Source organism: Monodelphis domestica, chromosome 2 (genome assembly GCF_027887165.1).
Source record: "Monodelphis domestica isolate mMonDom1 chromosome 2, mMonDom1.pri, whole genome shotgun sequence".
Lineage (NCBI taxonomy): Eukaryota > Metazoa > Chordata > Mammalia > Didelphimorphia > Didelphidae > Monodelphis > Monodelphis domestica.
The window spans coordinates 111,997,540-112,069,237 of NC_077228.1; the positions used below are offsets into that span (position 1 = coordinate 111,997,540).

General features: G+C 39.7%; 3 protein-coding genes across 3 annotated transcripts; 2 read left to right on the forward strand and 1 right to left on the reverse strand.

Moving 5' to 3' along the window:
• The first annotated feature begins 20,793 nt into the window (after positions 1–20,793).
• IL19 (interleukin 19) lies at positions 20,794–32,802 on the forward strand. Its single transcript, XM_001372538.3, has 5 exons — positions 20,794–20,946; positions 21,516–21,581; positions 28,738–28,890; positions 29,385–29,459; positions 32,055–32,802. The coding sequence occupies exons 1-5, from the start codon at positions 20,806–20,808 to the stop codon at positions 32,151–32,153; spliced, it is 534 nt and encodes a 177-aa protein (XP_001372575.3). The 5' UTR covers positions 20,794–20,805; the 3' UTR covers positions 32,154–32,802.
• A 12,387-nt stretch (positions 32,803–45,189) lies between these two features.
• Positions 45,190–46,127, reverse strand: LOC100019891 (CBY1-interacting BAR domain-containing protein 1-like). Its single transcript, XM_056814814.1, has one exon. The coding sequence runs from the start codon at positions 46,031–46,033 to the stop codon at positions 45,266–45,268; it is 768 nt and encodes a 255-aa protein (XP_056670792.1). The 5' UTR covers positions 46,034–46,127; the 3' UTR covers positions 45,190–45,265.
• Positions 46,128–55,985: 9,858 nt separating this feature from the next.
• Positions 55,986–59,853, forward strand: IL20 (interleukin 20). The gene is made up of 5 exons (XM_056814816.1): positions 55,986–56,180; positions 56,500–56,565; positions 56,693–56,845; positions 58,076–58,150; positions 59,665–59,853. Exons 1-5 carry the CDS (start codon positions 56,022–56,024, stop codon positions 59,740–59,742), a joined length of 531 nt encoding a protein of 176 aa, XP_056670794.1. The 5' UTR covers positions 55,986–56,021; the 3' UTR covers positions 59,743–59,853.
• Positions 59,854–71,698: the final 11,845 nt, after the last annotated feature.

The window sequence follows — 71,698 nt, forward strand, 5'->3', positions numbered from 1 at the left end:
CAACTCTGGCCTCAGATACTTCCTAGTTGTGTGACCCTGGGCAAGGCACTTAACTGCCATTGCTCAGCCCTTACCACTCTTCTGACTTGGAACCATCACTTAGTATTGTCTCTATGATAGAAGGTAAAGGTTTAAAAAAAAGAATCACAAATCAAATGGGAACATATTTAATTAATAAATAATATAATTCACAAGAAAACCATAGGCAATAGATTTATTTTCTGCCTCTTTATCATCAAAAATAACAACAACAAAAAATATTGAGTTCACCTCTTAGAGATACCAGTAGAAAAGAACAAATTTCAAGAGAAAACACACACAAGAGTGCCTGTGTGTGTGTGTGTGTGTGTGTGTGTGTGTGTGTGTATGTTATGTCCAAGGTCACCCAGCTAGGAAGTGTCTTGAGTCCAGATTTGAACTCAAGAATGAGTATCTATGGGGAAAGCTAGTGGGTCAGTAGATTGAGAGTGAGACCTAGAGATGGGAGGTTCTAGGTTCAAATTTAGCCTCAGAAACTTCCTAGCTCTGTGACCTTGGGCAAGTCACAAGTGCCTAGCCCTTTTCACTCTTCTGCCTTTGAACCAACACACAGTACTGATTCAAGGATGGAAGGTTTGGGTATTAAAAAAAGAATGAATTTTCTTGGCTCCATGCCCAGCACTCTATCCACTGAGCCACTTGGCTGACCCTATAGAGTATGTAGAGGGAAGGAAAGTATAAGAAGACTGAAAAGGTAGAAAAGGGCCAGGTTGTGAAAGCTATAAAAGCCAGAGGATTAAAAAACATTAGATTCTGGGAGATGACAGAGAATCACTGGAGTTTACTGAGGGGAAGGTAACATGGGCAGATCTATGCTGTTAGTCTTTTACCAGTTGAATGGAGAATGAGTTGATATAGAGAGAGACCCAAAGCAGGGAGAATCACCAAAAGGCTCTGCAAATGTTCAGGCATGCAGTGATGAGGGCTTGAGCCAGGATGGCAGAAGTATGAATGAAGGGAAGGGGACATGTACAAGAGATGTGAATATAGAAATGATAAGGCATGGCAACAAATTGCCTATAAATCCTGAATGGGAGTAATGTGGGCTGAAATATCCCACAAAACCTTCTAAATAGCTGTACACAATCAAAAGAACATAGAAAGGGGGCAGCTGGGTGGCTCAGTGGATTGAGAGCCAGACCCAGAGACAGGAAGTCCTTGGTTCAAATCTGACCTCAGACACTTCCCAGCTGTGTGACTCTGGGCAAGTCACTTAACCCCCATTGCTTAGCCCTTACCACTCTTCTGCCTTGGAACCAATACACAGTATTGATTCTAAGATGGAAGGTAAGGGTTTGAAAAAAATAACATAGAGACAATAACTAGCAGATTAGAACAGGGGTACCTTTCATATAAGCTATATGGGCTGCCTAGATTCACAATTACAAGAAAACTCTTCATATCAATCTTTAGACATAGCCTAGGTCCTTGGTTGGGGGTCTTTGGACAGCAAGTACAGGGGGTTGTTTCCCAGTCACACAGGACAAGGTTTAGACAGTGCTCAGTTTCCTCACTCATTGTCTTTCTTAAAGTCTGCCTAGAAAAGAGCAAAACTTGACCTGAAATTGCCCCAGAGTATTTAACATATCATTAGCAGCTTGCTTCCCAACCCCCTTCCCAGTGGGCAAATAGAGTGAACCATGGGTAAAGCCACAGACCAAAGTGGATCATAGGTAAAAGAACATCAGTTCCCTGGAGACTCAGGGCAACAAGTGCCCAAACAAAGGACTCATTCCTTAGTCACTAATCAAGATAAGAAGCATTCCCGAGAACCCCTCCACACTCTTTTACCTTTTATCTCTCAATCTACCTTTATTTACCATGCCTCTTTATATTACTCACTATACTCGCTTCTCTGTTACTATATTCTCTTATAATTTTCCTTGAAATGGAGTCAGTTGGAACCGTCAATCAATTCTTTGGATGAGACCCAATTAGCATTAAGCCTATCAAGAGTAATGACTCAAGCCTGACACCAAAGCTGTGAACCTGCCGGACTGGGAGGATGTGGTACTCTTAACAGTAATGGGAAAAGTTCAGACTAGGGAAGATTTGGGGGAGAAAGAAAATTACATGTTGAACTTGCAATTTTTCCAGCACCTCCAGTTTGAGATGTCCCAGGAGAAGGAAGGGAAAAGGCACTTATGAAGCGTTTACTATGTACTAGACGTTGTGCTAAACAGTGGCCGGGGGCTACTGAGAGGTTGAGAAGGATGTGGTTTAAGAGAAGGTCATTCGATTTGGCAATCAAGAAATCATTGGTAACCTTGGAGAGAGCAATTTAAGTTGAATTAAGAAGTCAGAAACCAGATTGCAGAGGGCTAGGAGAAGTGGAGGTATTGAGTAAAGTCAGCTCTTTCTGGTTAGGAAGCAGAATAGAGGAATAGGACAATGGCTAGTAGGGATGAATGATGGGCAACTACATGGTACAATGGCTAGAGTATGGGGCCTGAATTCCAGAAGATTCATCTTTTTGAGTTCAAATGCTCACTGACTCTTTGACTATGGGCAAATCACTTAACCCTGTGTCCTGTTTTCTCATCTGTAAAATAAGCTGTGAAGGAAATGGAAAATCATTCCAATATCTTTGCAAGAGAACTCCAAATGGGATCTTGAAGAGCTGGACACAACTGAAATGATAGACCATCAAAGTGAAGATGATTGGATTAAATGAGGGTTTTTACCCCCCTAAGGATGAGGGAGATGGAATGAGTTTGTAAAGTAGGAAAGGAGCCAGGAGATGAGAAAGAGATTAAGGATGAGTGAGAGAGGGGAACAGCTAGGTGGTTCAGTGGATTGAGAGCCAGGTCTAGAGGCAAGGAGGTCTTGAGTTCAAATATGACTTCAGATACTTCTTTGCTGTGTGACCCTGGGCAAGTCACTTAATTCCCATTTCCTAGCCCTTATCATTCTTGTGCCTTAGAAATAATACACCAATTCTAAGATGGAAGGTAGGGTTAAAAAAAAAGGATTAGTGAGAGTGAGGATGATAGTGGGGCTGCTCTACTAGAGAAGACAGGATGGGATAGGATCAAAGGCACATATAGAGGAGTTTGCCTTGGCTGCCTCTTCATATGAGACAGGGATGAAGGAGATAGTGGAGGAAAATATCTGAATGGTAAGGGACAAATAGGGGAGAAGAGTGAGTTCTTTGAAAATAGCCTCATTTTTTTTTCTCAGTAAAGTATGATGCACAGTGCTAAGACAAAGGAGTGAAGAGAGGGGATGCCATGGGATGCTGGAAGAGGGATGAAAGAGTTCAAATAACTGCTGTAATGAGTAGGATAGTGCGTGGAGGTGCAAAGGATTGCTTTCCTGCAGTAAAGGACCAATTGAGGTTATGTAACATACATTTATAGTGAATCTACTCAGCCTAATTTTCTCCTGCTCTAATCAGAAGCTAGTGAATAGAAAGAAAGGCACTGGGAATTAGAGGTAATCCAGGGTTGGAATTTGGGAAGACATGATCAATGATAGGAAAAGGGGGCAAGTTTGTAGAAGACGTTATAGAGTTGAAAAGTGCCAGGCTCTATTATTTCATTTGATCCTCACCATAATCCTGAAAAGTAAGGCAGCTATTATTTTCCCCATTTTTTAGTAAAGAAAACTGAGGCAAACAAAGCTTAAATCATTTGTCCAGATTCAAAAACTAGTGGCTGAGGCCAAATTTGATCTCAAGATTTCCTAATTCCAGACCCAGAGCTCTATCAACTGTACCATCTACCCAGAGCTCTATCAACTGTACCATCTAGCTGTCTCTTAAATTCTTACCTCTCTCTAATCAAGGACAGAACCCTCCAGGACATAGGATAACACAGATCCATTAATTATTTATCTCTGGGTGCAATTGTGCAACCAGTTCCAAAACCATCTGAGTGTACTGTTATCTAATCCCCATCTCTCTAATCGACAAGAATTTCACAAAAGATTTGTCAGATGCTTTACCACAAAGCAGATATATTAGATTTATGCTTCAGGCCTGACCTACCAGTGTAATAACCCTGTCAAAAAAAAAATTACGTTAATTTGATACAAAATGCTCTCAAAGAACCTATTCTCTCTCTCTCTCTCTTCCTTCCTTCCTTCCTTCTCTCCTTCCCTCCCTCCCTCCCTCCCTCCCTCCCTCCTTCCTTCCTTCCTTCCTTCCTTCCTTCCTTCCTTCCTTCCTTCCTTCCTTCCTTCCTTCCTTCCTTTCTTTCTTTCTCTCTCTGTCTCTCTCTCTCCCTTCCTCCCTCCCTGCCTTCTTTCTTTCTTTCTTTCTTTCTTTCTTTCTTTCTTTCTTTCTTTCTTTCTTTCTTTCTTTCTTTCTTTCTTTCTTTCTTTCTTTCTTTCTTTCTTTCTTTCTTTCTTTCTTTCTTTCTTTCTTTCTTTCTTTCTTTCTTTCTTTCTTTCTTTCTTTCTTTCTTTCTTTCTTTCTTTCTTTCTTTCTTTCTTTCTTTCTTTCTTTCTTTCTTTCTTTCTTTCTTTCTTTCTTTCTTTCTTTCTTTCTCTCTTTCTCGCTCTCTCTCTCTCTCCCCCTCCCTCCCTCCCTCCCTTCCTCCCTTCCTCCCTTCCTTCCTTCCTTCCTTCCTTCCTTCCTTCCTTCCTTCCTTCCTTCCTTCCTTCCTTCCTTCCTTCCTTCCTTCCTCCCTTCCTTCCTTCCTTCCCCCTTGTCTTCTGTCTCATAATCAACACTGTGTATTGGTTCTAAGGCAGAAGAGTGGTAAGGGATAGGCAATGGGGTTTAATGAATTGCCCAGAGTCACATAGCCAGGAAGTGTCTGAGGCCAGATTTAAACCTAAGACCTCCTGTTTCAAGGCCTGGCTCTCTATCCACTGAGCCATCTAGCTGCCCCAAAGTACCTATTTTCATTAGTTCAAAGGGATTCTCTTTTCATTTTATAAGAACTCATAAACCATCCCTTTAAAACATACACGTATATATGTATATATATGATAACATATACATCCTATATCATATTACTTGTCTTTTGAGGAAGGGTGGAGAGTGGGAGGGAGGGGGTAAAAAAGAAAGAGACAGATTTTAGGGCATAGCTAATGTGAGAATTTGTTTCTTTTGGATAAGCATATTTATTATAATTTAATAATATTTATAATAAATAATATTATATTATTGTTATATATATAAATAAGTGATGTGTATAAATATACCTATATTTCTATAGAAATATATATATAGTTGAATTGAGAAGTCAGAAACCAGATTGCAGAGGGCTGGAATTAAGAGGGAAGAGAAGTGGAGGTATTGAATAAAGTCAGCTCTTTCAGGGAGTTTGAGTAGGAAGCAAAATAGAGGAATAGGACAATAGCTAGTAGGCCAGTATATTGATAGTCTACATTGCTGCCAGGAATGGAAGTCAGGCTCCCCAGGCTATAAGAATTCATCTTTTTTGAAAAGTGGAACAATCCTTTCAGTCCTGTGGCTTCTCTCCCAGTTAGTATTTTTTAAAGATCACTAACAATGACTCAGTACTCTCCCTCCCCTCCCCCCCAACCCAGGCAATTCTTTCAGTACCTTGGGATGTAATTCATCCAGGGCTGGTGACTTCAGTCCCTGGGTGTACTCTCTTATCATCTCTCATTTATCTGGGGTTGCAATTCTGTGTTAATCCTTTTTTTGGTCCTGTACTTTCCAGTATGAATATCATCCTCCTTAGGAGAAAAAGCAGATGCTAAATGGGAGTTGATTAGTTTTATTTTCTTTTCACTGGAGTTCTATCAGCTCAGAGAGAAGATGGAAGATCACTGGTTTGAGCTAATGAAACTCCAGTTGAAAAGAAGACAAAACTACTCAATCAACTCCCACTTTTTTCTCTTTCTGACCTCAGACACTTACTAGCTGTCACTTAAACTCATCTTTAGTTTCCTCATCTATAAAATGAGCTGGAGAAGGAAATGGCCAAATGCTCCAGTATCTTTGCCAAGAAAACTCCAAATGGAGTCACAAAGAGCTGGATGAAATTGAACAACACTACTGGACTCAAGATAGAGAGTTGGCATTTGAGCCAGGAATACATGAATGCAAGTGCCAACTCTCAGCTCTGTGACTTTAGGCAAGTTAACCTCTTATAATTGTAGAGCAGCTAGGTAGAGTCGGAGATGGATCTCCTAGTCCGGAGTCAGGAATCTCTGAGTTCAAATTCTGCCTTAGGCACTTACTAGCTGTTTGAACCTGGGCAAGTTGCTTTAATCTCCATGTGTACTATTGTTTAGTTGTTTTTCAGTTGTTTCTGACACTTCCTGACTCCATTTAGGGTTTTCTTGGCAAGAGTACCGGAGTAGTTTGCCATTTTCTTCTCCAGTCCTCACCTGTTAAATGTGGATAGTAATAGCACTTACCTCCCAGTGTTCTTGTGAGGATCAAATGAGATAATAATGGTTAAGACTTAGCACAATGCCTGTCACATAATAATTGCTATATAAATGTTAACTTGTTATTATGGCTCTAGGCAACTCTCTCTGATTATAAAGTGCAGAGGAGGTGGTGACCTACTTTGGTAGAAGGATTTTCCTTTTCTAGGAGTTACTTATGCCAATGTAATCAGAAGTTTGGCCTCTCTGCCTATCCTATTCTGTACTTCATAAGGTTGTTCTGGGGGAAAATGTTTTATGAATGTGAGTTGTTATCATTATCCTTTTAGGTCCAATTCCAATGCCACCTTCTTCAGGAAGTCTTTGATTTTTCTCTCTCCCATCAGTAATAATTGTTTCGCCTTATAGCTTCCCATAAACACCTTGTCAACACTTCTTAAAAGAACATTTAGTGGGGTAACTAGGTGGCTCACTGGAAAGATAAGGGAATTCCTGGGTTCAAATCTGGCCTCAGACATTTCCTAGGTGTGTGACCCCAGGCAAGTCACTTAACCCCAGATATTTAGCGCTTGATGCTCTTTTGCCTTGGAACTGATTCTTAGTCTAGATTCTAGGACAGAAGGTAAAGGTTTCAAAGAATAGATAAAGTATAGGTACCTCATAGAGAATAAACTTAGTTCTACCCCCTTTAAAGAAGAAATTGAGATCTGGAGTGGAAGGGTGGTTAAGTGATTTGCTCAAGGTCACACAGGTAGTAAGCTTCAGAAGTGGCATCTGAACTCAGTTCCTGGGACTTTCCAGTCGTGTGGCCCCCCACCCTGTATCATGATGTTTGTGCATTCTTCTGTATTTGTGCACAGGACCAAAGGCCATCTCATCTTTTTGATCTAGTTCCATGGGTCACCTTGAGCAAAAAACAGCTAGGGTAGGACTGTCTTTGGGAAATGGAACAGTGCTTTCAATGGTTTGAGCTGCTCCATGCCTCACCAGTCTGACTCTTTTACACCAATATTTTCCCTTGGAGCAACTAAGTAAGACCAGCCCATATGACCAAGAGGGGTCAAATTCTGCATTAAGGAAGGGAATGACTACTCCAATGTAATCACACATTTATTTTCTTTTGGAAGTAACAAAAGATTCAGAAGGTATCTGTGTTTTAAAATATATCAACAAAGTCACATATTTGTATTCTTTCAAATTCATGTTCATTTTCCCAACAGAGATCCATTCACAGGATCCTAGATTTAGAGCTGGAAGAGGCAGGGGCACTTTGGTAGTGGATTGAGCCCCAGACCTCAGTTCAATTGTGGCCTCAAGATACTCCCCAGTTATATTACCCTGGACAAGTCACTTAAGTCACAACTCTTTCAGCCTTGAAACTGATACTTAGTATGGATTTTAAGGTAAGGATTTTTTGTTGTTTGTTTTTAAGAGCTGGAAAGGTTCTTAGAGATATTAAAAATTTTTTTAAACTCATATCTTCTGTCTTGGAATTTATAGAATCTATACTAAGTAGGAGGTTAGATTTGAACTCAAGACCTCTCATTTCCAGGCCTGGTGAGCCACCTAGCTGCCTCCCCACTTCTCTCCCAGAGATCTTTTAATGCCTTTCTCTCTTTTTACAGATAAGATCATTAAAGTTCAAAGAGGTTATTTACTCACAGTCACACAAGTGACCCAATAACAATTGGAAGCTAGTGAGGTTCTCAGACTGCAAATTCAGGACCCACTCCTTTAATCTACATGGCCTCCTCACCGTAATGAGTGTTTCTTTTATTTTCAGATTCCTCCCTCCCTGCCAAACTAGGGTCTCACTGCAACACCTGGAAGTTCTTCTTTGAGTTTAACCTAAGTCCCTTCTGCTGCATTGTCACCTCATTTCCACTGTGTCCGCCTTCAGTGGAACTGGAAAAGAGCAGGGGTTTCCCTAGATAAGGAGAATGGCCTGGGGCCCTGGAAGGCTCCACTCTTTTCTGGTGAAGAGATAACTCCAATGTAGTCATGCTCAACACATGTTGTGGAGGTGGAGATGGGGGTGGGGGAGTTGTTAATAATTCTGTTTTGGCACAGAGGGAGCTCCCTTTGGCATCTCTTGATGTGCACCTGTTGGCTAAAGAACTCAAAGGAGTTTCTACTTTGTGTTCTCACCTGCCTGCTGTCCAGTGGTAAAGATTGGGCCCTGAGGAGCAATGTTTGCTCCTAATGGAACAGCTTCCAAGTTGTGAAGCCAACTCCTGGGACCATTTCATGTTTCCAGACTTGGTAACTGAATGGCCTTCGACTCCACTCTAGTAGTAGGTAACAGGGCTCTGGACCTCAGTGTTATTTTATTGCTTTGCTATCTGCATATTATATGGGTGTTGTTTAGTTGTTTTTCAGTCGAGTCTGACTCTTCATGAACCCATTTGGGATTTCTTTTGTGCGTGTGTGTGGGCAAAGATACTGGAGGGGCTGACTATTTCCCTTCTCCAGATATATTGTGTGACCTTAGGCAAGTCCCATAACTTCTCTGAGAATCATAATTTTAAAGAAAAAAAAAGATTGATTTCTTTTATTTCTCCATCAGTCCTTGTTAGATATATTTCTCCTCCACAAGACTTCCTCCTCCCTTGTAACAAAGAAAAACAGCTAAGTAAAACCAACCAATTCAGTAAAGGTAGCATATGTAATGTCCTCTAGCCATGGTCCCCCAACTCTCTATCAAAAGGAAGAAAGAGGGCTTCATCATCATCTGTTCTCCTGGATTAATACTGGTCACTTCAGTTTTTTGAGTCATTTTTATAGCAATGGAAGGTGTCATTTCCCCATTCCAAAACACATGAGGGTTATGTGTGTATACATACATGTGTGTGAGTATTGCATGCATATGTCCACACTTTTGCATGTAGACACATATGTTGTATATAATCTGTGTGTGCACATAACCCACATGTTATATGAGCATGATGTGCAATATACACACACATGTAAACCTGTTTATATGTGTGTGAGAGATAAGGGTGAGAGAAAGAGAAGAGAGAGAGAAAGAGAAGAGAGAGAAAGGGAAGGGCAAGAGAAAGAGAAGAGAGAGAAAGAGAAGAGAGAAAGAGAAGGGAGAGAGAAAGATGAGAGAGAAAAAAGAAGAGTGAGAGAAAGAGTAGAGAGAAGAGAAAGAGAAGAGACAGAAAGAAAGGAGAAAGAGAAAGAGAAGAGAGAGAGAAAAGAGAGAAAGAGAAGAGCAAGAGAAAGAGAAGAGAGAAAAAAGAAGGGTGAGAGAAAGAGAAGAGAGAGAAAGAAGATATAGAAAGAAAGAAGAAAGAGAAAGAGAAGAGGGGAGAGAAAGAGAAGGGCAAGAGAAAGAAGAGAGAGAGAAAGAGGAGAGAGAGAAAGAGGAGAGAAAAAAAAGGGTGAGAGAAAGAGTAGAGAGAGAAGAGAGAGAAAGAGAAAGAAAGAGGGGAGAGAGAGAGAGAGAGAAAGAGAGAGAGAGAATAGGGGCCTAAAAGGCTTTCTGAGAAGAAGGGTTAAGTGCCCAAGTTTGTAGCTAATTGCTGTGACTCCATAATATGTTTTTATTCCTGACAATAAGATTTCTGCTCTGACATCCTTGCCCCGAAGTCAAAAGCTGGGTCAGAACATACAGTCTCAGTACAACGAATGATTGTGGGTGTGGGAGTCAACATGGGCAGTGTGGTAATCTGTTGATCACATGAGCAGCTGGGCTACTGTCTGGAAGCTGAGGAAACTCAGGCTAGAGAGAGGAAATGGAACCCTGGAAGACCTTTTTAACCATAACTTACATTTCTCTTTCTTCTCCTTTACCTCCAATGACTGAAACCCAAACCACTAACCCCATTGATAATATCCCATTCAGAATCAGTCTGTCAGAAGCAGCTAGATGGCTCAATGGGTAGAGTGCCAGGCCTGAAAATGAGAGTTCCTAGGTTCAAATCTTGTCTCAGACACATCCTAGTTGTGAGACTCTGGACAAATCACTTAACCCCAATTGCTCTTCTGCCTTGGAATCAATACTTCATATTGATTCTAAGAAGGTAAGGATTAAAAAAAAAATGGTCTGTAAGTCAAGAAGCATTTATCAAAATTTTGCTATGTCAAAGCAGTTAGGTGGCTCAGTGGATTGAGAGCAGGCCCGGAGATGTTGGGTTCAAATCTGGCCTCAGACTCTTCCCAGCTGTGTGACGCTGGACAAGTCACTTAACCCCCATTGCCTAGTCTTTACTGCTCTTCTACCTTAGAACCAATACACAGTATTGATTCCGAGATGGAAGGTAAAGCTTTTAAAAGAACATGTTTTACTATGTGCCTAGCAAAATGCTAAATGCTAGTGATGCAAAGAAATGGAAACCTCTCAGTCCCTCAATCCTTGCCTTCAGTTCTAATGGAGGTGAAAATGGGCAAATAACAAGGGACATACAAGATATGTAAGGCAAACACACATTTTGTATGTAAAGGGCAGATGGAAGGAAATCTTAGAGGGATTACTTCTGGGAAAGGGAATGGGCACTGGGAAAGGCCTTTTTCACAAGGTAGGATTTGAGCTGGCTCTTGAAGGAAGCTGGAAGCCAGGAAGACAAGGTAAGGAGAGAGAATTCCAGGGAGGGTGCACAATCAGTGAAGAAATCCTGTTGGAAATGAGGCATTGGGTAGGAAGAATAAGAAATCCACTTTTGCTTGGTGCTAGAGTCTGTGTGGGAGAGTAAAATGTAAGAAAACTGGAAAGTTTGGAAGGCGCCAGGTTGTGAAGGGCTTTAAATGTTAAGCAGAATTTTTTAAGGTGTTCCTAACATCTTGAAATCATTAAAAGGTGAAGCTACATTAAGATTTTTGGCTCCTTCTGTAAATTTGATCCTAGAGGTAATAGGAAGTCACTAGAACAGTGATAGCAAACCTATGGCACAGGTGCATAAGATGGCATGCAGAATGCTCTCTGTGGCACAAGGCTACCCTCCCACCTTGAGTTTGATACTAGAAAGGCAGAGGGACTCTGATGGAGCTGCTTCCCTTCCCCTCTCCACTGTGCCTGACAACATTTTTTCACACCACTTATCTCTCTGCCCAGCAGGCCAATACAGTGAGTAAGGTGGGCTACTCACAAGAGGCAGAGCTGGAGGGGAGAAGAATACTTGGGCCACTTCCCTTCCCCTCTCCACACATGCTGAGGACATTCCTCACTTCACCCGTCCCTCTGCCTAGTAGCCCAATAGCAGTGCTTCTTCCCTCCCCTGTGTGGGATAAAGGGAGGGGTCAGTGTGTGCCCAGTACTCAGTGGGTTGTGTGTGTGTGTGTGTGTGTGTGTGTGTGTGTGTGTGTGTGTGTGTGAATGACAAGTAGTCTCTTGGTGGTGGTGGGGAGGACAAGCACAGCACTTGGTCTGGGGGGTGAGGTGGGTGCAGCACCTGGCACTCCATCTCCAGAAGGTTTGCCATCATTGTATTAGAATTTAGTGAGAATGGGGGTCAGACCTATGCTTTAAGAATATCACTTTGGGGGGGGCAACTAGGTGGCAAAGTGGTCAGAGAGCCAGGCCTGGAGTCAGAAGGACCTGAGTTTAAATCTCAACTCAGATATTTCCTACCTATGTGATCCTGAACAAGTCACATCCCACTTGCCTAGCCCTTGTCCCTCTGTCTTAGAATTGTTACTAGAATAGAAAGTAAAGGTTTAAAAGAAATCACTTCTTTTTTCCTTTTGACTATGTGAAGGCAGCCAGGTGGCTCAGTGGATTGAGAGCTGGGAGATGAGATGGTTCTAGGTCCAAATCTTGTCTCATATACTTCTTAGCTGTGTGACCCTGGACTTAACCCAAATTGTTCTTTTGCCTTGGAATCAATACTTAATATTTAATTAATTAATAATAATATTGATAAAGTTGCTGAATGGAAAATGGACTGGATTGGAGACAGATGAGTCAGGAGGACCAGTTAGATGGCTATTTATTGCAACAGTCCATGTAAGGCATGACAAGGGTCTGGCTGGACTAGGGTGGTGTCTATATGAATGGAAAGAAGGGGTCATAATTGGAGAGTTGTAAAAGAAACAAGATTGGCTGTATGAGGTAAATCTGAATGAGGAGAAGAGGAAGATACCAGGAGAATGGGGGTGCCCTGGACAGTAATAGGGAAGTTTGGAAGGAGGCAGGGATTGGGGGTGATGGGGGAAGATACTTAGTCAAGTCATTGGATGGCCAATGTTCATTACTCTTTTCTTCTTGGACCTAAAAAGGAAAAATCATGGTTCTCCCCCACGGCTACCTTTCTTTGCTTGGGAGTCTTGTTTCTGAGCTTGGGCTGGAGCACAGATACTCCAGATTCCAGAGCAGAGGAGAAAGAGCATTGGTTTTTCTAGTGAAAAGATCTCGCTTGGACTCCCAGTGCTGATACTTGCTGGTTATATAAGCTGGCTACATCCGTGTAATGAGGGAGTCAAACTGGATAACCTTTAAGCTTCTTCTGCTGTGATGACAGAAGGGACTAACCCTACTGAGGAGGAATTCAGATCTTTATCTCATTCAGGAAGACCTCAGTGCCCACATCCTTGCTTACTTTTAAGACTTTTCTTTGGCTGTCCTTCTATCTACTCTATCCCATTTACCATCTGTTTTAGTCCTAACTCTTCTCACCAGTGTTCCCCCAAGCTGCATTCCCATTGTCTCCCACTGTCAAAGTCTTCTTTTTTCTGAAGTCCAAATGAATAACCTTTCAGAAGTGGTGTTCAAGCTTTTCATTTACTCCTTTTTCTTTCCAAACAGAATAGGAATGGAACCTGAAGTCTAGAAGACTCATATTCCTGAGTTCAAATCTGACTGCAGACACTTATTAGCTGTATGACCCCACTGGACAAATCATTTAACCCTATTTGCCCCAGTTCCTCATCTGTCAAATGAGCTGGAGATGGAAATGGCAAACCAGTCTAGTACCTCTGCCAAGAAAAGCCCAATTGGGATAACAAAGAGCCAGACATGACTGAAAAATAACTGACAAAAAACAATACACTATTTGAAAATGTTGTGATATTGTGTGAAGAAGAAATGATATGGGTAAGGGGTCCTAGCCTGGGAGTCAAGTTGCCTGGCTTATCCTTCTGGCTCTGTTGTCAGCTCGAATTAAGCCTTTCCCTTCTTTTATTCTCACTTTCTTTTTTCTTTATAATGAAGAGAATAAAGTGACCCTCTTCTATACAGATATTCCCCAGGTGGGTCACAGCTAGATCCCATACCCAGGCCTCCATGAGGCATTCTTTCCTTTTTTTTAATAACTCTAGTACAACCACTGGAACAGTGACCCTTCAGTTTCAGCTACCACCAGGAGTTCCTCTCTGGATCTCTGGGATATTAGTATTACTCTAGCTCTCCTGGACAGGTTGAAAGATGAAGTTCATTTTCTTTCAATTCTGTCTAGTTGTAGTAGAGGGATGGTGGTAGGAGATAATATATAGATCACGTTTATACGACAGTTTAAGAAATAGGCTTTGGAAGCTGAGGTCCTGGATATAAATACTGCCTCTGTCACTCCCTGTATGACCTTAGGTAAGCCCCAAATCTTCTAAGTCTTAATTTCACCTCTAAAATGTGGAGGTTAGACTAGATAGCCTTTAAGATTCCTTCCTGATTTAAATCCATTTCCCTATACCAGTGATGATGAACATTTTAGAGGGGTGGGTGATGTCCTCAGGCAAGCATGGAAAGAGAGAGGGGAGCATCCTGGCCCTGTTTGCCTCTGGCTTTCTAATAACAAACTCTGTGCTGGGGCAATGGTGGGCATGCCCACAGAGAGGGCTCTGAGTGCCTCTTCTGGCATGTGTACCATAGGTTTGCCACCATGGTTCTATACTATATAGTATTGTCAGGTTTATAAAATGCTTTATATATATTTTTTCAGCTGATCTTCACAAAAACCTTTGGAGACAAATATTATTTACTCTGAACTGAGGTTCAAAGAAATTAAATACCTTGTGTAGATTCTAGAGTTACTAAAAAATCTGAGGCAGGATTTGAACTCAGATCTTCCTAGTTTTAAGTCTATACTTTACCATGAGATACACTGCATATTATAGTGACTTAAAACAATTGGATTAGAGAATTTGGATAGACAGTCCTACATTCTACTTGTTCAGATTAGGGAAGATAAAGCTCAGGACTGTTAAGTGACTTGTTCAAGATCATGTAATTGGTAAGGAGCAGAGCTGAGGTCAAACCCAAACTGGGAAGAACTTTAGGTACCCTCACATAATAGAAAGGATGAGGACTTGGAAGTCAGAAATGAGGTTACTGGGTTAGATGATCCATGTGTCCTTCAGCTTAACGTTCTATGATGTTGTGAGTCTATGGTTTCTATCCATGAAATTCAGGATTCCTCAAGAAAGACATATAGATTGCCCCATGTGAGGTTGCTGAGCAGGGCCAGATTACACTAGCAGTGAATTTCACGGGAGCTGGTTGGCAGGAGGGTGTGTTTGGCAAAGGCTCTTACTGGAGTTTGCCTGCAGGACACTGTTGGTGTTATGCCACAAAAGAGAAGAGAGTGATTTAACTTGGATTTTTCAGTGTGGTGGTAGGATTGCAAGAAGTCTCATTTGCATATGAACTAGGAGTTCATTTTCCTTAGAAAATGCATGTCAAGACCCAGAAGAAGGAACGGAATTTCTTAATAATGATTAATCAGTTGATGTCTCCAAAAAAGAAGAAGAAAAGAAAACAATTAAGGAAAGAGATGCTGAGAAAACTGGGGAGAAAAAAGTTTTCCAAGGAGCAGACCCACCCAACACACCTCAGGGGCATTTCCTCCTAGCCACCTGCATAAAAGTGACCAGTTTTCCCCAGATGCCACACAGCACAAACCACCGAGACAGCTTGGAGCAGCCCAGGGCAAAAGGTAAGACACCCACATTCTTCCACCTGCTGATTTTATTCATCGCTATCCAAACCCATCCTTCATAATGGGATGGAGTAACGTCTTTCCTTAGGGTTTTACAGGTGTCTAATGCACTCTCTCTGTCTGTCTCTGTCTCTGTCTCTGTCTCTGTCTCTGTCTTTCTCTGTCTCTATCTCTGTCTCTCCCTGTCTCTATCTCTGTCTCTCTATCTTTCTCTTTGTCTCTGTCTTTCTCTCTCTGTCTCTGTCTGTCTCTCTGTCTCTGTCTCTGTCTTTCTCTGTCTCTATCTCTGTCTCTCCCTGTCTCTCTCTCTGTCTCTCTCTCTGTGTCTCTCTCTATCTCGCTCTGTCTTTCTCTCTGTCTCTGTCTCTTTCTCTCTCTTTCTCTCTCTGTCTCTGTCTCTGTGTCTGTCTGTCTCTCTCCCTCCCTCCCTCTCTCTGTCTGTCTCTGTCTCTCTCTCTCTGTCTCTATCTCTCTCTCTGTCTCTCTCTGTCTCTGTCTCTGTCTCTCTGTCTCTCTGTCTCTCTCTCACACACACATCTCTCTCTTTCTCTCTCTCTTTCTCTCTCTCTGTCTCTGTCTCTCTTTCTCTCTGTCTCTGTCTCTCTCTGTCTCTCTCTCTAATTTTGAGTCAGAGAGTATTGAGGCAGGGAGAATGGCCCTGAGCCTGTCCAGAGTATTTAGTGTGTCTCCATAAATAAAGGGAGAGGCAGAGAAAGACTGTCAGACCATGTAGTTCCTTGGTCTCCTCTCAAAGGGAATAGGGGCCAGTTAGCTTCTTTAAGAGGCTAGAGGGTAGAAGTACATAAAAACATTTTGGAAAGGATCAGGATCTTCAGAAATCTGAATTCAGTGAGGCAAATGCCTCCTCAGCATAGTGCCAGGAAACTATCAGTACCAGATGGGTGGGAGTGAGGACTGACTGGCTGGCTGGGGAAGGAGCTCTGTCTACATTTTTTCTTTCTTTAAAAAAAAAAATAATCTTTATGGGAGCAGGCAAGTTCCCATGGCTCTAAAGGAGTTTTTTGCTGGAAAGTGAATATGTTCTCTGCCAAACCATTTTTCTTTCTACAAGTCCTTCTAGCACCTACAGGTGCTCTGGTAGAGAATCGGTAGAGAAAAAGCAATGAATCTAGGACCTGAGGATCTGGCCTCTGGCACCAACTATTTACGTGACCTTTGATAAGTCAATCTTACTGGGCCTCAGTTTTCACAGCTGTAAAATGAGGAGGTTAGACTCTGACATCCTTTCTAGCTCTAAATCTGAGACTGGGACTTCTAGGAAAGAGATCATTTGGGTCTGATTTAAGCTTGGTGGCTTTTTCAGAGCTTAGCACAATTCTTTGCCCCAAACACGTGTTAATGAATCGTTGTTGAATCAGAAGTATCTGTCCTTCATCTGAACCTAAGGCTCTCTTAGGACTTTTGTTTTAAGCATCTTATGTGTGTTCATGTCAGTGTTATTTGGTGAAGCTGAAAGAGCATTAGATTTGAAGCTAGAAGATCTGGGTTCAAATTTTGACTTCTTTCTTTTCTTTCTTTCTTCTTTCATAAAAAAAAAAAACAACAAAACTTTTACCTTCCATCTTAGAATCAATGCTAAGTATCAGTTCTAAGACAAAAGAGTGGTAAGAGCTAGACAACTGGAGTCAAGTGACTTGCCCTGGGTTCCACAGCTAAGAAGTGTGGTTTGATTTGAACCCAGGACCTCCCATCTTTAGTTCTGACTCTCTCTACTGAGCTATCTAGCTTCCTATTCTTTATCCTTTCCTTCCTATTCTTTACTTGTGAGGTCCCAGGCAGGACATTTTTTATTACTTTAAGCCTCAGTTTCCTCATCTGTACAATGAAAAAGTTGGCTTGATGATTTTCCATGTCTCTTCTAGTTCTACATCTATGTTTGTGTGTAGGGAATTCTCTATCTTGTTGAAGTTGAAGGCTGGTGGTAAATTTTTCTTTTGTGACATACATACACACAGAGACAGAGAGACACAGACACAGACACAGACAGACAGAGACAGGCAAAGACAGACACAGAGAGACAGAGACATTGAGAAAAGACAGAGACAGAGAGAGGAAGGGAGAAAGGGAGGGAAGGAGGGAGGGAGAGAGAGAGAGAGAGGAATTTATTTCATCTAGGATTTGCTATTCAATGTAATTCAATTGATATTAAAATCATAGGATCTAGGGCAGCAAAGAATCAACCATTTCATTCATCTCCCTCATTCTATAGTTTTAGAAACTATAACCTATTCATGGTAACATAGTTAGAAAATAGCTGAGCTGGAATTCAAATCTAGGTCCAATATTCTTTCCACTGTAACTGTCCTAGGAAAGGGAAGGGAATAAGTATTTATTATATAGCACCTTTTATACCACACATAATCACTTTACAAATATTCTCTCATTTGATCCTCATGCGAGGTAGGTGTTCTTATCCCTGTTTACAGTTGATGACATTCAGGCAAACAGAGATTAGGTGTCTTGCTCAGAGTCACACAGCTAGTTAAGTAGCTGAGGCTGAATTTGAACTTGGTTTTTCCCTCACTTGAGGAGCAGAACTCTATTCACTATATTACCTATCTGCTTCATTAAATATCCTACTGTCTGCAAGGTTCTGTCCTAGGTGCCAGGAATACAAAGATTACAGAGTCAATATGGCTTCACTGAAGAGACGTCAAGGCTAGACTATATTTCTTTGTTGTTGTTGTTAAGAAAATTGCTAAATTAGTAGGTAAGGGAATACCAGAGACATAATTTACTGAGATTTTTAACAGTCTTTGGTACTATATATAGCATACTATTCTTATGGAAAAAATGGAGAGAAGCAGACCAACCATTAATACAAATATGTACATTTGGAACTGGCTGGACTAGAGTAGTTGTTAATCCTTTAATGTCAACTTGGCAAGAAGTCTCCAGTGGTGGAGTGCTCTGGGGATCTGTGCTCAATCCTGCCTTATTTGATATTTTATCAATGACTTGGAGGAAGGCATAGTTGGGATGCAAAGACAGAGTCAGGATCCAAAATGATCTTAACAGACTAGAACACTGGGCTGAATCTAATGAGATAAAATTCAAGTGAGATAAATGTGAAGCCTCACACTTAAGTACAAAAAGAAATCAACTTATTCAAGCCTGCAGTTGGGAGGTCCTGGGTTCAAATATGGCCTCAGATACTTCCTAGCTAGTGGCCCTGGGTAAGTCAGGAAAGGAAGGAAGGAAGGAAGGAAGGAAGGAAGGAAGGAAGGAAGGAAGGAAGGAAGGAAGGAAGGAAGGAAGGAAGGAAGGAAGGGAGGAAGGAAGGAAGGGAGGAAGGAAGGAAGGAAGGAAGGAAGGAAGGAAGGAAGGAAGGAAGGAAGGAAGGAAGGAAGGAAGGAAGGAAGGAAAGAAGAGGGAGAGAGAAGGAGAAAGGGAGAGGAAGGAAGAAAGAAAAGGAAGGAAGCAAGGAAGCAAAGAAGAATGGAAGGAAGGAAGAAAGAAAGAAATCAACTTCTTAATTATAAAGATGGAACAAGTAGGGTGAGCTAGCAATTTTTTTGGTTTATTTTTAAATCATTATTTTCTGTCTTAGAATGAATATACTAAGTATGGTTTCTAAGGCAGAAGAATAAGGACTAGGCAAGTGACTTGCTCAGAGTCACACAGCTAGGAAGTGTCCAATATCAAATTTGAACCTAGGACCTCCCTTTTCCAGACCTGGCTCTCTATCCACTGAGCTACCTAATTGCTTCTCTAGCAGTTGTTCTGAAAAAGAGCTGAGGATTTTAGTGGACTGAAAATTCAACTTGGGTCAGTGGTATAATGTGGTGGCCAAAACACCTAATGTCATCTTGGGTCACAGTAAGAGAGTCATATCTTCTAGGAATAAGAAAGTGATAATTCTGTGGCATTCAGACTTTTCTGGATGCCATCTGGAGTGTTGTGTTCAGCTACAGTTGAAGAATGGATACTAATGAATTTCAGAACATCCAGAGAAGGGCAATTAATATGGTGAAGACCTGAAATACATGTCATATGATGATTAATGGAAAGAACTGAGTGTGTTTAGCCTGGAAAAGAGAAGACTCATTGGGAAGGGATGGCTTCCTTCAAGTATTTAAAGGTTGTTATTTGGAAGAGTAATTCAATTCTGTTTTGTCCCAGAAGGGAAAACTAAGAGCAAGGAAGTGCGAGAGAGTAGAGTCTGATGTTGGCTCAATGGCAGAAAAACTATCAGTTCAAGTCATTTATAAATAGAATTCACTGTCTCAGTAGGTGATGGGGTTCCCCTCATTAGAGATCTTTAAGCAGAGACTCTTGCTGGCCTCCTGTCTCACAAAGGCTAAACATGAGGAGGAAAACGGGATCTGGTGGACCATCACCAGAAGAAGGCAGAGGAAGAAGGGCCAAGAACCTGTGAAATCATTAGTATTATTCCCATAAGTTTTATTATCTGCCAATGATATTTTACTGGGAAGAGAGACAGACAGAATCAGAGACATTGATAGAGACAGAGAGACAGAGAGGAAGAAGGAGAAAGGGAAAGAGGAATAAGAGAGAGGACAGACATAGATAGACAGACACAGAATTACAGGGACTAATCTCAAGGAATAAAAATGGAGATCCCTGGTTCCCTGAGGAGGCATAGGAGTTCCATAGTAGTAGAGATAGTTGGTGCTTTGAGAATCACACCCTCTTTTTTTTTACAAAGGAGGAAATTGAGGCCCAGAGAGAAGAAGTAACTTGCTAGAGGTCATAGAACTTGAACCCCAGTGTTCTAACTTAATTCAGTGATCCTTCCACTTTACTATATTGCTTCTCTTTACTTAACTTGAGAGGAGATATTTTATTACCTCTTTTCCCATTTCATTTGGTGTGTGTATGTATATGGAGGCATGTGGAGGGGTAATTTCTGTGGTCACCTTCAATTAATTTTAAGCCTGAGTAAAATGAGAGACATGTTGGCACTATATGGTGGCAGGGTCTTGCCTTTTTGGGGTGGGGGTGAAGGAAATAATCTTTTAAACAATTATTATTGATAACTTTTATTTTTACCTTTATCTCCAAATTCATTTTGGGGGTTGGAGGATAGTGGATATACATTTATTGCTTATCAAAGTTCTTATAGCACTTGGTACAGAGCCTTACCCACAGAAAGGTCCCAGATAAATATCAGTTTATTTGAATTGTTGACTAATTCCTGGGGCATTTTTTGAACTCTGTTTTTTTTCTTATTAAGTTGTGAAAAACAACAATTCTTTCCACCCACCCCTAACCCCTTTTTACATAGCGAATTGTGTTGACTCATACCCAAAGTGATGCTCAGACAAATATGTTTTCTGAGAATGAAAAACATTTTATTGTGCTTTGGGATGCATAAATTGGATAGGGGAAGAGTCATTGCAATGTAATTGATTCAAGAAAGTCAGATTGGGACACTCACTTTTGTGAAGTTTCATGATCTTCAGATTACGAGGTCTCCTTATTGGGTTTAGCACTATTTGCTCCAAGAATTTAAGAAGGGAGATGATGGAAGATTTTTTTTCCCCATTTTTCCTCAGAAGTGTTTCCAGCTGGGCAGCTATCTCCCATCTCCTTCAGGACAATGAAGCTCTCTGGATTTCCTCTCTGTCTTTTGTGTACCACCCTTCTGTGGCTAGCACATGGCTGGTCTCTCAGAAGGTGTGTGATCTCCACGGATATACATCATATAGAAAAGAGCTTCCAGGGAATAAAAAATGAAATTGTGAGTATGGACTCAGGTGGCAATGGGGTTGGGTCCAGAATGTCCCAGACCTTATTCAAAACAAGTGCCTCCTGGCAAGCTCCAAGAGAATATCCTAACAGCTAGCTAGCATTTGTATGGCCCTTTAAGGTGTGTAAATTCTTTACGATTATTATCTCATTTGATCCTCACAACAATTCTGGGAGGTTCGTGGCATTATTAACGTATTTTACAGATGAGAAAACTAAGACAGATAGCATGACTTGCCCAGAGGCACACAATAAGTAAATGACTGACATTGGATTTGAACTCTGGTCTTCCAGAATCAAGTCCAGTACTCTATCCACTGTACCATAAGAGTGTTGAGTTTGGAGTCATGAGGCATGGGTTTGATTCTGGGATCTGGCTCTTTCTATCTGTGTGATCTTCATTGGACAAGTCACTAAAACTTTTCTAGGCTTCAGATTCCTCATCTGTATAAATAAAGGGATTGGACTAGATTAAACCTCAAGGGCCCTTTCTGCTTCACATTTATGAGCCTACAGTTTGCTCATCACCTTTTTTTTTCTCCCTTTTGTCTCCCTTTTCAGCAAGCGAAGGATGTCTTTCAGAATGTTACCATCCTGTCTGCATCTGAGACCCTGTACAACATCACGGTACTACCCCATACAAACTACCTTTTGTGGGAGAAACTCCCAGTCATTATTTCTTATTCCTAATTCCCTCCTCTCTTCCTTTCTAGCCTTTTTCCTATAAGGTTTGGACCAATTTGTGTCCCTAGGGCAGGAATTTTCTAGAACATCTCTGAAATCTACTCAGAGAAGAAAGTTCTTTACTGGCAAGATATGGTGCAATATTTAGCCCCAAACCAATGCCCAGAATGCCCCAGAGTGCACCACAAGATGAGGTTACATATTTCAAGCTCACCATCAGGTATTGGGTTTAACAAAGTGCCATTATTATCTTGTGAGATCTCTGTATTTATGAACCCAATTTCTTATTATTCTATAGAATGAGTTCTTAAGTTAGATTCTATAGTCAAAAAATTGTTATATTTCAGAGGTCATTGGCTATAGCATGGGAAAGAGGTCATAGAGATATCTTTTTATGAATCCTGATTTTATGGATGAAGAAACTGTGATTCAGAAAGCACTAAATTTGAATTCAAGAGACCTGATTGTGAGTCCATTCACTTGCTGTATAACCCTGAACAAGTTAACTGAGTCTCAGTTTCCTCATCTATAAGGTGGATATGATATTTTATTCCTATGGTGGTTTGCAATCTCAAATGAGATAAAGTATGAGAAAGTGATTTGTAATCTGCCTAGTACCCTTTTAAAAACAAATTGTAAGGGACAGCTAGATTGTCCAGTGGATAGAGAGCCAGGTTGGAGACAAGAGGACTTAGGTTCAAATCTAACCTCAAACATGTCCTAGCTGTGTGACCCTGAGTAGGCCATTTAATCCTAATTGCCTAGCCCTCACTGCTCTTTTTCCTTGGAACCAACACTGAGTATCAATTCTAAGACAGAAGATAAGGTTTAAAAAATTATAGAACTAAAAAACAATATCAAAAATTGTTTTTACATGTAATTGGAGAAAATAAAATATTATTAAAAAAATGAATTATTAGGTCAAACAGGTAGTTTAGTGGCAAAGTTAGAAATAGATCCTAAGTTTCCTGACTACAAGTTCAGTATTTGATTCTCTATACTGCATTGCTTTTCAATTTTTTCAGGTTGTAATAGACAAAAAATACTTTAAAGAAAAATAAAGGCAGTACTTTCGGGCGTAGTAATAGCTGATCAATCAATCGACAAACATTTATTAAGCATCTATTTTGGGCTGGGTACTGTACGAGGTACTGGCTATAAAAAGACAAAAATATATAGACTGGTTAGAGGAAGCTTACATTCTATTATGGGAGACAACTTGCATGTATGTCTAAAGTTATGCCAATGTCAATGCTTGTCAGTGTCAGTGTTCAGCCTATACCTATGTCATTGTCTATTCTTATGTCCATGTCTGTCTCTACTGCATCTATGTCTATCTATACACAAAAATATATACACACAAGTATAAACAAAAATGGATACAAAATAGTTGGATGAGTAAAGGCATGGGCATCTAGGAGATTGGAAGGGTTTTATGTAAGAGGTGGTACTTGAATAAAGTCTTGAAGAAAACTAAGAAATAAAAATGAGGATGGAGGGCATTCCAGGAATAAGGAACAGCCTGGGCAAAGGTGTGGAGACAGAAGATAGAGTTATGTGTAAGAAATCACAAGAAGACCAGTTTGACTAGATAGTAATCTGTATGAAGGGGAGTAATATATTATAGAACTGGGAAGGTAGATTGACCCTGGGCTGGGAAGAGCTTGAAATGCCAAACAAAGGAGTTTTATTGATCTCAGAGGTAAGAGGCAACCATTAGAGTTCATTCAGTAGAGCAACTGACATAATGGATCTGAGGATATGACTCCTCTCTCCTTGCTCCAAGACCCTACCCCCACCCCCATTTGACATCTGAAGCTCCATTTTCTATAAAGAAAAATCTCTATGTGAAACAAAAGCAATATTATCTTGTTATTTTCAAGTTAATTTAAGGGAAAGCTCCTTCTCTAGAATAACTTTGTATTTTGGTGTTATCTTCCCCTTGATCTGTGATGAGGGCGATGTAGTCAGAGCTTTGTCCCAGGGCATCAACATGGGAACTGCAGAGATTGTATTTCATATTGTACCGTCATCTGCTGGCCCCTGATTTCTTCACTGTGGGTACTCCCTCCACCCATGCAGATCACAGCCCTTCTTTGACTGGGTAGAAATTCTTTGAGACTTACTTTGATCTAAAAATTCATCACCCTAAAGCCATTCTTAGTGATAAGCCTCCAAGAACTGAGTGGAGCTGGTCCTGGGATCTAAGCCATGTAGTCTATTCCCAGGCTGTAAAAGAAACCTTCATAGTTTAGTAGGACCCACTGGAGAGGGTATTTCATTGACTTAGTTCTTGAGAGTCTGGAGTCTGCTCTCTACCTTGTAGAGACGGGACCTTAGTGGAGGCAGATCTGTATTTTAACTAGCATTTTTTTTCCATCGAGGACAAAAACAGTTGAAGGAAGAATGAAGGCTTCAGAGAAAACAGTCTGACCATGGCTACAGTCAAACTATAAGAGAGGGTAGCCCATTTGTCTCTTCAGAGTGGCTAGAGTATTGTATCTGGAATCAGGAAGATTCAAGTTCAAATACTGCCTCACACACTAGCTGTATGACTTTTTTTTTTGCCTCAGTTTTCTCCACTGTAAAATGGGGATAGTAAGAAAACACACCTCCCAGGGTTGTTGTGAGGATCTGTAAATATATTTAGCATAGTGCCTGAAACAGAAGAAGTGCCATAAATGCTTATTTTCTCCTTTTCTACCCTCTCCTGACACAGTCCCACCTGTGCCTGCCTCTTGCTCCATCCCCTTACTTTCTCCTGGTGTATGAACCCCTCTTTCCCTATACTTCTGAAGAGACATGGGCCATGGGCCAAGAACAGAGAGGTATGAAGTCAGGAGAAGGCACGGTCTGGAAACCCAGAGAAAGTATTATTTCCTCCTCCTCTCTTCCCTCTCGCACATCCCTCTTTCCTGGGGGGAAAGCCCTGGCCTAATTAGTGTTCTGAATGGAGGACTGACCGTGCTCAGATGTCCAAATATTGGAGGTGGCCCCATGTGCCTCAGCAGCCGTAGCCCTCATCTCTTCATTATTAGCCCTAGTTTCTCAGCTGCCTCTGGATTTCTTTGACAAAGAAGCCCATCTTGGAAAGACCCAGACTGATCTTTAGTTCACCCTGGTCCCAGGGCTGAGGCAGAGTATCTTTGAGTTCCAACTGAGGCTTTGTTGTTGGGTTTTTTAGCCTAGGGAAACAGGCTGTGAGGCCTCCTAGCTCCATGAGCTCTGGCTTTTTTTTTTTTTTAACACTAATGAAGATAGATGACTCAGTAAAGTCATTCATTTCTCTGACTCCGTCTGAGCCAAATGCAGTCAGTCGACTGCCTCAGAAACAGTCCTGCAGCTGCTGGCCCCAGCAGGAGGCTTGAATTATGAGCTGCATGAGGGATGTAGGACTGAAGCCCAGCCAGTCTGCTGAGACAAGGCACCAGGATGCTTGGAGGGGGGAGGCACTGTTTTTGGCTAGATTCTAAACAGCCCCATCTTAACTTTGTGGCCAGCGTCTAGGGATGGGAATGGCAGGAGGGGGTGAGGAGGAAGGACTGGGATGCCAGGGCCATCTTTTTGCTGTGAAGGGACCCCAGTGGATAGATCTATGGGAGCTAACCCAATGCACCTATTTCCAACACAAACCATTGTTGGGATGCCCTTCATCAGCTGAAATACACTTTGAGAGAGTGTGATACAGTGGTGGGTACCCTGGCTTTTTTTTTTCTCTTTTAGAGTGAGGAGAATGGGGTTCAAATCTTCTGGTTCTATTATAATTTGACCCAGAACGAGTCATTTCACTTGTCTGAATCTCCAACTCTTTATTGGAAAAATCTCTATCCTTTAAGTAAGAAAAAGTCTTTTATAAACCTTAAACGGCTTAAAGTGTGAGTTGTTATTATTATTATAACTTACTGTTTATAATTGGTAAGAAATCTGTAATTGATTTTAGGTTTTAAAAATATATTTAAAAGGATTGGAGTGGGGGCAGCTGGGTGGCTCAGTAGTTTGGGAGCCAGGCTTAGAAATAGAAGATCCTGGGTTCAGATCTGACCCCAGACACTTTTTAGCTGGGTGACCCTTACTTAAGTCACTTAACCCACATTCCCTACCCCTTACTACTCTTCTGCCTTGGAACCAATACTTAGTATTCATTCTAAGACAGAAGGAAAAGGTTTAAATTTTTTTAAAGTGATTTAGGATTTGATTATGCTGAGGGCTCTAACTGTCCTGAAACATCTAATAAGAGGATCAGTTTCCTTGGAGATGCTGGCCTCCAGCTAGAAATTCTAGTTACTTAAGAGGTGTTAAATGAGGTGTTACACAGCTGGAGGATTCTGTCTTGGCCACTGCTGAACCAGTGTTTCCAGAATAGCAGCAGTCTAGTGTATATTCAGGCCTCTGCCTAGAACCATTAAAAAATTGTTAAATCAGCTTCCAGTGTCCTTAAAAGTTCTGGTTTCTGGGCACCCTAGCAATGTTTGGCTGAGCGGTCAAATAACACCACTTGAGCAGGTGAAGATATAACAGACAGATTTTATCTGAACAGCCCCATGGGATAGCTAAGTGGCATGGTGGCCAGAGTGCTGGGCCTGCACTCAGGAAGATTAATCTTTCTGAGTTCAAATCTGGTTTCAGACACTTAATAGCTGTGTGACCCTGGGCAAGTCACTTAACCCTGTTTGCCTCAGTTTCCTCATCTGTAAAATAAGCTGGAGGATAAAATGGAAAACTACTTCATAATCTTTGCCAAGAAACCCCCAAATGGGGCTACTCAGAGTTGGACAGGATTGAAAAATAACTGAACTGAACTAGATATCAGCAGTTACTACCAAGAGAAAGACAGAACTAAGTTGTGGTTGGCCTTAGTGGCCATATTGAGTTTGAGTTTTAGCCTGTGGGTAGGGCACCAGGGTGAATTCTTGAATTTTAGTTGCATGATGAAAGTGATATTGTGGATCACGGAGGGTTTTGTTTGCTTGTTTATCTTTTGTTTTGGTCCCAGTGATATGAAGGATGGACTGGTAGGAGGAGAAGCTGCCCCATTAGTCTGTAGATAACCCTAGAGGAGGGGCTGTCTTTTTGCATCCGTAGCACTTAGCACAGTGCTTGGCACAGAGTAGGATCTTAATGAATGTTTATTGGTTGGTTATTTGAACACATAACGAATAAGTGGTAGAGAGTCTGCTGAAATGAACATAGGTTTCCTGCCTTTAAAATCTCAAAAATTGAAATTGACTGGAGTTCAAATGATCTAATCCCCTTGTATCCAATGGTCTGTCCATTTTGTTTGTTGATTTGAATGAAGAAAGTTTATCCAGTTTGCAGGTCACAACTCTAGGAAGAATAATATATTGGACTGAGAGAAACAAGATCCCAAAAGATCTGAGGGGGCTAAAACAAAGCGCCATAGTAAACCAGAAGAAACAAAAGAGTTTAGAAGAATCAGTGGGAATGTGACCAGAGGGGGATTTGGCAGCAGTTCTAGGGACCAAAGAAAGGTCTGGTTGCCAAAAATCAGTAGTTATTACTTAAAAAAAAAAGGGGAATGAGGGGGCAGCTGGGGAGCTCAGTGGATTGAGAGTCAGGCCCAGAGACAGGAGGTCCTGGGTTCAAATCTGACCTCAGATACCTCCTAGCTGTGTGACCCTGGGCAAGTCACTTGACCCCCATTGCCTAGCCCTTACCAATCTTCTGCCTTAGAACCAATACACAATATTGGTTCCAAGACAGAAGGTAAGGGCTTAAAAAAAAAAGAAATGAATGTCATTTGGGCCTTTTTATGGCCAGAATGAGGATGATGATTCTGGCTTACTTTGTCCAGAGCTGATAAGGCCCACATTTGCGGTTGTGGGGTTGGGGTTCACATTTTTTAAGACAAACTGAAGTCTGTTCAAAGTAGGGTGACTAATATAGTGAAGGGGCTTGGGATGTTGAAATAAAGACCATCACAGGAATCGGTGTCTACAATAAATAGCCAGCATGCCTTAGCCATAGTGCACACTCAAATATTTACTGATTGACAGCCCGAGTAATTGAATGAATTAGGGATATTTGGCCTAGAAAGGAGAAGTCTTTACAGAGATATATATGATAGCTATCTTTGACTATCTGAAAGTCTGCCATGTAGAAGAGAGATTAGCCTTATTTTGCTTGACCCCAGAAGGCAGAACTAGGGGCAAAAAGTCTCCTCTCCCCTCCCCTCCCTTACCCTCCCCTTCCCTCCCCTTCTCTCCCCTCGCTTCTCCTGTCCTCTCCTGTCCTCTCCTGTCCTCTCCTTCAGCCCATGATCCACTGCTCCCTTGGGCTCACCATATTGGTGTCATATTCAGTACAGATACCAGATTGGCTTCACCCATTAAAGTTCTCAAGTGGTCCAGCAGCCTCAGCCTCTTCCCACAGCAGAGATTACAGGAGCATTTTACTATGGAGTTTGCTGGATTGAATGTAATTTGCAAACAATTTGAAGACCTAATAATGTCTTGGGTTGCCTTATGTGGCTTCACACTCACTAAAAGTATTAAAGCAGAAGATAGAGACCATTTATCAGAGATGTTGCAGAGAGAATTGCTGCATCGGATGAACATAGGACCTCTAGAGTCCCTTCCAGGCAGCAGCTAGGTGGCTCAGTGGATAGGACCTGGTGACAGGAAGTCCTGAGTTCAAATTCAGACTCAGACACTTACCAGGCAAGTCTCTTAACCTCTATTTGCCTTAATCCACTGGAGAGGGAAATAGCAAACCATAGCAGCATCTTTGCCAAACACACTCCATAGATGGTATGGTCCATGGACGGGGTCATAAAGAATAGGACATGACTAAACAACTGAACAGCAACAGAATCCCTTCCAACTCCAACATTCCCAAGCTTGTCAGTATAATCTTATAGCTATAAAAAGAAATAAAATTCAACCCTTCCATCTCCATCTTTTAACACTCCCTGTTCTAATTGTCTCGTTCTTTGGCCCTGGCTCAGTAGGGGAGGAGGGTGGAACTGCTGAGAAAACTCTCAGGAGATTTGGATTGCTCAGGCTTCCTCTGGTCCCCAAACTAGCTATCCTGGTCTCTGAGGTGGCTTTCTCCAGGAAATAAGCAGGATTTCTTTCTCTAGACTTCAGATGTGTGCTGCATGACCAGAAACCTCCTGAGGTTCTATGTGGACAGAAGTTTCAGGAACCATGAAATGTCAGACCCTAAAATTCTGAGGGGACTCAGCACCATGGCAAATTCTTTCCTCAAAATTATGAACGCCCTGGAACAGTGTGTGAGTAATTGCCTCATTTATTTGATTACCAGTTAAATAGATTCAACCTATTTTCTTTCTTTCTTGGGGAAAACAACCTGGGCCATGTTTATTTATCCATTTGGCAAATATTTATTAAGTCCCATTTAGATACAGAGTTCTGTGCAAAACAAACAAACAAACAAACAAACTGTGAGTCTTAAATGACTTGACCAAGGTCACCCAGCTATGAAGACTGGGTGAGATTTGAACCAGGACCTTTTGACTCTAGGTCTGGCATTCTATCCTTTATGCTACCTAATGGCCCTCTTAGTTGATATTTTTTCAAGTTTCCCATGGTTCTTTGGGAAAGTCCAACATTTATTCACTTCTATCTGAGAAACCAAGAAAACTTTGAGTTACAGAGTGGGAAGTGTTGTGGTGGTTTGGAGGAAAAGAACTTAGGCATATGGTGGTGGCGGTGAGTTCAGAGTAAGACCATTCTCATTTGGTATTTCTTTCCCTCCTTGGTCCAGCAAAATAAAACCAGCTGTCATTGTAGAGAAGAAGTCACCAAGAAGTCTCAACTCATTGTCAGAAATTATGAGCAGGTAACTAGACTGGAGACAAGAGGGTGTGGACACAGATGGGGACCGTCAGCCTTCCTGAAGAGTTTACCTCATAAGCCACTAAGCTCCACCCCCTATCTCACCTGATTTCTGTGGTTTGAAGTATAGCCCTCATCTCTCTAGCCCCTACCAGGAAAGTTGATGGAGGCAAGCATTGACAGAGGCTGCAGAAATTGGGAAGAGTCACAGATTAGAGCCTCATTGAGTATGACCACTTCCTTGAAGAGGGTCACACTTGACAAATGCTCTTGAATAAAAGAATGGCTTTGGGCAAATCATTCATTTCTCTGAGCCTTAACTTTCACATCTGCAAAGTGGGCATAATGCTATTGGTGCTACCCAACTGAAATAGAAATTCTCATCTATCTAGAGGGTCAGCTGGGGATCTAGAGATATAAGTTCAAGACCCAGCCCTGCAACTAACCAGCTGTGCAATCGAAGACAAATCATTGCCCCTCTCTAGACCTCAAGGTCCTTATCGGTCAAATAAGAATAATAAAGTGTCCTAAAAAATAATAATTTACAGGGTACGTGAAGATCCTCTGAAGTAGGGAAACTATGGAGGCAAGTTTAGTACACGGTGTCCCAAAGTTTGAAGCAAATATGCACTAAAACTTTTAGGACACTGGATATGAGTCAGGTTTGAGAATAGCCCCCTCCCCCAAAGAGAAGCAGGATGGTGGTTCTGGGAAGTATATTGTGCTTATACAGAATGGATCTGTGCTGATTTCAACAATGAAACACTTATCAAATGCCCCATGTATGCAAGGTGCTGTGATGGCCCCTGGGATGCAAAGAAAAACTGGTCCCTGCCCTCAGAGAGCTTCTAGTTTACTAAGTGAATGTTTGCTAACTTTCTTGGGGTGGTAAACAGAGATGTGGCAGAGATGGAGGCAAGGAGAGGCAGCATGAATAAGGAGGGATAGAAGAATTGATCTGGGTGTTAGAAAGACCTGAGTTCAGGTTCACCTCTGATACATATTGATGGTGCTACCTGCCTATGGTTAGTGTTCGTTCTAACTTCCTAGGGTGCCCAGGCAATTCTCTAAGACTATAGCTTACCTGGCCATGTCTTTCTGTTGACTAAGGGGCAGTCTCTTCACCCAGAAGTCCCTATGCCACACCTGCACCCACATATCTAAATGTTATATATACATTTTGCTATTGTTCTTATTGTTTAGCTGTGTTTAATCTGCCCAACTCTTTATGACTCCATTTAGAGTTTTCTTAGCAGAGGTCCTGCAGTGGTTTGCTATTTCCCTCTCCAGCTCATTTTACAGATGAGGAAATTGAGGCAAACAGGGTTGAGAGACTTTCCAGAGTCACACAGCTAGGAAGTGTCTGAAGTTGGATTTGAATGAAGGAAGATGGATTTTCCTGACTCCTGGTCCAACATTCTATTCACTCTGCCACCTAGCAGTATGCATTCAAGCATATAAACATATGCATATATTCCACTAGTTGTTTCTTGTCTTGAAAGCATGTATTATCATATATATATATATATATGCACACACATGTATAGATACATGTGTATATATCATTAGTTATTTCTTTCCCTGAATGTGTTTATATCATATACACATGTATGTATGTATATATTTTTTAAACCCTTACCTTCAATCTTAGAATCAACACTGGGTCTGGGTTCCAAGGCAGAAGAACAAGAAGGACTAGGCAATGGGGGTCAGGTGACTTGCCCAGGATCACCTGGCTAGGAAGTGTCTGAGGCCACATTTGAACCAGAGAGGCAAGGGCTAGGTAATTGGGGTTAAGTGACCTGACCAGGGTCATATAGCTAGGAAGTGTCTGAGGTCAGATTTGAACCCAGGACTTCCCATCTCCAGGCCTGGCTCTCAATCCACTGAGCTACCCACCTGCCCACTGAATATGTATTTATACACACATACGTGTATATATGCAAAGTCAGCTAGGGTGGCATTGTGGATAGAGTGCCAGACCTGAAGTCAGGAAGACTCATCTTCATGAGTTCAAATCTAGCCTCAGATACTTAGTAGCTGTGTGGCCCTGGACAACTCACTTAACCTTATGTGCCTCAGTTTCTTCATCTGTAAAATGAGTTGGAGAAGGAAATGGCAAACTGTTCTAATATCTCTATGAAAACCTCAAATTGGATCTTGAAGTCGGATATGATTAAAAGCAACACAAATGCATGTATGTGTTTACACACATATACATATATATATACATACATGCATTCACATATATATATTTGTATATCTACCAGTAGTTGTTTCTTTCTCTGGAAGTATTTATATCATACACATACATATATATATATAAATACACACATGTGTGCATGTGCGAATATATACACATGTGTATGATATATATGTATGTAAAATATAAACCTTTTCAGGGAAATAACTGGTGAAGATGCAGGGAAGCACTATGCCAATGTTGGCCTGTAGACCTGGACGGATCCTTAGACATCATTCAGTCTGACCTGCCCTTTTTTGTACACAGAGAAGATAAATATAGAAACGTGCTTTGGAAAGTAGAAACTGCTACACAAATGCTAGTTTGATGATAAACGGTTATTAATTATTATTCCAGATGGAGGCCAAAGCTGCAGCAATCAAGTCGCTGGGAGAACTCGACATTTTCCTATCCTGGATCAACCGGAACTATCAGCCTAAGGCTGCTACTAAGTGATGCCGAAGGGTGATTCTTGATCCTCGGAAGAGAGCGGGGTGGCAGGAGCCTAACCAGTATGGCGACCGCTCTCTCTAAAAACAAAAATCAAGACATGTCCATTGCAAAAGAATGACCCTTTGGCATTAACAAGTCTACTTGATTTCCTTGAAATTGGGACAGACCTGAAAATTTAGGACATGAGGTCAAGGTACCAGTGAAATCTGGTGGGGAGGGGTGGGCTTGAAGGGAGGGAAGGATGGTGGGAATGGTATTGTAGGACTATATTGTATCAGGGCAATATATAATGATTTGTTTTTGTCTTTACTGAAAGGAATTATGGGGAGGTGCTGGGTTTGGATAGAGGCAAGCAAGAACCCTAGCCATGACATGGGAATTGATTCCATTGACTGGTGTCTGTCCAGTCCCACTTAAAAGATGTCTTTCCCATAAAGTTGTCCAATAGCTTCCTGCTCTATTTATGACTTTTGGATGAGCTTGTTGAAAAATTCCCTGTTTTGTCTCTTGCCATCTCTGTGGGATGGGAAGGTCCCGGCTACCCCCTAATTTATTGTGACATTGTTTGCCCGATGTCTGTGATGTCAGCTGGGCGATATCTGGGTAGTACATATTGTACAAAGCTTTTACTGCTTGAATAAACTCTGTTCTTCACCACCAGCAGGGAAGTGTGTTCTTTACAGATGGTACACTTGTATAATGTGGGGTCTGGAAAGGCTCTTTTTGCTATTGTTGTTCAGTCATTTCAGTTGGGTCCTTTTTAGGAGTTTTCTTGGCAAAGATATTGGAGGGGGTTGCCATTTTCGTCTCCGTCTCATTTTACAGATGAGGAAACTGAGGTAATAGGGTTATGTGATTTGCTCAAGATCATTGAGCTAGCAAATATTTGAGGTCAGATTTGAACTCAGGAAAACTCAACTTCCTGACTCCATGTCCTGCTCTTTATCCACTGTGCCACCCTAGAAAGGGTCTTAGATCAGATGTAATTTACCTTTCAGTCTTATAGATGTCTTCAACTATCAGCTTTGGCATAATCATAACTAAGACTTATATACCACTTTAATGTTTACAAAGCACTTTACAAACAGTGTCTTGCTTGAGTCCAGCAAGATCTTAGGAGATAGGTGCTCTAATTATTACTATTTTCCAGATGAGGAAAGAAACAAGTGACTTGCCCAGGGTGACACAACTTGTACTATCTGAGTCTGGATTGAAATGGGTTCTTCCTGACTCTAGGTCCAGCACTCGATCTGATCTACTACTCCACTAGATATCACCACAATAGTCAACATTTGCATAGAGCTTTAGGTTTTGCAGGGTGTGCTGCATAGGATCATAGATTTAGAGCTAGGTCATCAAGTCCATCGCTCTTATTTTACAGGTGAGGAAACCCAGGCAGAAAACAAGGCAGAAGGCAACTGAGAGATCTGAACAGGGTCACAATGTTAGTTAAGAAGTATCTGAGGTCAAATCTGAAGTCATGTTTTTCTGACTCCAGGAATATCTACTACTACTATTACTCCCCCTCCTCCTCAACTACTACTACTACTACTACTACTACTACTACTACTACTACTACTACTACTACTACTACTACTACTACTAACTACTACTACTAGTAGTTAACATTTACATATCATTACCATGTAAGTCATTTACTATGTGAGGAGGCACTATAATGTGTACTTTATAGATTGGCTCATTTAACCCTCACAACTATGGGAGATAGGTGCTATTATTAACCCTTTTTAGAGATGGGGAAACTGAAGTCCAGTGATTCATACAGTGTTGCAGAGGTAGAAAATCTGTGAGGCTGAGTTTGAACTCAGGTCTTCTTTACTCCCGACCCAGGGCTCTAACCACTACACCATCTAACTGCTCCTGCCACTACATTGATCAGAGCAGTCCCAGAACAGAATTGACTGCCTGGTAAATAGTGAGTTTCCTATCACTAAAAGTGTCCAAACCAAATTCTTGATCAGAGTGTTGCAGGAGGAATTCCTGTTTGGGCTAGATTCAGTGACTTCTGAGGGCCTTTCCCAGAGTGAATTCTGAATCTAGTATGAAGGGAAAAAGTGAAGAGACTTGGTCTGGATTCCAGAACTAATTAATGACAGAACAGGATGGAGAATAAAAGATCTCTTCCCCTTCAGTCCAATGTTCTTCCTGTATAGCATGATGATAGGGAAATGGGGAAGCCAGAATTGGACCTTCTTTCCTACACCATCCCTTCTCGCTCTGAATTAACCTCTGTTTCAGATGTATTGTCCCCTTCTCCTTTACATACAGAGGACATGGAATCTACAGTCTCATAAGAATATATCTTTGGGGGCAACGCTGGGGTCGGGGTAGAGTGAAACTTGAGAGGGAGTAATTGTCAGAGAACAAAGGGCAAGAAATTTCAGAATAAAGAAGAGATTTGGAAGTAGGCATTGGATACATGGGGGAGGTATTTGCACTCTTTGGGGCCCTGGGGCCCAGTTTGAGCCCTTTTAATAACTTATAAACAAAAGTAAGAGTGAGGGGCAGCTAAGTGGCTCACTGGACAAAAGGTCAGGCCAAGATGTGAGAGGTACTGGGTTCAAATCTAGACTCGGACATTTCCTAGCTGTGTGACTCTGGGCAAGTCACTTACCCCCAATTGCCTAGCCCTTACTACTCTTCTACCTTGAAACCAGTATACAGTATTAATTCTAAAACAGAAGGTAAGATGTTTTTAAAATAGTAATTGCTAGCATTAATATTGTGCTTTAACATATGCAAAGAACTTTATAAATATTGTTTCATTTTATCTTTGCAATAATTTTCATCCATGCCTGACCATTTTAATAATAACAATAATAATAATAACAGCTAACATTTATAAAGCACTTATTATGTGCCAGGCACTGTGCTAAGCAAATTATTTCATTTGATCCTTACAACAACCCTGCAAGGTAGATCCTATTACTATTTCCATTTTACAGATCAGGAAACTATAAATGAGGCTAAGAGAGGTTGTGACTTGCCTAGGATCACACAGCTGGTAAATATCTGAGACTGGATGTAAATTCAAATCTGCCTCTCCCCAACCATTGCATCACTTTGCTAGACTAGATTTGGAATCAGAGGACTTGGGCGTTGTTCATGGTTCTGTCACGTATTATCTATGGGATGTTGAGCTAATAACTTAACCTCTCTTGTCAGTTCCCTCATTTGTGAAAGGAAGGTGTTTGGATAATCTTTGGAGTCCCTCCTGGGACTAAATCTATTATTTTATGATTGGTGTACAGTCCTGAAGCAAGGATGGCCATGGATGGGCATGTGTCATGGACTTAAGTCCTTCCCCATCCTGGCTACCCTCTTCAGGACTCTCTCTCCCTTATAATAGTCCTTAAGCTGTGGCACCTAAAGATGGGCACTGAAATACTACAGCTGAGATCTGATGAGGGTAGAGTATAGTTGAACTGTCACCTCCCTATTTCTGAAAACTTAGAATGTATCTAAAGGTAGTTGGCATAGTAACTCACTAGAACACAGAGTTCACATTAGTTTTTTCAAAGATCATGTTAGTTTTTTCAATTGGCACATTATACTGCTAACATTTTTAGTAGTGGTTCAGTAAAAACCTGAGATCATTTCAAATATGTTATGTAATACTTTCTCCACATATATACTTGTGAAGTTTTTTTTTTAATACCTAGACGTAAGACTTTAATTTATCCATTTAATTTCTTCTTATTTGATTTAGCCTAGTATTCTAGACTGTTAATATCCTTTTGGATCTTCACTCTGGGTTCTAGTGAATTATTATCCTAACTACCGTTGTATCACGTGTCATCTGCAAATTTGATGAGTATATCCTTTAAGCCTTTATCCAAGCCATTGATAAAAATGCTAAACAACACAGGGTGAATCACAGATTTCTTGAGCATTCCAGCAAGTTGACATGGAACTCTTTGAGTCTAGCTATCCAGTTGGTTCTGGATTCATCGAGTTGTATATTTGCCTAATCCCAAACCTTTTCTTATCCTCTTCAAGAAAACTTTCCTAAAATCTAAGTAAGATATATCAAGATATAAGATATATCAACCATATTAGTAATCCTGTCAAAAAAGGAAAGAAGGTTAGTCTGGCCTGACCTGGCATTGCCCAGGGTTCCACAGCTAGGAAATGTCTGGTGTCAGATTTGAACCCAAGACCTCCAGTCCCCAAGCCTGTCTTTCTATCTACTGAGCCATCTAGCTGTTCCCAAGGATCTCTTTAATGATCCATTCTGGAATTTTCCAAAGAATCAAAGTCAAGCTTTCAGTGGCCTATTCTTTGCATACTCTCTTCTCTTCATTTTTTTTTAAAAACTGGAATATTTGTCCTCCATTCTTGTGGTACTTCTTATGTTTTCCATGGTATTTAAAATATCACCAACAGTGGCTCCAAGTCAGATCTGGTAGTACTTTCAGGACCCAAGGATGAAGTTCATCTTGAGCAGGTGAATTAACTCATCAAAGATATCCCCATGCTCACTTATTTTATGAATCTATTTTGTTAATCAATTAAATTGTCATGAATTATTCCAGTGATAATTGAATTAAATATTAAATACATATAATTATGTTCACATGTTAACTATGCTAATACTTTTTAATTTTAATATAACAAAAATGATAATTTTTGATCACTCATTTTAGGAACCTGAAATGTGTTTAGCACAGTGCCTAGCACATATTTGGCATCATATAAATTCTTTTTACTTTACTTTCCTACTTTGTTTCTAGTATAAATATCTTTTCAGAGAAAATAGAAACAAAATAAAAACTTAGTAGTAATCCCTTCTCTTTGTTGTAGTAATCATCTCCCTTAAAGCAAAAGTGCAGTCCCTTCCTTGATACTTTGTTTCCTAATACAGCTTTTGAAAAAGCAAAAAGCCAAACCATTTGGTTGTTGTTGCCCTTGCTGACCTCAACTCAATTGGAGAGTTAGTATGCCCTAGTGAATGTAGTTTTTACAAGACTTTACCATACTGTTATATTCACTCTTTGTTACCTGACCAAACTTCAATCTCCTTTAGACTTTAAACTTTTAATTAAGTGGTGAGCTCCTTGTGTATCCACTTTGATCTCTTTATACAGATTCCATTTTTTCTTCTCATTGGAATGGATTCTCTTTGTACCTTCAGAATTTCAACCTTGAGCACATTTTATTTTTTTGGGAAACATTTTTCTCAATGGGATCCCATCTATCTTACCATGAACCTTTAAAAACATGCTTTCCAAAAATCTAGGTTGCAAGTTGGACAATGCTCAGATTTCCTCTCTTCTATCACAAAGGATGGCATGATTACTTCCCTACAAGGTTCTCATTATTTTCATTGTAGTAGCCAGTTCCCCCTTGTTAGTAAGAATCAGTTGCAGAATAGAAATTCTCCCTTGTTTCCTCTTCTTTTTGAAAAACAAAATGATCACTACGGTAAATTATTAGCTGCTCTGCTTTTGGCAGAGAGCTCCAGCAGCTGTTTGAATAATAGAAGTCTCTCATTTCGACTATATTATTCCTCTGTGACAGGCTCCTTGCCTATTTTTCACACTCATCTATTTTCTCTTTCTGGACAAGTGGTCTATAGTATAGTTCATTAACAAGATCACTTGTTTATCACTTCCATTAGCCTTTACCCAAATACTTGCCATCATGTTTCCTTCTCAGGTATGTCCTTACGAGTATACCTTCTTAATAAACACTGCTAGACACACACACACACACACACACACACACACACACACACCCCCCTTTTACCTTTACTTATCCTATTTCTTTTGTATAAGGTATACCCATCTAGAGCAAGAATTCAGTCATAGATTTCATCCTCTCACATCTCAACAATGTTTATGAGGTCTAATTTGCATCCTTAATTAGGAATTCTAGTTTCCTTTATTTGTTGCTTAAAATCTGATCATTTGTATATAAAAAGTTGAGTGCATTAATTTTATTATAGGCTCTTTTCTTGGATTTTATCTTCTGTGAATTTCTAAGAAAGGGAAATAATTTAAGTTTTCCAACCCATAATGGCCTAGTGTTTATAAAAGCATAGGATTAAAGTGAGAAGACCTAGGTTTGAATACTAACTCTTTCACTAACTCAACCAATCTATGAAATATGAATATTCTCTGAGGCCCCTTCAAGTTCTAAATCTTATAATCCTATGATTCATGATTTTCATTCCAGAAGGGGCAGTGTTACGGTGAAAACAGCACTGGATCTGAAGTCAGTAGATATGGGTTAAGATTCTGTCTTTGACACTTAAGTCTGTTACAATGGGCAAGTCACTTAATTTTTTTGATACCCAGTTTCCTCATCTATAAAATAGAGTCAATATTTTCACTTCCTACTTAAGAAAAGTGCTTTGGGAATCTGAAAATGCTATTTAAATTTGAGTGTTTGTTATTTTCTGAAGACAGGAATACACAAAGCCAATTGGTCATGAGGACCCAGATATGGTCTTAGGCCAGAGTTTAAAAAGGGAAAGAGACCTAGGAAACAGAAATAAAGCAACCTTGCCTGTCATCTTGAGGAAAACCAAAAAGAAATATATGCTAGGCTTTGGATGGAGTAAGGGGCTCCTCCTTTCAAGACTCCCCACCTCACATAGGAATGTGGTCTGGGCCACTGGCTGGGAGGAGCTCCTCTGACTCCACACTTATCAAAGGGAAGAATATCTTCACTCCTGAAGAAACTTGAGAAGAGATTTTTCCCCTCCCATCCCCTTTCTTCACTTTCTTTCCCCTGACACCCTCCTTACTTTCTCTCCATTCACCTCCCTCTTTACTACTCCACCTTTCTGTAGGCTGGAGAGTCTTTGAAGTTCTACCGTGGCAAAAGACCCAACCTAACAGGAGGCAGAATTGAGATATGATAATGAGCTTGACTTAGCAAACAGTGTGAAATCCTCAGCAGCAAACTCAGGACTTTCCTCAGGCAGAAATTGGAAGAGCTGTTTTTTTCTTTATTTTCTCATAGTTTCTTTCCCAGTTACCATTTGTCCAAGAAGATATGTCTACTTCATTAAGAGATAGAGAGAGAGAGAGAGACAGACAGAGAGAGAGACACACACAGAGAGAGACAGAGACAGAGACATAGAGAGACAGAGACAAAGACAGAGAGACAGAGAGACAGATCCTGACTTCTTTCTCTTCTCTAATTTGCTTTTTATTGCTGTAGATTTTGCTTTTCATTGCTGTAGATTTTATAAATTGACACCTCAACTTTATTTCTTATTTTGGGAAATTGTGTGAAGCTGCATGAGATTTGGATATTGACTTCTCTCCCTCCCATTCTAATTTTCCTTGTAGCCAATGGCCCAGGGCACCCTGGTTCTTTACTTGCATGGACCAGTTTAGATCTTGGGAAATACTGCAATAAACCATTCTATCTTTGACTTCTTACTCCCACTCAGAGTAAATTCTAGCTAATGGATTAAACAGTGTAAAGCTTTGTCTGGAGCAGGTAAATGGTGCAGTGGTTAGAGTACCAAACCTAGAGTCAAGAAGACCTGATTTAAAATGTGGCCTGAGACACTTACTAGTTGGGTAACCTTGAGCAAGTCACTTAAACCTTTTTACCTCAGCTCCTCATCTATAACATGAGCCAGGGAAGGACATGGCAAACCACTCTAGGATCTTTGCCAAGAAAACCACAAATGGGGTCATAAAGAATCAGGTAGAACACAATTCTCCCACAAATCTCCTACAAATTCAGCACCATCCTGTCATTTAGACTTCCCTCAATAAAACTAAGTTTGGCTCTGGTAATAGAACCACAAATTCTATGGATTCTCTCTCTTCCACAGTCCCCCACATTCCCTCAGAAATTATGTTCCATACAGACTAAATGTTATAAATAGCTTGTATACAATATTTCTCCCATTTAGAATGTGAGTTCCTTGAGGGCAAGACCATGTTTTTCTTGGCATAGTGCCTGGCACACAACTATTACGTACTTAAATACTTCTTGATTGACTGCCTATCTGGCTACATAGTCTCCCCTGACTCATAGTGTCACACTATATTTTGGACTCAATTTGGAAAGGAAATATACTTTGTACCTTTAGTATCCAAATAATTCACTGTAGTAAGAGGGAACAGAGAAGTTTCCAGGATATAGCAGACAGAACTGGCCTCAAAGGCCTGCAGGAGCTCTTTACACATATGAAATCATAGATTCAGGTAAAGAAAACAGCAGCAAGCAAAGTCAAACAAAACAAAAATTCACAATATAACTACAAATAAAATAGGAAACCTCATATTTTGGAAGGAACTATAGTCAAGAAACCAATATCAATGTTAAACTTATATTTTCCAAATTTCCCTAGCATATAAATTCAAAAAGGAAAAATTAAGTGAATTAAGAAAAGACATAGACAGTAACATAATAATAGCAGGAAACGTGAATGTCTTGTCAGCTCTGGACAAATCTAATAGAAAGATAAATAAAAGGAAAATATATATGAATAAATTTCAGGAGAAACTAGAGCTTAAAGATATATGAAATCTAAGTGTGGTGAAAAAAAATTACAGAAAACACCAGTAAAGTCTCCAAGCTAATAATAGGTTTATTAGCAGAGGGCTAGTCTCACAATAAAGCCAAACTTAGGTCAAGATCAAGACCAGAGACCCCTGAACTTTAGGAGATAGCCTTTTTCTTTTTTCAGTCCAGAAATCTGATGACATGATGTCATAACAAAGATAGAAAATATAATAAAAAATTTAAGTAGGATGAAAATAAATCTTTCACATGGGCAGGTCTTAATTAACGATGAAGTGCTAAATAAGCTGGAAAGTACAGAAATAATGACTATGGGTGGTAACTAATGTCTATTATTTATTATGACTGACCTTTCCAAGGCCTCTGCAATAAGGGGTCAGGGTCTGATTGTTTTTGCTGACAATTTCTATTAAGTTCAGGAGTCAGCTACTTCTAAAGATGGAAGCTAAGGATGACTGACATAATCATTGCACCTAGCCAGATACTCTAAGGCAGCTACCCACCTTCTGACTGACTGTCTTATATTTACATCAGCAGGCTTGGTAGAAATATTTGGGTTACAGGCTTAAGGTCAAAGTGCCTGTCGGCAAGATTTAATGCCACCCTAAACGGTATTTTTCTTAGCTAATGCTTATAATTCACATAAATAAAACTATATTATTTGTGTTATAATCATAAAAGGCTAATACTATTATAATCCTAAAAGGGGGTAGAGGGCTTTGCATTCACATAAGTGAAGTTGATAATGAATATACATATTCCTTAGCATCACATGGCATTAATATAACAATTGTATCAGGAAACAAAAATATTGTATTTAAATGTAAAAATAGCAGAAATGATTATTTTTATTCTGTTTCATGCTTTATAGAGTTATTTTTAATGGAATTTTTGTCCTTATCTGCTGTATTTTCTTGGTAATATAAAGAAATGTTGTTTTATATTTAATATATTGTATACATATTATATATATTTAAATGCTATATGAGTTTATTTTATATCTTGTAACTTTACTAAAGTTGTTTCAGTTAGCTTTGTAGTTGACCCTCTAAAGTTTTCTAAATATTCATAGTAATGGTGATAATGGACATCTTTGTTTTACCCCTAGTCTTATTGAAACGGCCTCTAGATTTTCAGATATTATATTGTAGATAATGCTGATTCTTAGTTTTAGATAGATACTTCTTATCATATTAGGTAAAGATCCATTTATTTCCATCCTTTCTAGTGTTCCAGTGAAAGTTCTCTGGACTCTATATCTTAATATATAATTATTAATAATAATTAATGAATAATTTAAATTAAAATAATAAAAAGCAGGCCAGATAAAGTAAAAGCCTCCAGTCACGTGACTGGTGGTTCCCTTAGCAAGTCTCCATCAGGAGCCAGGCCTATGTTCTTTCTCTAGCTTGCCAGCCAAAAAACTCCCACTTCCTTTCAGGACTTAAATTTATACTCTTTGTCCCTTTCCAAAGCCTTTCCTCCCCACTTGGAGGACTCTGACCTCTCTCTGGACAAGTTCTTCCAGGCACCAAGAATCAAGAGACTTTTAGAATTACTGAAGAGTGCCACTTGCCCACCATGGTCTTTCCTTTATACCACTATCTTAAGTATTTTGTTTACAGATAGATAACAGGTTTCATTTGCATTTTAATTCAATCAAGTAGAATAAGTTATAACTTCAAACTTGATATCAAAATTCTATTTAAAATCTGAAGCTTATCTTGAGGTACCAAGGAAAGGGGTACAGGCTAGTGTTAAAATTCCACCACAGAAATAGATGTTTCTCTTGTCAAAAGTTTTTTCCTGTATCCATTGATTAATCATGTATTTTTGTTGTTATTGTTATTAATGTTGCCAATTATTTATGTATAGTTTTCTTAACATGGAACTAGCCATTCATTCCTGGTATAAATCCATCCTGGTCATAGTGTATAATTTTTCTATTATATTGCTGTTGTCTCCATGTTAATATTTTAATTAAGATTTTTGCATCAATATTCATTAAGGAAGCTGATCTACAGTTTTCTTTCTCTGTTTTGTCTCTGCCTGGTTTAGGTACAAAGGCCATATTTGATTATTTTCCATGATTCCATGATTTGTTCCTTGAAACAATGATTCCTAAATTATCTCTCTTCAATCCATTTTTCTGGTCAGTTGCCCCTCCCTCCCTCCTTCCCTCCCTCCCTCCCTCCCTCCCTCCCTCCCTTCCTTCCTTCCTTCCTTCCTTCCTTCCTTCCTTCCTTCCTTCCTTCCTTCCTTCCTTCCTTCCTTCCTTCGTTCCCTCCTTCCCTCCCTCCCTTCCTCCCTTCCTCCCTTCCTTCCTTCCTTCCTTCCTTCCTTCCTTCCTTCCTTCCTTCCTTCCTTCCTTCCTTCCTTCCTTCCTTCCTTCCTTCCTTCCTTCCTTCTTTCCTTTCTTCTTTCCTCCCTTCCTCCCTCCCTCCCTTCCTCTCTCTTTCTTTTTCTTTCTTTCATTTAATTTGGTTTTTAAAAAATCATTTTTGATCCTTTTGAAAACATTTGCATCATTTCCCCCAGGAATTTTCATTAGACTTAGGTCCAAACTATGCTTTTTTTTTTTTTATTTTAGCTTTGCTTTAGATGTTTTGAAGTCATTCTCTTCTTCTGGGTTTTTATCTTGAGCATCCCCTTAACCATAACAGTTTTTTATGGTATAATCATTTTTTGTTTATTTATTCTTTTCACTTAAAGTGTGGGGAGAAACACCCTAAACACTTGTGAGAGGAATGTCTGGATTGGAATTTTGTTCTCTTGCATCCTTCTGTTTCTTTTGGGGGGTTATAGAGGGTTATGTTACTTCAGGATCTTAAATATAGCTCAAGCTGGTGAACTGCAAGTTTTTCAATGTTTCTATTGTTGTTTGATCAATAGTCAAGTCTACTTACTGCCTTCCTGGCCTGCCCTCTGGAAATTCCTGACATGGGTTGGGGTCTGTGTAATTATCTTGTGGGTTTGTCTCCGGTTGGAATTTACAATAGACTACTACTAGTATCAACTTCTATCAATCAGCTAGAAAACTCCAAAGATTAAAATGATAGAACTGGTGCATTTCCATTTATTTAGGATTTCTACCCTAGTTATTTCATTGCAGGTTTGAAACCTAGGCTAGATATATTTGCTTTTGAACTTGTTCATAGATCTTTACATAACCTCAAGTCAATGACTACTCCTCTCCCTAGAATGCTGCGCTGTCACCTCCTCCCAAACCCAGGACCCTTTTGCAGTCCACTTTGGATCTATGACCTGGATCTGAGCAATGTCCAGTTGCTCTGACATGACCCCAATGAAGTCATACTTGTTCTTTGTAATTATCACTTCTCTTTTTAAACTTTCACTGTTTTTCAACTCTCTTATATAATAGGACCTTTTTTTTCCTGTAAAGTCTTTATTTTTATGTGTTGTAAATAGTTAGCTTTTCTAGCATTCCAAAGGAAATAAATTTCACAATTAGTAAAATATGCTTGTCTGCATCAATGAAATAAGATTACAAATGTTTTCTCAGAAGGAAATTCTTGAAATGAAAAAAATGTCAGACATACTAACATCCTATGATTCAAATGTCTCCAACTTGATACTTCCAGGTATAAGAATGAGTCATTAATAAAAATAATAAATTTTAGTGTTTAGAAATCCTAATACAATTTCAGAATTTCTTTTATTAGCAGCCTGTGCCTCATTTCTCTATGGAAAAATAGCATCTCAAAATAGGTTTTCCAAAGTCTGCATCACACATTGTCAAAATTTTGATTTTAAGTTCATGAGAACGGCTATATTTTTTCACCCTTTAACAACCTACTTCCATTTTTAAAAATGGAATATATAAACACAACCACTTTCTTTGGTCTTCTAATTTCTTTTGCTCATTTAGCCCTATTGGACTATTTAAAGGTGTTAACTAGGTAAATGTGAACTGGCAAATAAAACTCCCCAATTTTTGTAATTGATAAGAAGGAAGTAAAACAACCTTATTTAAGTACTTCATGGAACAGTGCTTGTCAATGATTTTGAAGGAATTTTAACCGATTTTTTAAAAATGAAGGCATGGAAACTGTTAGCTACTTAGGGAATGAAGAGAAGGTGATAGTTCTTTTTTGGCCACTGTCACGTCTATTTGTGTGATATGACAACGGCTTAAAGACAGTTCTCAAGATAATTATTTTGAAGTTCTTTAAAGATGAAATTTATATTTAAACAAATACCATAACTTTGGTAAAAGAACAAGACTAATGGCATGTTTTTCATTTTAGCTACTTAATTTTGGGTCTACAGAAATTTCCTTTAATCACATTCCATTCTGAAGTTAGTTCCTCAAAAACCATTTACTTTTAAAAACCATTAGATTCTTTTGAAATATCTGCTAATGGTGCATATATGTATACATATATACATGTTAATTTCTTAATTGCTTTTTTTGGGCAATTGACACATTTAATAAGCTGAAGTTGATGATTTTGACGGGAACTGTTAAAAGCACATATAAAATTAATTTTCTTCCTCTGTAATGTAATGTCCAATTCATCATCCTCTTCATCATCATCTTGGTGATCTTTTCTTATCCGAGTGGTAGGAATCTGCTGTCCTCATCCGGATATACACTTGATAGAAATAGATTTCTGAAGAGGAGATTTTGAATTTGCTCCAACAATATCTAAACGAGTTGAATAGTCAGGTGGATAGAGAGAGCTCCGAAAAATCTCTAGATCTTCTTCATCAATCTTCTGTATATTTTGGCACCCAACAGTGTAGACTTCTAAAGCTTTACCATGGAACAGCATTTCAATAGTTATAAATTCTGAAAATATATTCTTTATGTCCTTTATTCTTTGCTTTTCAAAATTGTCAATTGTTTCTTCCAGGTGCCAACTTGTTCTGATGGCATCCATTGTAGCTCTCTGTAATTCTGTTTCTGCCTGTGATATGACATGCCGATCTGATGGATACAGTTGACTCGTCCTTTCCAGTTGAGTTAACTGCTTAGCTTCTCGATTCTTTGCTGTTAAAGTTGCTTTGAGATCATCCCTTTTCATTTTCACAATAGTTCCATAACTTTTCAAAGGTTTAACTACTTTGGCTTCAAGTCTTTCAACCTCAGCTTGCCTATAATCCTGATGTTTGGCAAACTTAGCAGCGAAGTCCTTCAGGCCGTGCTTCTTGTTGGGCGTCTCGGTGGCAGCGTAAGCATTGATTTCATTCACCAGGAAGTCAGCTTTGTCTCGCAGCCGGGCCGTTTTACGCACGTACACCGCGAAGATCTGGCACAGCTCCCCAAAGTGCTTCTCCACATTGGAGACCGCATCCTGCAGCTGTTTGGTTTGGGCGTCCCGGTTTTCCAGAGTCCGCCTCAGCATGTCGCCTCGCGAGCGTCCCGGGACCCCGGGTTGGAGCCTGCAACGGGCCCTGCGGTGGAGCCGCCGCGGCAGGAGCCGGGATGTAAGCCCAGGTGCGCGGGCTCCAGGACCTTGTTTTTTGCAAACAATATGCTCTTAGACCCTTCTTGAAGTTGAAAACTGTGGATAATAATATATCCCATTATTTAATAGATATTTCTTGTATGAACATATCTAGGCACCTTATGATTTTTCTTAGGCTTATCAGAGCTACCAGCATCACTACTCATGTTCTTTGGAGCCATTATTAATAATGAAATGGTATTAATGAACCAAATAGAAGCACAGCTCTGATGAGGAACTGACTTGTTACAAGCAAGAACTGCAGGCAAAGATTGATGTGGGAGCTAATTTTCAAGACTTTATACTACTCAGGAAAATGGAAAGGATTTAGTGAGTAATTAAACATTTTTATTTTATATATTTTTTCCTTTTTAAAATTACTAATTGCATTTATCTGAATCTGCATGTGTCAAGTTCACATAAACAAAGATCCCACTGTAATCTGAGTCAAGCTTATTGGCCTATAGTTTATAGACTATTCTCCTTCCTTTTTTTGAAAATTGTAGCATTTGCCCTTATCTAGGACTATAGTACTTCTGGTCTGTGTGACCTTTCTAAGATACCTGACAGCAATCATATCTGTCAAGATATGTCAAAAAGGTAATTGGTCCAAGCTAGGTGATTTGGACTCATCTATTGTAGGTAAATGTTTTCTTATTGTCTCTTTACATATTTTGAGTGAAAGTTCCCCATTAGTCAGGTTTGTTCTGACTTCCCCAGCTTCTTTTAAGTTCCAAATGAAATCTCACCTTCTTCAAGAATCCTTTCCTGATCTTTCTTCATTCTAGTGCCTTCCTTCTCTTAATTATTCAATTTTCCTTGCATATAACTAGTCTGCTCATATTGTCACCCCATTAGATTGTAAGCTCCTTGAGGGCAGGGATTGGCTTTTGACTCTTTTTGTATCTAGTGTTTAGCACAGAACCTGGCACAGAGTACTGCCTAAAAGTATTTATTGACTACTTACTGAGTGTTCTGACCTTTCCATAATGACTATTTTTTTCCTAGCAAAGAAATGATAAAGTTAGAAGTGAGAAACTCTAACTTCTTTCTATCATCAATTATCATCATCCCATCTGAAAAATCTTATTCCTCCTTTTTTGGAAATATGATTTTATTGGTCTCTTGTTTCTTATATCACCAGAATTTTTCAAGTATTCCTTCCCACACTCCTCCCAGAAAGCCACCCCATATATCAAATAATATTTTTAAAGGAAAAGAAGAGAAAAAAAATTAGCAAAATTGATCACTACACTGGGAAAGTCTGAAAATATGTACAGAGAATAAGAAGAAGAATGAGTAAATGAATAAGAAGAAGAAAGAAGAAGGAGGAGAAGAAGAAGAAGGATAATAATAATAATAATAATAATAAGAAGAAGAAGAAGAAGAAGAAGAAATCATAAACTGAGTGGGTAAGAAAGGAAGGAAGGATTTCATGGAGCACTATTAATCTAGAACTGGAAGGGAAAGGAACAAGCATTTATTAATTGCCTACTATGTTCTAGGCACTGTGCTAAGCACTTGACTGATATTATCTCATTTTATCATCACAACAATCCTAGGAGGTCAGGGCTATTATGATTCCCATTTTACAGCTGAAGAAACTGAGGCAGGCAGTAGTAGTTCAGTGATTTGCCCAGGGTCACCTAGCTAGTAAGTGCATGAGGACAGAATTGAATACAGGTTTTTCTGTGTCCAGACCTAGGGCTATATCCATTCCATCACCTAGATGCCTCTATCTAAATTCAATTCTTTCACTTTTAAGATGAGAGAACTGAGAACCAGAGAAATTTAATGAGTTGTCCAAGTTTCCATATGTGCCAGATCTTGAATTTGAAGAACGGTCATTTGACTTCAACTGCATTAATGATGAGTTAATAAAAAATGAAGAGTCAAGGACTCTTGAAGGATGGATGAAAAAGACTATTCTCATTAAGAGAATGATCACAATGTATTTGGGGGATGGTGAGGGTAGTTAGGATATTGTCTACTTGGAGGAGGAGGTGCATATTGCAGTAATTGGGAGATGAGAGCAGAAGAATGAATAAGATGAATTCATGAGACCTCTTCCAGCTCAAAAACTCAGTGATTAGATTACTAAATGTTAGCATTGGTAGAGACCTTTCAAATCCTCCAATCTAGTTTTCCAATTGTGTATCTCCAGAGAATAAAGAAACTTGTCAAAGAGACACTGGGAATAAATTGTTCTCTTAAAATTAAGTAATTTTATTTCTTATGTATGAGAGGAAACATGGCATAGTGGATAGATAGCCAGTCTTGACTCAAGTCTCACCTCTGGCATATACAGTCTATGTGACTAAGATAAGTCATGTAACCCCTACCTACCTCAGTTTCCCCAACTTTAAAATGGTGATACATTAATAATCCTTACTTCCCTTGGTTGTGGCTAGGATCAAATGAGTTAATATTTTTAAGTGTTTAGTATAATGCCTGGCACATAGTAGGTGGCCACTTAGTATCTCAATTCTCCAGACAACTCTCTAAGACTATAGGTTATAGAAAAGGTATCAACTGCAGTGGTAAAACGAATTTCCCAAACAGGGAATTTCCTATACTGTTGAGGTCAGGGGATAAGCTCCTATTGCTTTCTCCTGTGTATATTTCCATGGTAAACTCTAAAATTTATTTCCTTTCATATTGCATAAGGAGTACCACATGATTTATTGAAAGCATAAAGGTATGGGGAATGAAAAAAGTTGGAGACCTCCACTTGAGTCCAACCCCCTCATTTTACAGATGAGGAAATAAGCCCACAGAGGGTAAGTCACCTGCTTGAGGTTACATACCTAGCAAGTTGTAGAGCTAGGGCTGAAAAACAGGTTTTCCCATTCTGAGTCCAATAGAGTATATTCTTGTTCCCATTTCCATTCTAGGAGGCAGTGAAGTGAAGCCAGGAAGATGCCTAGGCTTGGAACCATTGCACCGTATCTCCAGAGAGTCCCTCAGGCACTAATTCTCTCTAAGATCTCAGCCTAAAAAATCCCACAATTGCACCTGCTGCAGGAAGTGAGGAAATACCCCACAGTGGAGAAATTCTGAGGAAGTTCCAGCCCTTACATGTCTGGTGCTCACTTCCTTCATTTCACCTGCTTATAAGTGGGAACCTGATCAGCTTGAGACAGCACTCTGGGGAGACAGAGCCAGCATTCCCAAGTCACGGTAGGCCACTGGACTCCTTGTCCCACTGTCTTCTCTTCCCTTATCACTCAGGGCCCTCTCTGAAAGTCTGTGGGCTCAAAGGACCACTCTTAACAAAGACAGGGTCATGGGTTTATTGTCAGCCAATTAGGGTTGCTTGGTTTTGTGGCAATGGCATACGAATTGGTACAAGTTATTGCCTTAGAGAAATGACTCAAACGTATGTCCTCTTGATAGTCAGACATGGACTCCTTCTGTCACAGTACTCACTCTAGAAGAGGGACAGGTAGGTGGTACAGAAGATAGAGTGCCAGTCCTGGAGTCAGGAAGACTTGAGTCCAAATCTGACCTCAGACACTTATTAGTTGTGTGATTTTGGCAAGTCACTTAACTCTATTTGCCTCAGTTTCCTCATCTATAAAATGAACCGGAGAAGGACATGGCAAGTGTCTCCAGTACCTTTGCTAAGAAAATCCCAAGTAGGGTCACCAAGAGTTGGACATAACTCTAAAATGCCTAAACTAGAATTCTAGAAGGAAAAATGCAGAACTAGTTGGATCTCTATTTCTCAGAGCCTGATTTAATAATCTAAGGACTGGATTAATCAGAATGGTTTATTTTTGGTCTCTATATTTCCAGTTCCTAGCATATGGCAGGTGCTTAATAAGTACTGAATGGATGGATGGTCCTCATTTCTTTAGTAATAGCTGAGGAGGGTAATCAGGGTCAGCAGCCAACTACGGTGAAATAAGCCTCCTTCGACCTTGTATGCATGAGGGTGGGATGTGGGAACTGTTTTAAAATGTTTTTCTTAGGGTGTCAGTGATTGGTGCCAATTTATGGACATATTAGCTCTATCATACTAGATGGTTTTTTGAGAGTGGTCTTATCAATTCATAGAACTAGAAGGGACATCAAAGATCAATTAGGAAGGAAGCAAAAAAAGGCAGAAAATAAGCACTTATTAATCACCTGTGGTGTGCCAGGTATTGTGCTAACAACTTACAAATAGTATCTCATATGATTCTTACAATAACTCTGGGTAGGGCTAGTGATTACTATTATTCTCATTTTACAGTTGAGGAGACTGAGGCAAGTGAAGTTAAGTGACTTACATAGAGTAACATAGCCAGTAAGTGTCTGAGATTGAATTCAGATCTTTTTGACTCCTGGTCCATCATTCTATCCATAGTGCCATCTAGTTACTCGTGTGTGTGTGTGTGTGTGTGTGTGTGTGTGTGTGTGTGTGTGTGTGTGTGTGAGTTCAACCCCTCAGTTTTACAGATGAGGATATGATCTGCCCAAGGTAACATAAATAGTGAGCATCAGAAACAGTTTTATACAAGGTCATCCATCTTTTGGATGGAGGTGGAGACAGTATTCTTTTTAGAAAAAATGTCCATGTTGCTTCTTCCTGTAGAACAGAACATAAGCTCCTTGAGGGAAGGAACTGTTTAATTCATATCCTTGTATCTATCATGTGGGACGGTGCTATTTACAGAGTAGGTGTTTGATAAATGTTAGATATTTTTTAACCTTTATTTTCTGTCTTAGAATTGATATGAGGTATTGATTCCAAGGCAGAAGAGTGGTAAGGATTAAGCAATTGTGGTTAAGTGATTTGCCCAGCAATTGGGGATGAATGACTTGCCCAGAGTCACACAATAGAAAGTGGCTGAGGCCATATTTGAACTCAGGACCTCCCATCTCTAATTTCCCCTGTTGGGTGCTGACAAGACAGGAAGAGGCTACAAAATCAGTCACCCAGACTATGAAGTTTTAAAACGCAGGGACCATGTCTTCGGTTACTTTGTGTATTCACTCAGCCCATTTCCCCCTTAGAGCCAAGTATGGCACTGAGCTCTATATAGGTAATAATCTAAGCGGTAATAATATGGGTAGAATGCTGGAAGACTTGAGTTCAAATCTGGACTCAGACATTTTCTAGCTATTTGTCCCTGGACAAGGCATTTATTTCCAATTGCTTAGCCTTTGCTGCTTTTCTGTCTTTGAATTGGTACTAAAACAGAAGAGAAGGATTTAGAAAACACAACAAAACAAAAAGCCCTATTGGCTCATTTGTTTTTGCTGATAGAGACCTTTGTGTATTTAGGACATCATGGAAATTCAATTCAATATTTATTTATTTAATTCAATAATGATCAATCAATTATTTCTTACCCACTTACAGTGTTCAGGGTACTGCAGTGGAAAGAGCACCAGGCCTGGAGTCAGGAAGACCTGAGTTCAAATCAGTTTCAAATACTTACAACTGTGTGACCCTGGGCAAGTCATTTAATCCTGTTGGCCTCAATTTAGTCATCTGCTTTTTGCTTTTTTAAGCCCTTACCTTCCATCTTAGAATCAATAACACTATGTATTTGTTCTGAGGCAGAAAAGGGGTAAGGGTTAGGCAATGGGGGTTAAGTGACTTATCCAGGGTCATAAAGTTGAAATGTCTGAGGTCACAGTTGAGCCCAGGAGTTCCTATCTCCAGGCCTGGCTCTCAATCTACTGAGCCACCTAGCCTCTTCTATCTCTGGCTAATTTTAAGAATATCTAAGTCCTTGTGGATAACTAGACCTTGTGAATGACTTGAGGAGGAGTTGCATGCCTTTAGATTATCTTAGAGGTAGCTGAGCCTTTGTATGTGACTGGGTCTCTGCAGATGATCTTATGGGCTGCTAATTCCCTGTGCGTGATCTCAAAGGTTCCTGTGAGTTCTTGTGAATGACCTAAAGGAAACAAGTAATTAAGTCCCTGTGGAAAACCTCAAGGGTTTGAGGTGATATCAGATATAACTGATCCCTGTAACTGTCCTCAGGGTTGGTTGGGTCTTTCTTGGTGGTTGTCCATAAAGGTCCATAAATATCCCTGAGGTGACATTAGGAATGGCTGGCCTCTGTGAGTAACCACAATGATGCCCAAGTTCCTATGGGAGATCCCAGCATTGACTGGTATCTAGCTGTGCCGGCATCTCTGTGGATGACTTTAAGGTGACCCATTCTGGGATGAACCCAGAAAAGCTATAGCTTTGCTTTCTGGAAGCATTTGATGGCTTTAACTGTTTATGACCAAGCTCAGAGAGAGATCTCCAAACTGCCATGGTCTCCCATGCTCTCCAACATGATTCTCTGCCCTGAGATGATTGGGGGTAATATTTATAGGAACCTTTGAATAAGGAAAAGCTCATATTGTGTTAAAGTACAGTTTGGGGCTAACATTTCAGAATAGTCACCATTAAATTCCTTCCTTTTAAGGATTACAATGTGGTCCTTCTTGTGATCAAGATCTTAACTTTCAATGCAACAGAAGACATTGATCCAGATCATAGCTCCCATCTCTTCAAGTGGGGAGGAAGGCAATGATCCCAGCTAAACAATCAAGGTTGGCTCTCACCATCAATCCATTTTCTCTAAGAAAGGCCTAAGCTTTTGTGCTACCCACTTTTCTAAAGAGAAAAATCTATAGAGTTTTAGGCTAGAGAAATACTAAAAATATTATTATTATTATTTTACCATCTGTCTTAGAATCAATATTATATATTGATTCCAAGGAAGAAGAGAGGTAAGGGCCAGGCAGTGAGGCTAAGTGACTTGCCCAGGGTCACATAGCTAGGAAGTACCTGAGTCCATATCTGAACTCAAGACTTCTGGTCTGGTTCTTTATCTGCCCCCAAATGTTCTAATTTTTAGAGTTTTTCCATATATTAAGCCCAAATTTACCTCCCTATAACTTCTACCCATTGCTGTCAGTTGTGTCTACTAAGGTAAATCAGAGTCATCCTCTTTTGTATGATAGTCTTTTGTGTACCTGAAGATAGCTACTATAATTTCTTTTTTTGGATCAATCTATTTTTTATTGTTTTAAATCCTTATCTTCTATCTTAAAATTGATACTAAATATGAATTCTAAGACAGAAGAGCAGTAAGGGTTAACCAATGGAAGTTAAGTGACTTGCCCAGGGTCACACAACTGGAAAGTACCTGAGGCTGGATTTGTCCCCAGGCATGGTGGAATCCCTGGAATCACCCAGCTACCCCCTTCTATTTTTTAGAAAGATTCTTGGAGTGATTTCAGCTTTCCCTGCTACTAAGCTGCCATATTGGCTCTGCCTATCCCTTTTTTCACCAATCTATTAAAAAAAAATTTTTTATCATGTGTTCATCAGCCTTTGCTTCTTGAAGCTAAGCATCCTCAGTTCCCTCTTACTACCGTAAAAATAAATTTGGCGAGTTATATAAAATATATTGAAAAACTGTTCAAAACTGTTAAAAACTGTTTAATATAGGTTCAAATCTGTTCAGTTACTTTTGATATCAAAAGTATCCTCAGTGATGAAGTGAAGCTCAAACATGAACTTCCCTTCAGGGCCAGGCACAAGGACACTAAAGAGACTCTTATTATAAATATAAAATACTTATTGAAATATATAAGGATAAATAAAGGAATTCTAATTCTAAGGGATTCTAAATCCACCCAAATAAACTTCCAGGTTCCACAGGGAACTGCTTCTCCTGTGTTTCACAGGCTACACTAATCCTCCCTGATCTGACTAACCCAATTTTATACTATCTAAATAAAAAACTACCACTATTATCCTTATATTTCTTAACTTTGCCTTCAACTTCTAAAATAGCAAAGGATAGCTGGTTGAGTCTCAACAAGAATTCAGTTAGAACTCTGAGTCTTAACAGACTCAGAGTCCAAACCAAAGACCAGATTTTTCTTTGGTCTTCTCAGATATAAACCACTCTATAAAAACCACAATAGATATTCAATAGTGGTTCCCCAAGTTGGGAAAGGAAAACACTGAGCTCCTTTAGGTCTTTCCCTCAGACACAGAGTCTCCTCCTGCCCTGAGAGAGAGTCTCTGAGCGTGTGTCTCTGCCAATTGCCAGAGAGAGTAATTGACATAGAAAAACTTGCTCTCTCAGCTCTGCTTCAAATTCCAGTTCTTTTCTCTACCAGCCACTTTACTTCTTATCCCTAAACTAATAAAACAATACTTATTTTCTAATATCAACCTTACAGCATCTTACCATGGTCTCCTTCACCCTCATCATTCTGATCATCACCCTTTAGAATGATTAGAGTCTGTCAATGTTTTTTCTAAAAAAACATGTTCCAGACTTGGAACATTTGGAAGATGTAAAATGCTGCAGTGTTATTACCTGGCACATTGATCTGTTGACTTGCATTGTGCTTGCAATGAGTTTCTGATGAAGAACCCAATGAAAGCTATTCCTGGCTTCTTTCACTAGTAGGCACTAGTTCTGTAATTCTCTGATGGCACGTTGAAAGGACTCTTATGGTTTTAGGATTGGATGATTCATTGCTATCCCATTGAGGAACCCCTTGGTAAAGTAGGAAAGAGCTATCTTAAGGTCCTTTCCAGTCTTGGGGATGGTCCCCTTCCTCATTACTTATCTAGTTACAGAGCCAGAATTATGTATTGTTGTTACCCATACATATGCCTTTTCCATATCCTAGAATGCTCTCCATGAGGGCAGGAATGACATCTCTAAACTCTAGTCCTCCCTGATGCTTTGCACGGTGCCCTATGTTTTCTCTACTGTGTTTTCACTGTTGGTGTTGCCCTCTTTGGGACTGAAAAGACTCCATTTGGGAAGCTGTGTAGGTACTGTTGCATTGTAGTAAATGAACAAATAATGAACTCTTTATTTTTATTTTTTAAATTTAAATTTTAAAAAATGAACTCTTAAAAAATTCTTTATTCAATGCTTTTATTTTCCAAATTATATGTAATATGACAGTTTTCAGCACACATTTTCCAAAATTATAAGACCCTTTCCTCCTCCCTCTCGGAGATGGTAAGCAATTTGATCTGGATTATACATGTATTATCATGAAAAACAGACTTCCCTGCTGGTCACAAATAATGAACTCTTAGCTTCTTCCTTGGTCTGCCTGATAACTGCTCTTTATCCAAAGGCATTGGTTACAACCTGACACGTCAAGAAAAAGTCTGGCAAGGGAGTGGTGGGTTCAGCAGGTAGAGTTAGGTTCACAGCCCATTAGACTTATCTTACTCTGGCTGTGAGGTTGCTTACAACATCAATGAGCTTCTGTTCTCCCTTAGGCAATAAAATGAAAGTATTATCCCCAAATAATCAATGTGATCTCAGACAAATGCTAGAGGGAGTGAAGCCTTCTTTGTCAAGTTGCTCCACCCCAGATGTCTTCAGAGGTGTCTCCCCAGCATCAAGTGAAACTCCTTTGGCATTTCCCAGTTCCCTGGCAGGTTCATGGGGGACAAGAACACATGACTAGATTGGCATTTGAGAAAGGAAGGAAATATGCGTCATTTTCCCTCAACAAGTTTTGACATTTTCCCAGAAATGACATAGTCTACCTATGTCTGCTGCTCCAGGCAGTGCTACAGCTTAGTGATGACGAGGAGGGAAGGATGGTGGAGAACATAAAGGTAACTGTGACTGCCCTGGTCCTATTCAGAGAGCCTCCAAACAGTAAAAGAAGGCCTCTGCTGGTCCTTTGGCCCTGCTTCTCCACACAGGAAACTCTGGGTTTGCTCTTGTAAGTGATATGCTGGGACAAGACTGGTCATTCAAAGATGGAGTGTCTCATTGATTGGCACCAGGGAAACCTTTCCAGGGATCTGCTAGAAAAGAATTAATTGAGATATACTTTCTTTTATTTGCAGCAAAATTTGTCCTCCAAGTCAACCACAGATCCTTCCCCCAAAATGAAAGGCTCTTCTTTCTCCTTGTGTCTTTTCTCTACTGTGTTTTCACTGTTGATGTTGCGCTCTTTGGGACTGAAAAGGCTCCATTTGGGAAACTGTGTACTCTCCATGAACTATCAAGAAATGAGAAACGAATTTTTGGAGATCAAAGGCTATGTGGTATGTAGGGGTTTGTGTGTGTGTGTGTGTGTATGGGGGGTGGGGTACCCCACTTGCTTAGCATCTGACTCTCCTGTATTCTTCTCTCCTTAACAGTCACACACTCCTATTGGGTTCACCTCTTGGAGTTTAGATCCATAGAGACATAGCCTAGAGCTTGAGGATGTTGGGGTGGGAAAGCATTCATTCTAGTTTTGGGGAAAGACATTTTTGACCTTGGTCCTGGGAAGGTGGGAAGTGAGAGGACTGAGTGGGTTTATTATTCGTGCCTCTAGGTGGAGCCATTAACACAACCTCTTCTCAATTTCCTTTTTCTTAGCAAGCTGAAGATGGAAATTTAGACAAAAGAATCTTGAAGAGCTCAGAGGCACTGCAAGACACAAAGGTATGGGCCTGCCACAGAGGAGCTCTGGGTGGAAGAGTGGGATAGAGGACTTCAAGAATTCCAAAATCCCAAGCCATCCCGCTGATCCTCCTATATCTAACCTTACCCTTGCATTTTTTTCCTCCAGCCCACAGAAAGATGCTGTTTTTTCCGCCATTTATTGAGGTTCTACCTAGATAGAGTGTTCAAAAACTACCAGACAACCAACCACCACATTCGCCGGAAGGTTAGCAGTCTTGCCAACTCTTTTCTTGGAATCAAAAAGGAGCTTCGGCTCTGTGTAAGTAAAGATCTCAGGTTATCAAAATCTATCGTGTTATACAGCCTAAGGAACTTGAGATCCTTTCTCCCTTGTTTCCCAACACTTGTATTTTACAGATGGGGCAATTGAAGCACTAAAGTCCACCATAGGGCTAGGTAGCAGGACAAGGCAATAACTCAGTTGTCCTGACTTCTTGAAATCTACTCATATTCCTTCAGTAGGTAGCACATGCTATAATGTTCATGTTGTTAATGTGACTCATATCCAAGGTAAATCAGTAATTACTTTGAATGCTTTGGTATCATAAAGATATCATGTGGCCGAGTCACAGAAAACAAACCTGAACAAAGTATGAACAGTTCTGGGTCATATAGATCTTCTAGGGAGGTCTAGTTTGTGGAGAGAAAAGAAGAGAGAGGGTACACAGGGGACTAGAAGGTGACAGAGGACTAGAAGGTGACTTGAGCCCTTCTTTCTTTCTTTCTTTCTTTCTTTCTTTCTTTCTTTCTTTCTTTCTTTCTTTCTTTCTTTCTTTCTTTATTTCTTTCTTTCTTTCTTTCTTCCTCCCTCCCTCCCTCCCTCCCTCCCTCCCTCCCTTCCTCCCTCCCTCCCTCCCTTCCTCCCTCCCTCCCTCCCTCCCTTCCTCCCTCCCTCCCTCCCTCCCTTCCTCCCTCCCTCCCTCCCTCCCTCCCTCACTTCCTTCCTTCCTTCCTTCCTTCCTTCCTTCCTTCCTTCCTTCCTTCCTTCCTTCCTTCCTTCCTTCCTTCCTTCCTTCCTTCCTTCCTTCCTTCCTTCCTTCCTTCCTTCCTTCTTCCCCTTCCACCTTCTCTCTTAGAATTGATCATTCTAAGGGTGAAAATTTATAAGAGCTAGACCACTGGAGTTGAGTGACTTGCTAGAATCACATAGCTAGGAAGTGGCTAAGGCTAGATTGAAACCTAGGTCCTCCTGACTCCAGGACTGTGCTGCCTTGTTGCCCCCAAACCCATTTTCTTCCATGAAAAAAATTTGATAATTGGGTCTCTAGACTGGGATTTTTCAATTATTTACCCTCTTCTCCTTCACCCCTCACCCCATCATGGGTTCTAGAGAGTCAGAAAGGAGAAATTCTGACCAGATTTGTCATGAGAAAGGAAGTATTTCTGTGACTGGAGGTAGACACTGGAGGAGAAACAAGAAAAATTCTCACCCATGCCTTTTCTGACAGCATTCTTTAATGAAATATATCCCTGTTTATGTCTCTTTCAGCATGACCACATGATATGCCATTGTGGGGAGGAAGCCAAGAAAAAATACACCCAGATTCTGAGTCATTTTGAGGAGGTAAAATGCATAGTTGGCATTGGTGAGGTTGGGTTTTTTTCCTGAGCTAAGTTCATAAAAAAGTGGGAAATTTCTACTGCTGTGTAATTTTGTAGTCTTGGAGCTGCAAAGGGCCTTCAGAGGTGATGTTATCCATTTTTCTCCACCTCTAAGCAAGGCTTTACCTGTCTGAACTTTGCAAAGGCTGGCAGATCCTTTGTTAAAGAACTCTCAGAGCCCATCACTTCCAGTGTCCAGAAGCTGAAAAGAGGAGTGCCACCATTAAATCACTATAGTGTTATTGACAGTGCCCAGGACAATGATGGAAGCTAGATACATAATCCCCTACACCTACTCCCATCCCACAGCTTCACACCCATCTCAGAGACACAACCCAGAGTGTTTTCTCTTTTGAGATTGGACTGTTTCCAAAGCTTCCACAAGGAGGCTTAAAATAGAATGCATTGCTCACAGTTTCCACCAGATCTTCCTTGGAGGAGTGGGTAAAAGAAGAGGAGAGGAGGGGGAGGAGGAGGAGGAACGTTGGGAGAGGAGGAGATTATAAATTGCTTTTGAGTGATGTGATGTAGTTGCTGATGAAGTGATGTAATGGTAAAAATTATGTGGTTGGGGGGCAGCTCTGATTTGACTCTGATTTTAAACAGGAGGTCCTGGGTTCAATTCTAGCCTCAGACACTTCCTAGCTTTTTGACCCTGGGCAAGTCACTTAATTCCTATTGCCTAGTTCTTCTTGCTCTTCTGCCTTGGAACCAATACACAGTATTAATTCCAAGATGGAAGGTAAGGATTTTTAAAAAGTAATGGGCTTGGAAGCAGGATATCTGGGTTCATGCCCTGGAACTGATATTTACTTGATGTCATCTGCAAAACAAAGGGATTGGACAAGATGAATCCTAAGGTCTCTTCCAGTTCTAAATCTATGATCCTATGACCATTGGCAAATACATATCTTCCTACTGACCCTGGACAAGTCACTTTACTTCCGATTGCCTCAGGCAGCTTTTTAAGGATATAAATTGGGGAAAGGAAACAAGCCTTTGTTAGACATTGTGCTAAGCTTTGTAAATATTATCTCATTAGATGAGGTAGGTGTTATTATTTCCTCTTATTTTAAAGTTGAAGAAACTGAGACAAAGATTAAATGACATGTCAAGTCACAGAGATATGATATGTCTAAGGCTAAATTTAAACCCAAATCTTCCTAACTCTAGGCTCTGTGTTTTATCCACTGAACCATATTGCTGCATATTCATATCTACTGGGAATTCTCCAATCCATCAACAAAAATTAGATCCCTACTGTGTGTTAGGCACTATGAGAGATGTTAGGGATGCAAAGACAAGAAGAAAACAATCCCTTTCCTCTAGAAGCTTACATTTTATCCCTATACCAACAGGATAGGATGACAGATTCTCCCTTTCTCACCCCTCCAGCCAAATCCAACACTCAAAATGCTACTGAAATGTTACTATCATCATATGATATTCATTAGAGACTTTTCTGGTTTGTTTTAGCTAGATGCTCAGACGGCTGTAGTAAAGGCCCTGGGAGAGCTGGATATCCTCCTGAGATGGATAGAAAAGACCAAATAAGAAGATAAAAATGGCAACTGTTGTATTCGTCCCTCCATAGGAGTTTCAGCCCTTGCTAATACTCACTGGGCTAGTTCAGAATGACTTTTTCCTTCATCATGTAATGACCTGATTATTTATTTCCTCTCATGATTCCTGACCATGGAGTAGTCCTATGCTCCAAGCTCTTACAGCTGGGTACTATGGTTTGATAGGATGCTTTTGGTACCTTGCCCTTCCCAGTCCCACTTTTATTTTACTGGAACCTATTTATTAATATTATTTATTTATTGTTTACTTTTAAACTTTGTATGTAAGTTATTTATTTTTTTGTTTTATTAATGTTGAGCTTCTCCCTATTTATGTCTATCATCTGAGACTTCTTGTGTCTGTCATTGGTCCCTCTTGAATTTTCCTTTGAGTCTAGAAAAAAAATTGTGTAAACATTGGACAGACAGGTCACCTCACTTCTCTAGATGCCAGTTTCTTCATCTATGAAATTAGGGGTTGGACAAGACAACAGGGTACAAGACTTGTTGTCCTGAAGGCCTGGGCTCCAATCCTGCCTCAGCTATCCAATCTAAGGCAAGTAATCTAGGGGCTATAAGTTAAGTTCTCTGGGCCCCAGTTCTACTCATCTGTAAAATAGGGGAATTTGGCTTGATGACCTCTAATGTGCCTTTGAGCTCTAAATCTATGATACTATGACCCTATGGTCTTAAAGGTTTCCTTATCTGTGAAATGGGGACAATAATGCTTACATGCCTACCTCACAAGATCCTTTTAAGGATCATATGAGCTAAGATACAAGATTCAGTTGTTATCTCCTTGAGATGACCCTTTCTGATTTTCCCAGTTGTTTTTGCCTTTCTCTCACTCCCATTTGTATTTATTTTATTTATATCTTATATTTACTTGTCTGTGAACATGTTGTAGCCCTCCAGTAGAATGGAAGTCCCATGAGGGTAAGAGTCATCTCCCTTTGATATTTGTATCCCCAGAGCCTAGCACAGTGGCTGACATAGCAATATACTAATCATTGCTGTTGATGTTAAGTATTAATATGAAAGTTATATTAATATAAAAATTAAGTGTTAATGTTAAATGCTTATTACTTGATTTATGATCTATGTAAGAGGTCTTAAAATGATATGAAAATATCAGTTATTTATGATTACTTCCTGTTTGAACATTCTGTAAGATCAAGAGAAGGAATTCAAATTGATCTAGTTCCCTTGGCAAGTTGGTTCACCTCCCTTGACCTCAGTTTCCACCTCTGTGGTGGAATGTGAGGATGAGACTAGGTGGCCTCTGAGGTTCTTTACATTACTGAAGACTGAATGCCTTTGTGCTTGGATTTATTTATTCTTTATTTTAATGGAGACATTTCTTTTTTTAAATGTTAAACATTTTATTTGTTATTATGAACTTAAATATTAATAATATGAGTATTTCAATTTATAAAAATAAAAGGATAATTGTTTATGATGTTGAACTTTTGTTATATCATTAAAAATATATATATTAAATTTAGCACAGTAATAACAAAATTGCCTTGTTTCTATCACCTACTAAAGTTCTTAGTGTTTTCTTTTTTTTTTTTAAACCTTACCTTCTGTCTTAGAATCAATACTAAGTATCATTTCCAGGTCAAAAGAATGGTAAGGGCTAGGCAGTTGAGGTTTAGTGACTTATCCAAGGTAACACAGCTAGGAAGCATCTAAGGTCAAATTTAAACCCAGGACCTCCCATTTCCTGGCCTACCTCTCAAATCACTGAGTCACCCAGGTGTCTTCATACAGTATTGATTCTAAGACAGAAGGTAAGGATTTAAAAAATAAGAAGTTAATGGAGTTTATTGAAGAGGGGGTGATATGGTCAGACCTTTGCTTTTGGAAGATTACTCTGATGAGAGTTGAGGCAGAGAGACCAATCAGTAAGTAAGTTATTGCAATAGTACAGGTGTGGGATGATGAGGACCCATATTGGAATGTTTGCAATGTCAGAAGTTGTTGTGTATATGAGAAATATTCAGGGAAGTTGCAAAGGTAAGAATGACAGGGCCTGGCAACTAGTTAGATATGGGTGACAGAATGAGAGAAAGAAGTCAAGGATAATACCTAATTTTTATGTCTGGATGACTAGGAGGCTGGTGGTACTCTCAATAGAAAAAGAGAAGTTAGAGAGAGGAGGGGATTATTTTTTGGGGGGAGAATAATGAATTCACTTTCAACATGTAGAGTTCAAGGTATTAATGGGGCACCCATTTTGAGATATCTGATAGGTTATTGGAGATGTAAAAAGGGTAGGGAATGAGAAGAGGGGGCACTGTGAGAGAAAGGGAGAGAAAGGAGAGAGGAGACAGAAAGTGGGAGGACAGAGAGGGAAAGAGAAAGAGGAGAGAGAGGAAGAGAGACTGATGGAGACAGAGAGATGAAGACAAAGAGACAGAGAGAGACAGAGATGGAGACAGAGAGAAAGACAGAGGCAGAGACAGATAGAGAGACAGAGACAGAGAGGAAGAGAGAGATTGATGGAAATAGGAGAGATGAAGACAAAGGGACAGAGATGGAGACAGAGAGAAAGAGAGAGACAGAGACAGAAAGAGGCCAAGAGACAGAGAGACAGAGAGAGAGGGAGAGATTAATAGAGACAGAGAAATGGAGTCAGAGAGAGATGGAGACACAGAAACATAGAAAGAGACAGAGGAGGGCAAGTAGATTTGGGGATTATCCACATAGAGATGCTCATTGAAGCCATAGGAAATGATGAGCTTACCAAGCAAAATGCTTCAAAGGAAGGAGGAAAGAAGGTATAGAATAAAGAGCCTTGAGAGATTCCCACAGTGACTTGACATGAATGAAGATCCAGCAAAGAAGACAGAGAGAGGAGTGCTCAGATAAGTAGGAGGAAAAACTGCAGAAAGTAGTCACATGAAAACCTAGAGAGAAGGGAATACTCAGCAATGTAAAAGTATGGAGAGAGGTAAAACAGGATGAAGATTGAGAAAAGGTGATCAGATTTGGCAATTAAAGGATTATTAGTTTTAAATAAAGACATTTATATCTTCATGGTTTTTCTTTGCAACTATAAACCTTTCTGTGCACTATGCCCTGATATTGATGATTTTCCAGTAAGCAGATATATAACAGAGATGCTTGTCAGGGTTTCACGACCAAGGTCCAGAGCATTATAAATTTTCTTGTTACTGGGATCACAGAATGTCAAAACTGTAAGGAACCTTTGTGATCTTCAAGTCAAATCCTCCTCATTTTAGATATTGGGAAACTGAGGCACACCTGCCTTCTCAAAGTTATATGTATATAGCTATATGTACCTTTAAAAAGGATAAAACCTCCCAAAAGACAAAGGTTGAGCCTACTTCACTTATGTTGCTCAGTGGTGTAATATTTATAGGGAAAGATGGGTGGATATGAAGAACAGGGGATACAGAAGGTTTGCAGCAGGGAACGGAGGAGTTGAAGGGAGAGAGGGAATATGGCTTCTGGTGAAACAAAGGAGAGAGATGCCCCCTGCCGAGAGGCTATTTTTGAACAAAATGGGGTGTACAAGAAATGAGCCACTTGGATTGATGCCTGAGATGCCCCAGAGCAGGTAAACACGGACCCTCCTGAGGAACAAGCCTTTCCCCAGACTTTGGTCACCCAGCAGGGGTCTGATAAGGATCGTTTGTAGTTGAAATGACTGAACTGAGGTTCAGCTCCCTCTATGCCCCCTGAAAAGGTAGTCTACTTCTCTGACTGAAATATTCAAATAAGATAAATTTTAATAATTAGTTCAGATTGGAGAGGTATCAGGGAAGAGGGAAGAGGGATTTCTCTAGATAAGGTTTGAGTTTTTCTCAGCTTTGGAGCTGAGGCCAGGCCTCACAGGCTGGTGGAGGGTTTCTCTTATTCCTGTCTATGCTATATCTGTGCTAGTTTTCTAAATTTCAAAATCTTAGCAGTAGACAGCAAGCAACAATAAAAGTTCTGACTTTCAGAGCTGGTAGGGCCTGTCTCTTCAGGCTGAAGAAAATAGAGGCACTTCTATCCAGCGACTGGGAAGACAAGCTCCTCCCCTTTCCAACACCAGGCAGGAAGTCCTAGTCATAAGACCAACTGCCACTCCCAGTTGCCCCTTCCCCCACCAACTCTCAGTCTTGTCAATTTCTTCTCTCTCTAATATTCCCACTGTTGCTTGTTCCACCACAGTGGCAGAAAGTCCAGAAATTGTTTTTGTTTCCTTTCCACAATCATCCCCCCTTTTTTTTTGTTGTGACCTTCCCAAGGTCACTTATTTTTATTATAGTTACCAATCTACTAAATCTAATTTCTAACTACTTTCCCCAAAATAATAAACTTTCCTCAATTACTCTATCACTATTCAATGCTAAATTTATCTACTCTAAGGAATTCTATGCAGGAAAGTTTGGGGAAGGGTAGTTTTAGGGTTTTACAATAAATTCAGTACCATAAATGTTTGAACAAAACCATTACAAGTGCTAATACTACTTACTCTTGCCAAGTTAACTAAAATAAATAGTTTTCCTATTATATATATGTATATATATTACTTGCAGAGTATCTTATCTATATACATATTTCTATTAAACACAATTTCAGCATCAGCTTTACAATAAAAAAATTAAAGGTTTACTAGCTATCTGCAAATGCAGCTTAAGTCTATTCCTATGTATAACTAATTGTCTATGCTATGATTAACTTAATTTACTCCTAATCTATTCCCTACTTATTATAACTATTATCTAAGTCTCTAGTCTAATCTATAATCTAATCTTATGTGCAACATATATACATGCTATGCTAAATATTTACAGATTCTATCACTATGTTACTAACCTAATTATAGTATTTACATTATTTATAGAGATTATTTACATATAGTACAATAATATACATTGTTCCACATCCTGACATCAGTCAAATAGAAATATCTATCGATCTTTCTATTTGCCTAAGACCTTATGGAACTAACTATATACATATTTACATTTTGCATAAACACAATTTCAGATACTTGTTTATTTAAACAAGGTCTCCCAATATGTCAGTTTGTGATTTTGTGTTTTGTATTTAATAGTGTTGTACTGAATTAATACTTATCAAGTTTCTTCAGATTTCCACTTCTCATGTTGACTGATGTATCTCTTCTTTCTTCCAAGTTACGTAGTGATACATGCTATTTACTTAATATGTGAAATTACTTTTGTTTTATTATTTCAACACACTCTGTCTTGCAGATAAGTCTTGTTTTCCATCTGTCCTCTTCTTATATAAACAAATTTACAAAGTTCAGTGTATTAGCTGTCTATTTCAGCTTTTTTTCTTTGTTTCTTCTCTCTAGTAGCTATTAAACAAATTTACAAAGTTCAAGTCTTAGCTGTCCATTTCAGCTTTTCCTCTTTGTTTCTTCTCTCTCACAGCTTTTCTTGATGTTTTTCCTCTGGGCTGGTTTAAAATCTTTCCCTCTGGGATGCTTTTCTTCTGGGATGCTTTGCTGCTGGGCTTGAAAGTTGTCATCTCGCTGTGGCATGCTTGACTACTGGAATCTTGTTGTCTCAAACATAACGTGTCACTATTATTTCTTTGTGGTGTACTTTTTGATGTTAATCAGTTTTTGTTTTCATTTCTCAGCACTATCTTTTGTCTAATTATCTTCTATGTCTATTACAGTGATGTTGAATTCAGGATCCCACTGGATCTAGATGTTCTTCCCTCTCAGATTTAATTTCACTGAGAGTAATTCTATCTTATCCATTAGGACAAGAAAGAAAGGAAAATTAAGGGGGGGGAGCATAAAAAGGGAGGGAAAGAGAGGGGGGAGGGGAAGGGAGCACAAAAAGGGAGGGGCTAGAAAGGGAAGCATCTCAAGGGAGGGGACTAGGGGGACTGACCTAAAGCAAATCACTGGTTCAAAAGGAGATAGCTAAAGAAGAAAGGTCAGAACTAGGGGAAGGTATCAAAATGCCAGCGAATCCACAAATGACAATCATAACTTTGAATGTGAATGGGATGAACTCACCCATAAAACGTAGACAAATAGCAGATTGGATTAGAACCCCAAACCCTACCATTTGTTGTCTTCAAGAAACACATATCAGGTGGGTTGACACTCACAAGGTTAGAATTAGAGGTCGGAGTAAGACCTTTTGGGCCTCAACTGATAGAAAGAAGGCAGGAGTTGCAATCATGATATCTGACAAAGCCAAAGCACAAATAGAGCTGATCAAAAGGGATAGGGAAGGTAAATACATTCTGTTAAAAGGGAGTATAAACAATGAGGAAATATCACTAATCAACATGTATGCACCAAATGGTATAGCATCCAAATTTTTTCATTATTTCCTGGGATATCCTTGATCTTTTGTTCTTCCAAATAAACTTTGTTATAGTTTTTTTCTAAATCAGTAAAAAAAAAATTTGGAAGTTCCATGGGTATGGCACTAAATAGATAGATGAGTTTGGGTAGGATGGTCATTTTTATTATATTGGCTCATCCTACCCATGAGCAGTTAATGTTCCTCCAATTGTTCAAGTCTAGTTTTAGTTGTGTGGAAAGTGTTTTGTAGTTGTGTTCATATAGATCCTGTGTGTGTCTCAGGAGATAGATTCCTAAGTATTTTATTTTGTCTAAGGTAATTTTGAATGGGATTTCTCTTTCTAGTTCTTGCTGCTGAGCTGTGTTGGAATTATATAGAAATGCTGATGACTTATGTGGGTTTATTTTGTATCCTGCAACTTTGCTAAAGTTGTTGATTATTTCGATTAGCTTTTTGGTTGAATCTCTAGGATTCTTTAAGTAGACCATCATGCCATCTGCAAAGAGCAATAATTTGGTCTCCTCCTTGCCTATTTTAATGCCTTCAATTTCTTTTTCTTCTCTAATTGCTACTGCTAGTGTTTCTAATACAATGTCAAATAATAGAGGTGATAATGGGCATCCTTGTTTCACTCCTGATCTTAATGGGAATGGATTTAGTTTATCCCCATTGCAGATGATATTAGTTGATAGTTTTAGATATATACTGTTTATTATTTTCAGGAATGACCCTTCTATTCCTATGCTTTCTAGCGTTTTTAGTAGGAATGGGTGTTGTATTTTATTAAAGGCTTTTTCTGCATCTATTGAGATAATCATGTGGTTCTTGTTGGTTTGCTTGTTGATGTGGTCAATTATGTGGATAGTTTTCCTAATATTGAACCAGCCCTGCATCCCTGGTATAAATCCTACTTGATCATGGTGGAGGACCCTTCTGATCACTTGCTGGAGTCTTTTTGCTAGTATCCTATTTAAGATTTTTGCATCTATATTCATTAGGGAGATTGGTCTATAATTTTCTTTCTCTGTTTTTGGCCTGCCTGGTTTTGGAATTAGTACCATGTTTGTGTTATAAAAGGAGTTTGGTAGAACTCCCTCTTTGCTTATTATGTCAAATAGTTTGTATAGTATTGGAGTTAGCTGTTCTTTGAATGTTTTATAGAATTCACTGGTGAATTCGTCAGGCCCTGGGGATTTTTTCTTAGGAAGTTCTTTGATGGCCTGTTGGATTTCTTTTTCTGATATGGGATTATTTAAGAAATCTATTTCTTCTTCTGTTAGTCTAGGCAATTTATATTTTTGTAAATATTCATTCATATCACCTAGGTTGGTATATTTATTGCCATATAGTTGGGCAAAGTAGTTTTTAATGATTGCCTTAATTTCCTCTTCATTGGAGGTGAGATCCCCCTTTTCATCCTTGATGCTGTTAATTTGCCTTTCTTCTTTCCTTTTTTAAATTAGATTAACCAGTACTTTGTCTATTTTGTCTGTTTTTTCAAAGTACCAGCTTCTAGTTTTATGTATTAGGTCAATAGTTCTGTTACTTTCAATTTTATTAATTTCTCCCTTAATTTTTAGGATCTCTAGTTTGGTTTTCTTCTGGGGGTTTTCAATTTGTTTGTTCTCAAGTTTTTTAATTTTCATTTCCAATTCCTTGATCTCTGTCCTCCCTAATTTGTTAATATATGCACTCAGGGATATGAATTTTCCTCTAAGTACTGCATTGGCTGCATCCCATAAGGTTTGAAAGGATGTCTCGCCGTTGTCATTTTCTTCAACGAAATTATTCATTGTTTCTATGATTTCTTCTCTAACTAACTGATTTTGGAGTATCATATTACTTAATTTCCAATTAATTTTTGATTTGGCTCTCCATGTACCCTTACCGATCAATATTTTTATTGCCTTGTGATCTGAAAAGGCTGCATTTATTATTTCTGCTTTTCTGCATTTAAGTGCCATGTTTCCGTGACCTAGTGTATGATCTATTTTTGTGAATGTGCTATGTGGTGCTGAAAAGAAGGTGTATTCCTTTTTGTCTCTATTTATTTTTCTCCATATGTCTATTAACTCTAATTTTTCTAAAATTTGATTCACCTCTTTTACCTCTTTCTTGTTTATTTTTTGGTTTGATTTATCTGAATTTGATAGTGGTTGGTTCAAGTCTCCCACTAATATGGTTTTACTGTCTATATTCTCCTTCAATTCTCCTAGTTTCTCTATTAAAATTTTGGATGCTATACCATATGGTGCATACATGTTGATTAGTGATATTTCCTCATTGTTTATACTCCCTTTTAACAGAATGTATTTACCTTCCCTATCCCTTTTGATCAGCTCTATTTGTGCTTTGGCTTTGTCAGATATCATGATTGCAACTCCTGCCTTCTTTCTATCAGTTGAGGCCCAAAAGGTCTTACTCCGACCTCTAATTCTAACCTTGTGAGTGTCAACCCACCTGATATGTGTTTCTTGAAGACAACAAATGGTAGGGTTTGGGGTTCTAATCCAATCTGCTATTTGTCTACGTTTTATGGGTGAGTTCATCCCATTCACATTCAAAGTTATGATTGTCATTTGTGGATTCGCTGGCATTTTGATACCTTCCCCTAGTTCTGACCTTTCTTCTTTAGCTATCTCCTTTTGAACCAGTGATTTGCTTTAGGTCAGTCCCCCTAGTCCCCTCCCTTGAGATGCTTCCCTTTCTAGCCCCTCCCTTTTTGTGCTCCCTTCCCCTCCCCCCTCTCTTTCCCTCCCTTTTTATGCTCCCCCCCTTAATTTTCCTTTCTTTCTTGCCCTAATGGATAAGATAGAATTCAGGATCCCACTGGATCTAGATGTTCTTCCCTCTCAGATTTAATTTCACTGAGAGTAAGGTTTAAGTAATTCCACTTCAAGCTCTCTTCCTCTCCTTCTCATATGAGAGTTCTTTCCCTCCCCTTCCTATGTGTATCTTTATATGGGAACGATTATTCTATTAAGTCCCCCCCTTATTTCTTGAAGTAAGTCTTAGTATTATTGATGGTTCCCCCCTCCCTTTTCCTTTCTTTGCCCCCACTTTCCCCAAATCTTCTTAATGCCCCAATCTTTCCCTATGCATGTTTCTTCTAACTACTCTTATGATGCTACAATTTTGGGGAGTTACACAAAACATTCTCCCCACATATTAATATATATAATTTGATGTAAATGTAGTCCTTATAGAAGTGAGTTTGACTTAAAGAAAAAGATAAGATTTATCTCCTTTTCCCTTTCTTTCATATTTACCTTTTCATGTTTCTCTTGCTTTCTGTGCTTGGATATCGAACTTTCCACAGAATTCTGGTCTTTTCTTAGCAAATGCTTGGAAATCTTCTATTTTGTTGAATGCCCATACTTTCCCCTGGAAGTATATAGTCAGTTTTGCTGGGTAGTTGATTCTTGGTTGGAGACTCAGCTCTCTTGCCTTTCTAAATATCGTGTTCTATGCTTTGCGGTCTCTTAGTGTGTTAGCCACTAAGTCGTGTGTGATCCTTATGGGAGCCCCCTTATATCTGAAGCTCCTCTTCTTGGCTTCTTGTAGGATTGTCTCCTTTTCTTGGAAGCTCTTGAATTTGGCAATTACATTCCTAGGGGTTGTCTTTTGGGGATTTAGTATAAAAGGTGTCCTATGAACCCTTTCTATTTCTATTTTGCCCCCTTGCTCCAGAACGTGGGGTCAATTTTCTTTTATAATCTCCTGTAGAATAATATCGAGTTTATTGTATATCTCTGGTTTTTCTGGGAGACCGATAATTCGGAGCTTGTCTCTTCTTCCTCTGTTTTCCAGATCGGTGACCTTCTCAGTGAGATATTTTATGTTTTCTTCTAATTCATTAATTTTTTGGGTTTGCTTTATTGATTCTTGCTGTTTTATGATCTCACTTTCTTCGAGTTGCTTAATTCTGGTCATTAGGGACTGGTTTTGCTTTTCAGCTTTGTCTGCCCTTCTATTGGATGCTTCGAGCTCTTTTTCCAATTGAGCAGTCTTATCTGTCAGACTGCTGATCTCTTTCTCCAATTTTTCTTTCCAGGTTTCCATCTTTTGGGTAAGCTCCAGTTTGAGATCTTCCAGAGCTTGGTGATAGTTTCCATTTTGGGAGGCATGTTCTGATTTTTTTTGGATTTCCTCCTCATTCTCTTCTTTTCCTTGGGTACTTCCACCATAAAAGTTTTCAATAGTCACCTTTTTCCCTTTCTTCCTGGAAGCTTGATTTTGGGCCATGTGAGCCATCCCTTTGGTGGTTATATTCCCCTTTCCTTTTTGGTCTGGGGTCTGGGTGGTATGGGCGGGTTTTCTGTGAATTTAGGTTGCCTCAGACTAGTTCTTCCCAGTCTCCAAGGTTTCTTAGAGAGCTGGGCCCCTGATCACAGCCACACTGCCCAGGTGTTCAGCTCCACCCAGATAATCAGTGCGTGGTCCACCCCTGGTGTTTAGCTCCGCCCAGATGTTCAGCGCAACCGCCCCAAGTACAGCTCCGCTGACCCCTGTGCTCAGAGCCGGGTTCTCCCGTGAAACCGCCCTGAGACGTTTTTTCCTGGCAGTCCCCAGATCCCAAGGACCCTGGAGTGTCCCCCCCCCCCCCGACAGAGACGTTCCCCACTCACTTGCTGTCCCAGTGAGAGCTCAGGTAGCTCACTCTGGTTTGGTGGGGAAGGGGTGAAGGGCACCTCAGTTCACGTTTCTGTGCAAGCTTTTCCTCTGTCTTATTATAGTGTGGAAATGTTCAAACCCCATGTACCTTCGCCTCTGTGGAGTACTGGGGAGTACTGGGGTGTCCTTCTGTTCCTCCAAAGGTGATTTTTATGCTCCTTTGATGTAGTGTATTTCGTTTGGTGCCGGGGAGAGGAAGTGTGTGGCGTCTAGATTGCAGCCATGATTACCCAGAAGTCCCCCATCTTGCTTTTTTGATGTTACCACATGCACCTGGCTTCATAACTGACTTTGTTTGGCAGCACCTGAGACTACTTGCGAATAACGTGGTTTCACTCCATATTGGATATATCTCTCCATGGTTTCTAAATTTGGTGTTTGCAATGAATTCTTACAATTACAATGACAACATTTTGTATTTATTCATGTATTCTTGGTGCTATACTTTATGTTGCTTTTCCAGGACCTCTGTTTGTTGTTAGCTTGGACTAATTGTGCTTTTAAATAACAGTCTCAAACCATGTGACCTATTTTTCCACATAGGAAACATTTAGGTACATTTCTCCTTTGATTACTTTGTGTGTAATTTCTTGTGGGTTTATATGATTTCAGAGTGGCTAGACTTTTGATTTCTTCAGTTTCTTTATGTTTAATTGTGCTATTTGCCTCTCTGATCTTGGTTTTAAGCTCTTTTATTATTTCATCCTTTTCCTCTAGGATTTCTTTATGACATGTGAATATGTAAGTTGTAGTTTTTCTTAAATCTTCCAGACTTATTGTTTCACAGTCTGAGCATTGAAGTTTAAAATATGGTCTAATAGATGTGTTACTGCCTTTCACAAATTGTCTCCTTATGTGTCAGAAATTTTGTTCAGTTAAATTTTCAAATCTAAGCACACCCTCTGTTACTTCAATCACTCTATCAAAGAACTTTGATGGATGTTCCCCACTTTCCTATCT

Bases quoted from the DNA above. Each gene is read 5' to 3' on its own strand.
- LOC100019891 (XM_056814814.1), bottom strand. From the start codon at position 46,033: ATGCTGAGGCGGACTCTGGAAAACCGGGACGCCCAAACCAAACAGCTG.
- IL19 (XM_001372538.3), top strand. From the start codon at position 20,806: ATGAAGCTCTCTGGATTTCCTCTCTGTCTTTTGTGTACCACCCTTCTG. The intron at 20,947-21,515 runs GTGAGTATGGAC...CTCCCTTTTCAG, and splicing joins AGGGAATAAAAAATGAAATT to CAAGCGAAGGATGTCTTTCA. The intron at 29,460-32,054 runs GTAACTAGACTG...TTATTATTCCAG, and splicing joins TTGTCAGAAATTATGAGCAG to ATGGAGGCCAAAGCTGCAGC.
- IL20 (XM_056814816.1), top strand. From the start codon at position 56,022: ATGAAAGGCTCTTCTTTCTCCTTGTGTCTTTTCTCTACTGTGTTTTCA. The intron at 56,566-56,692 runs GTATGGGCCTGC...TTTTTCCTCCAG, and splicing joins AGGCACTGCAAGACACAAAG to CCCACAGAAAGATGCTGTTT. The intron at 56,846-58,075 runs GTAAGTAAAGAT...TGTCTCTTTCAG, and splicing joins AAAAGGAGCTTCGGCTCTGT to CATGACCACATGATATGCCA.